General features: G+C 39.3%; 3 protein-coding genes and 1 non-coding gene across 4 annotated transcripts; 3 read left to right on the forward strand and 1 right to left on the reverse strand.

The window, feature by feature from the left end:
* Positions 1-783: 783 nt before the first annotated feature.
* Tas2r60 (taste 2 receptor member 60) lies at positions 784-1,737 on the forward strand. The gene has a single exon (XM_023567406.1). It carries the CDS (start codon positions 784-786, stop codon positions 1,735-1,737), a length of 954 nt encoding a protein of 317 aa, XP_023423174.1.
* A 24,173-nt stretch (positions 1,738-25,910) lies between these two features.
* Positions 25,911-31,971, forward strand: LOC101787827 (spermatogenesis-associated protein 31E1-like). The gene is made up of 4 exons (XM_005006311.3): positions 25,911-26,193; positions 26,894-26,951; positions 27,499-27,559; positions 27,828-31,971. Exons 1-4 carry the CDS (start codon positions 25,999-26,001, stop codon positions 31,921-31,923), a joined length of 4,410 nt encoding a protein of 1,469 aa, XP_005006368.3. The 5' UTR covers positions 25,911-25,998; the 3' UTR covers positions 31,924-31,971.
* A 5,481-nt stretch (positions 31,972-37,452) lies between these two features.
* On the forward strand, positions 37,453-38,379 carry LOC100731495 (taste receptor type 2 member 41-like). Its single transcript, XM_003475749.1, has one exon. It carries the CDS (start codon positions 37,453-37,455, stop codon positions 38,377-38,379), a length of 927 nt encoding a protein of 308 aa, XP_003475797.1.
* A 5,207-nt stretch (positions 38,380-43,586) lies between these two features.
* On the reverse strand, positions 43,587-43,693 carry LOC111758527 (U6 spliceosomal RNA). The gene has a single exon (XR_002792705.1). It is a non-coding gene; the product is annotated as a U6 spliceosomal RNA (small nuclear RNA).
* Positions 43,694-72,089: the final 28,396 nt, after the last annotated feature.

Below are 72,089 nucleotides of genomic sequence, written 5' to 3' on the forward strand. Positions count from 1 at the left end.
ATTACACTGAAGCCTGGTTGACTCTTAGGCTGGGACTTTCTCTGCCATCTCCTCTGGGTCTAACAACTGTCTTGGTGGAGTTTCTCTGTATGACACCACTTTAAAGGTCACTATTAAAAGATACTCTAAAAATTTTGGAAAAAATTTGTCTGCTTCATTATATAGAATTGTATTTATGGTCTGTTTTTGATGATGGACCCTCCAGGAATAGAATTGGAGTTAACCTCCTTCAGGTTTTGCCATTTTTCTCTTTGTTTCTCTGTGAAAGGGGCATTCTCATAGTGTGTACTTCCTAGGGCCACTGTGAGAACTAAGCACCACAGAGCACTAGAACCGATACCTGGAACAAAATCATTTCTTGCTGTCCTTCATGGATCTCAGCTTTGACTCAGCAGAAAGAATGAATTTCATTTCTGAGTTGACCCAGGTGTGTGGCCCTGTCTTAGGTGTCAGCTTAGGGAAGTAGATCCTTTTATGTAAGGGATACTACACGCAGGACATGATATATTATCCATACCCTGGGTGACAATGAATAGGGAATAGGCAGGAGAGCAGGCAAATTCACAAGCAGGTGGGGAGCTTTGGAAACTTAGCTTTAACAATATTTGCATCCATTCAGAAGAGAAGAGACCTCTTTTCCTCTCTCTGACAGCCAACATTCCCTCCACCGGTTTAGACCTGTACTTGGGGCCATTGGAGAGACAAACATCATACAGGACCTTCCAGAGCAGCCCATCAAGAATGGTCCTTGAAATCTTGAATCCCACCTTGTGCTCAGCAGAAATGAATGGAGATCACATGGCTTCAGGACATCTGGTGGTTGACAAGAAAGTCCTCACTCTCATTCTCATTGTATTGCTTTTGTGCCTGACAACTGTGATAAGCAACGGTTTTATCATTGTAGCACTGGGCACGGAATGGTTGCAACGGAGAACACTGTCGCCTTATAATAAGTTATTGGTCAGCCTAGGGGCCTCTCGCTTCTGCCTTCAGTGGGTAATGATAGGTAAGAGTACTTATTTTTTTCTGTATCCAATGGCTTTCCTGTATGACCCTGTCATGCAGTTCCTAAGCTTGTTGTGGGATTTCCTGAACACTGCCACCATATGGTGTTGCACTGGGCTCAGTTTCTTTTATTGTGTCAAAATTGCAAACTTCACCCATCCTGTCTTCCTGTGGCTAAAGGGCAAGGTTTCTAGGTGGGTACCGTGGATCCTCCTTAGCTCTGTGGGTTTCTCTGGCTTCACCACCATCCTATTCTTCACAGGCAATCATGTACTATATCAGCACTATCTCAGGGACAAGTGCCAATATTGGAATGCTACCGGGGATAGCATGAGGTCATTTGAAAACTCCTACTTCTTCTTTCTAAAAATCTCTGTTTTTTCAATCCCGTTTGGAATCTTTCTTGTTTTCATTGTCATTCTCCTCATATCCCTGGGAAGACACATGAAGAAGACCCTGTTGACCCTCTCGGGATTTCAAGATGCCCCTGTTCAGGCCCACGTCAGAGCTCTCCTCAGTATCATCTTTTTTGCCCTCCTCTTCACCTCTAGTTTTCTGGTTCTGATACTTAATAATGGTAGCAGATTTCCACTTCACGAGGCTAAAAGCTGGGTGTGGAACATAGTGTCTCATTTGTGCATGGCTGTCCACTCCCTCTTTCTGCTGCTCAATAACCCCAAGCTGAGAGCCACTGTGGAGCGAAGCTGCTCCCCAAGATGTGAGGTCTCCTGAGCTGCAACTGAAGAAGAATCTCCACGTCGTGGGTGCCGCAGGACAGAGCTGCTTTCTCTGCTGCATGTAATGCGTTCTCCCTTTTGCTACATTTAAAGACTATAAAAACAACTTCAACGGAATGGAATTCCACGTGAGACCTATGGTCCTGATACATGAACTGGTGTCACTGCTATGCTCCTTGTTTCCTGCGGGACTTGAGGTGTTCCAGGGACCGGAGAACTTTTGCTTTCCCTGTACTTGATTCTTTTGTGTTTAAACCTCTCCTGGGCCCTGGATGCAAAGATCTGGACAACTGTACAATATTTTGGGTGCTGAATCAGACTGGAGATGGTTTTGGAGCTTTCATGTGCCTTGGGCTGCAGCCTGAGGACCATATTTCCTTTTTCACTGCTTCATAGTGTTCCTGGCATCTGCTATGGCGAAGATCTTTCTCCCACTGATTTCATGAGTATCTGGTGCCCCAGTCTTGTACACAGAGCACTGTGTAATTTTCACACATGCTGCAGGACATGCAGTCTTGAATGTATATATTCTCAGATGACATCTGGGAGTCATTCTTCTGAGAGTCAGCAATTTATACAGAATCTAGCATTTATATATTTTTGAAGTGCTCTATACTGGTCTAGATTGCTAGTCTGTTTTATAAATGTTAAAGTTTGTAAGCTCAGATGTAACTTCTTTGTTGATATTGGGACCCACTGACATGTTTGATATGGATAGATTCATCTATCTTTATCTGAATTTAAAGATTTAAGAATAAAAGTCTCCCCTAGAGTGTAGACTGCTTTTCTGCTTTTCATAGCTTTTCTGAAGCCTTTCTTAAACTCAGTTATCCCTTGAGCCATCAAGAATGAGTGCCTCAACTTCCCTCTCTTAGCCTTTTAATGTACCTCAGCTTCATTTTCTATTGGTTACCACCTCTGCCACTCCTCTTCAGTGGAAGGCAGATCCCTGCCTTTGGTTTTCGAGGCTCTGTCCTGTGCTCCTAGCCCACTTCTCCCATCTCTTTCCCATCCCCTCAACTCACCTGAGAGTTCCCTCCTCCTCTACATGCAGCTTCAATCTTCCCCTTGTTATTGCCTTTTCCTCTTTCAGCAAATATTTTTCTAAATCTTTTTCTTGAAAAAAGAAAAGTGCTTCCCCCTCACAGACCCATGCACAGACCTGTCCCTTGCAGAGTCCTTCTGTGGCTCCCTGTCATCCTGCTCTGCTCCCTGTTCTGCCGAAATGTGTTTCTACAGGGACAGGTGGGGTTTTCCATGCATTAAATATGCTTTGTACCAGCCTTCCTGCTCCTGTATATTTGCAACATTTGCCTGACAATTTCTTAAAAATGACAAAAATATACATTTATAAAAGTTCTGTTCAATCTGTGTAGAAGATTTTTATAAAAATCACCAGTGGCTGCCCATTCCCATGTCATCCTGAAAGTAGTTCTTGTTGTGGCTTCAGGTGTTCTACACTGGATTCTCCTGTTCCAGCCGCTCTCTGTGTTCCATCATTACCTACGCACTCTTGTGCCCTGTTTATCCTAGAGCCAGTGCTCTTCTTCCTTTGAGAATATATCCAAATCTGTTCCTGTGTTTGCATCTGCTCACATAGCTTCAGTTATTTCCTCCATGTAGATAATTACCAAATCCCAGATCTTCCTACAAACTCTATACTTACGTTTTGTTCCACTTACTTGACATTATTACCTGATTGTATCTTGAGCACTTAGCAAGTTCAGAACTTACTTCATTTGCTCCTTCTCCTCTTTTCCCTCTTTTTTCTCTTGTACTTCCCCTTCTTTTCTCTGTATCTGTGTTAGACTCCTCCACTGTTCATTTGGACCTTTCTTTCTATTACTTATATGGATTAAGTCAGGTTTATGACAGAGTTGATTTTTCCTTTTCACTGTCAGGTGAGCCCTAGTCACTACTCAATAACCCACTATCTTAGTTACTCTTTACTCATTGTTGAGACAAAATACCTGACATCCAAAATTAGGGAAGAGAGGTTTGTTTCTTATCATTTTGGAGGTTTCAGTCCATACTCAGCTGGCTCCAAGGCAGTGTGGCATGGCGGGGCCACCGTTCATGACCACAGCAAACAGCAAGGTGCAAACCCAGAGAAATATCTTCTTCCCACCATTACACCATATGCTGGCTCCACCTCTGGGTGGGCGTAGCACTCACACTACCAATTTGAGCACTAGACAAGGAACCAATCACAAACCCTAGATTTGGTTGAGTCCATAGTTGTATGAGGCCTGGGGGCCACTGACATAAACCATGACACCCACTTTCACGTTCTACTTCTGCAGTATCTCCATCGTGTGTCCTCTTCTTTCTCTGTAGAACTTGTTTTAGCAGAGATGAGCTTCTTTCCCCAGCTGACTTATTTACCTTTCTTCATCACCACTTCCTCTATGAGGTTTCTCCCATCCCAGTCAGAATTACTGCTATAGCTTGGAAATGGTTTGTTTCTTTAAAATTCATGTGCTTGGTCCTTGTTGCAATGGTGTTGTGAGGAGATGGAGCTCTAACAAGTGGAGCAGAGAGGAAGGTGATGAGGTTCAGGAATCTCCTTGAGTTTGGAAAAGATTAATGTAATTCTCACAGTATTGGATTAGCTTTTGTGAGAGCCGATAGTTACAAAATGAGGCCGCTGCAAGTGCTTGGTCCTACCTCATGTGAACATTTTCCTTTCTGGTTTTCTACCCTGAATCAAAGGCCCTTGCCAGACATGATGCCACGCTGTTTGAATTTTCCAGCCACCCAATTTACAAGATAAATGAACTCTTTATAAATGTCCAGCCTCAGTTATTTTATACAAGGAGCACAAAATGCACTAAGACAATGACTGTTACCAGGGCGATCTTCTAAAGGTATAAGTCTGATTATTTCAGTTATGCTTATTTGTATCTCAGTGCCAAATTGAATGAAAAAGTCTTGGCATCCAAAAACCTCTACAGTCTGGCAACAGCTTTATATTTTCCTGTTTCCATTCTAGTACAGGCGTATGTTTCAGTGAATTTGGATTTTCTTGTTATGAGCATGTGTGATGTTTCTTTGACATTCTGAAAAATACTCTCTTATCCCTACATGTACCTTTCAAAAGTCTCTTATCACTAGATGTACCTTTCTTTTTTGTGTGTTTAACTTTTAAAGGTTAATTCACATGTACCTCTTCACTGCAGCCTTTTTTGGAATGATCACTGAACTTTAATGTTCTCCATGTTTAAGGAAATATAAGACGTGTTTCCTCAGTTGTGACCTGAATTTTGCCTTTTGTTGCAGTTATTTGCAAATGTGCCTCCTCCTTAGGAAATGATTAATTTCCCAAGGATATGGGCTGGCTCATACTCTTGCACACAGTCTCTGCAGCACGTACAAGTACTTGCTACATTAAATGGAAGGACTCTATTGCCCTTGGAATTCAGCTGTAGGCATGTATATCTGTGTCTGTATATTCCTTTCTGAGATACCTACTCTGTTTTTATGCCTTCACTATGTGGTCAGCTTACTTTTTGGAAGTCAAACACATTCATCTTCTATTTAACTTTGGTGCAACATGGAAATAATAAATGTAGGAATAAGAGTGATGGCCCAATGTTGTGATGTGTTTGGTGTCCTTCGTTTTTATGCATTTGGCTGTTGCTAAGCAACTGGGAACAGCAGGCTATTAGGTCCTTCCAGTGGGATCTATAAGAGAGGCTAGCTCTTTTTGTTTGACCTAGTCTCCTTTTCTGAAACTCCCTTCATAAGCTACTCTTTGTTCCTTCCTGTCTTTGCATCATCAGCCCAGGGGAAAGGACATTTTCCAGAATCTGAATAACTTCCACACAGGGACCAGTTGCCTTGGAGCTTGAGCATACAAATACATACATACATAAAAACAAACAAACAAACAAATAAATAAAAGATAAGTTTTGTTGTGTTTTTAAAACACCAAGTAACTTCTTAGTATCACTAATTTTTGCCCAGATCCAATTCCATCATGTATTATGGTATTGATATTTAATGTCTGTTTTGTGTGAAGTGTGGAGTAAAGATACTGCTTAACTTAGATTTTCCATATGTTTAATTCTTGAAACTGAGTTTAGGTTAAATGAGGTCATGGCTGGTAGTGATAGAACGGAGATAATTTAGTGCCAGTATGTAAAACAGTGTGGTGTTTATGTTGATAATACGATAATGAAGGTATAAATAAGCTACATCAACAAAAAAAATCTAGATAATAGTTATATGAAAGAATATAAGATAAATAAATCTTTTTATTCCCTGGGGGAAAGATGACCATTTAATAATGTTGGAGTACAGGGGTACTACAAATGGAAAAACAAAAATGAAATTAGAGACAAAATTTTGTCATAAATTGCAGACAGATGATCTTTAACATTTTTTTTGTGGTACTGTGCATGTCAGACAAGTGTTTTCTCTACCATTGAGTTACACGCCAGGCCTGACTAATATTTAATTTAAAAATTATTTAGCTTTTCAAAGCCTTTTAAATTTTTTTTTCTTATTTATTTATTTATTTATTTATTTATTTATTTTTTTTGCGGTACTGGGGATTGAACTCACAACCTTGCACTTGTTAGGCAGGCGCTTATGCCACTGAGCTAAATCCCCAGCCCCAAAGCCTTTTAAATTTTTATAAAAAGATTCAATTTGTACTACATTTTATCTCATAAAGTAGACTTTGAATAAAATATTTTATATGCCCAGACCAACTTTTTGGATGCCATTTCAGGGTGCACACATATCCTTTAGCTCCCAGAAACAGGGGCCCTCTGTGTTTTAGGTATCCTTAAACATGACTAAGAATATCATATTTTAGGGAAAATAAGTAGTAAGTTTGACCTCAAAAAGAATTAAAAATGGTTCCTTTTTTTTTTTTTTTAAAACAAAGTGATAGCATACATTTAGGGACCACTGAATCCTTTTCAGTTATTTTATTTTATTTTTAAATTTTCATTATTATTATTATTATTATTATTATTATTTGTCTTTTTCCTTTTTATCGGTACCGGGGATCGAACTCAGGACTGCCTGCTTACAAGGCAGGCGCTTATGCTGCTGAGCTAAACCCCTAGCCCCTAATTTTCATTATTATTATTTTTGGTACTAGGGATTGAACTCATGACCTCGTGCTTGCCTGGGCAGGTATTTATGCTGCTAAGCTAAACCCTTGGTCCCTTTTAAATATTTATTTTTATTTTAAAAATTTTTCCTTTTCAATTTTAAGTTGACGTGCAACAGAGTCATAAAATACTTCTATTTTTAAAAGATAATAACTCATGTTTCTAAAATACAAACAGCTCTTTCTAACCAATAAAAAATATAAGCAAAATAATAGATGATGGTTACATGATAAAAAATAGATAATTCACATAGAAAGAGAACAAAAACCAAGTAAATATGTGAAAATAAACTGATCTTCAACTTTTATGGGAAAAACATAAATTAAAACAACAATAGGGTTTCTGCTATAAGTAGAGCTTTTTAAATAATTTTCCGTCTCTCCCTGGTTATCACATAAGAGCAACAAGAAAGTCAAAAGAGATTCTGAAAACTTTATTTTCAGTAAGCTAAGAGATAGGCAAGTTACAAATGTTATGTTATGTGAAATCCCTGCAGTCACAGAAAAGATCAGGTACAGTCAAGAAATACAGTGAAAATAATTATGAAGAGGGGTAAGAGCCCCATGAGGGCAGAATTAAGAAAAAGCTAGCAAAAACACACTTTCTACAGAGAAGACGTTCATCTAGAAATACAAAACTGTAGAAACTGAATCAAGGAAGGAAGAGAGAAAGAAAGAAAGAAAAAAGAAAGAAAGCATGAGAGCTTCATTTTTTTGCAATACTAGAACTCAAGGGTATACTACTACATATACTCTGATACATATTTAGTTCTTTTTATTTTTAGTTTTTACGTTTTTGGAGACAGGGTCTGGATATGTAGCTCAGGCTGTCCTTGAACTCACTATGTAGCCCAGCTTCAAATTTGTGGTGATCCTTTAACCTCAGCCTCCCAAGTGCTGGGATTATAGGTTTGTACTACCATGATCTGCCAGCCCTTTATTTTATTTTTAATTTTGAGACACGATCTCACTAGATTGCTCACATGGGACTTGAACTTGCGATCCTCCTGACTGAGCCACTGGAGTAGCCAGGATTACATGCATGTGACACCATGCCAGTAAATCTCAGTAATTTTAAAATATGTGTGAATTTATACTCAGAATAGATAATTCACACAGTAGACCACATACAAATGATCATGTAGTATAAATTCAGTTCAGATAAAAGTAATATCTCAAATCAGAGGAAAATTTGGTAACTGATAGTGAGATAGAAGAGTAACTAGCTGAAAAAATGTCACCGTACCTCAAATTATAAACCAGAGTAAACTCCAGGTTTATGAAACATAATTGGTAGGAAAAAGTAGAAAAATGTGGATTCTTTCAAATCGTGGAGTATAGAAATATTTAAAATCCAACCAACAAATTGGTAGAAGTTAAAAAGTTCTGCATGACAAAAATTTACAGACAAGTTACAAGCCATGGCTTCACCAAGCAGCGGGCACCACAGGGAGAGAACCAGCCAGCATCTCCCGAGATCCCACCACGTTGGAATTTAGGGCGCTGGGAAAGAAAGCAACCCATTCGCCTTCCTGGCAAGCAGCCATGAACCTACCAGAGCACGGAGAATCAAACATCCCCCCGCCCACCACCACCACCATTAGCAAATGGGAGCCAGAGGTCAGCAACCTCTTGGGAGGTTGACCATATGCAATACAGCAAATATGGGGCATTTTCTTCTGCCGTCTCTTTGAAGGCAGATATTGTTATCATTGTTTTGCTTTGTTCTGATTAATTGTATTGCTCTATTCAATACTCTGTTTTGATAAATTCTATAATATTCTGGATTGATTTTACTATACCTGATTGAAAGGACAACTATTGTAAAGATAATGAGATATACTATGGTACATATTACTGTTATCCTGGTGACCTGCTGTGACGGTCTGTACCAGTTTCACTGCATTGTCTCAATTGGCTTTGTTCTGTTGTATTTTACTACTTTCAAAATTTAATAATAAAAGTTGATTATAGCCAGGCATGGTAGTGCAAGTCTGTAATCTCAGTTATGTAATCTCAGCATTACATAGCAAGATCCTGTCTCAAAAAAAAGTTGACTGAGCCAGGTGTGGTGGCTCATGCATGTAATCCCAGCACTTGGGAGGCAGAGGCAGGAGGATCCTTGCGAGTTCCAGACTAGACTAGGCTACAAAATGAGCTCAAGGCCAGCCTGAACTGCATAGTGAGACCCTGTCTCAAAAAGACAAAAAAAAAAAAAAAAAGTTGATTATCCTTCTTCAATTATGGTGTTCCTATATTACTTCCCTTCACTATTAAAGTGGAAACTTTGGACTTTTTTTTTAAAAAAAGAAAGCTACAACAACAAAACAAAGCAACAACAAAAATACCAGCTAGCAAAACAAGTACCTGCAGTGCCTTATATAACAGAAATTTAATCTTCAATGTATAAAGAGATTTTAAAAACAGTAGAAAAAAAATCAACAAAACTAAACAGAGAAAACTCAAATAATAAGAGTATGTGATTCATAGAAAAATATAAGGGGCTTCTTAAACAAAGGAATCATAACTAACTTATAATAAGGGAAATGCAAACTAAAATTATGCTAAAATATCATTTTTTAGTACATGTGTTTCTGAGGTGAGTATTGAAATATTCTTAAAATATCCATTTGGCAAAATCTCTAAAGTTTGGATATACGCTCTTTGACCAAGCTATTGGGGACACATCACTGGTGAGAGTGTAAAACAGTACAGTACATATGCAGGGTAACTTGACAATATCAAACTTACTAATGTACACACACTTTGATTCAGCAATCTTCTCTGAGATTTTGGGGTGTAGCTCACTTCCTCATGGGTCACAGTTTGTGCCTCACCCTCTTGAACCTGCTGGGACTTGAGTTAGGTTACATGTCCAAAAGCAACACGAGAGGTGGAGGAAGGTCATTAGGAGGATCAGCAGTGTCTTATAAGGAAATTACTTGAAATGATTCTCTTACAGGTTCTGCAGACAAGAAGCAATCAGTCTCGAACAAGGCAAGGAGAGCTATCTCTACTGGTAAAGAAGATGTGGCAGAATTCAGGGTTCATGTGTCTAGCTTTACTGGGAGCTACCCATATGTCTACACTGCAGTTTTCTCTGCTCCTTGATTTCCCGATTGATACCCTTTTTCAAGAGACCTTTATAAAGGTTTTCAGTTGATGTGGTATTGTAAGTCGGCTACCCACATGATAGATTCGTGGTTTGTCTCTCAGAAATCTCAGCGTTAAAGTCTCAGGTGAGGAGAGATTTATTTTTAAGCTACAGCCATAGCAGCTCCCTGGTGTTTTATGTGTATCCTTAGCTGAATATTTCAAGCCACACACCCATCATTTTCTCTCTGCTACATCCTCCTGTACTTAGAGTCACACCCGTACCACCTGGAGGCTACCAACCAGAAAGCCCTGAAGTGCCCTTTACAACATGCAGCTGTGCCACCTACTATGAGGTGAGCTTTCGTCAGGGTGTGTTGCTGTTTTCCAAATACGGAATCTGCTGATGCCATTACTTTTATGCAATGTGTTTAACACAAGGAATTACAGATGAGGAAGCTAGAGGTGGAGGTCCAAGTAGGAACCACTTGGGAAATTTGTGTTCCCAGTCAATTTAGATTCTACAGGCGCACAGGTCTTGGTCTCCAGAGCCAGGAACACTTACAAAAAGGAATATAAGAAAAGTCCTACTAACATTACAGCTGCCACCTTGTCATTTATATTCTAGCTCCAAGACTAGGAGGCTTTTAAGGAAAGGGGTTGTAGCGGTAATTGATCATGGTCACCATGTGAAGACAGGGGTAGGGAGGAATAGGTGAAGCATTCCTGTGACTGCTGGGACATCTCTTGGCACTTTCATGGACCTACTATAAATGGGCAAGAACAGTTTACATTGCTTATAAGAGTTTGGCTATCAGCATTTATGTCTCTCAGGCATGAAGGTCTGGGACCCTTCTGCGAAAAGCTACCTCACCAGCACTCAGTGCTAGCTAAATGTAAAACAAATCTGGAGTGAGTGATAAAAAGGTTAATGATGTATACTAATGATTCTGGTCTCATGATCAGCTGTAGCAGTGAAAGTTCTATGGAGTTCGCTTCATTAAACCTCTCCTAGTAAATTTCTCCAGGAATTTCAATGAACTAGAATTCTGGAGAAACTAAGAACGGATGGAGTAAACGTGAGCTAATCAGGAACATCTCAGAGGTGCAAGGGGTGGATGACTCTCGGTGCACCTTCCTTTTTCTCATGCTACAGAACCAATGTCTTCATGGCCACCTGCTGCTCTCTGTTCCCAAGGATTGGCCTTTAGCTGAAGGGAGTCACTGCCCCAGAAGAAGTCTAGGAGATTGTTGCATCCCTTTCTTTGTGGTGGCTCTTTGCTGATGACTGTCCGATCCAGGCTGATAATAATCCAGCTTCTTTGCTTTGGGTGTCTGTGGCATCAAAGAGAGTACATACTAATTAGGAAATGATTATGCACACATCTAATTCCCTGACCCATGACTATATTTCTCACTTGCCTACAGTTTTCTCCTAAAATTGATTCCTTAACAAATTACTCGCATAAAAAACTCCATTTCAAGCTTTGCTTCTAAGGAGCAAGACCTAAGTGATCTTATTTTCAGGTAGACTCTCTGGTCTGTTTTTGTCTCTCTTTCTCTCTCTTTAACATATCCAAAAGGGAGTCTTTTGTTTTACAGACTTAATCACAGTCAAAACTGAACTTCCTGTCTTCTCTGTCCCTGATGCTGACATGCTCACTGTTTTCATGGTCGCTTTGCTTTCATGTGTAACAACTCTATTCCTCCAGTCACTCTTGACAAAATCTTTACCTTCCCTGTCCAGTCATTCTGCAACTGAGATGTCAAACTATTTACCTGCAGCATTCATAGATGACATGCTCTGGGTGTGGCTGCTCGTTACTTCAGCCCATTGAAAGCCAGACCTCCATCCAGGGGTTTGGAAAACTAGAGTTAGAGTTACAGTGAGGGTTGTTAGCCTTTCAAGTGAATCTGTAACTCTACCATTCGCTACCACCTCCATTCTACAGGCTGGTGCAATCTACTATTGTCTCTTGATTGGATTATGGAAATGGCTTCTCAGCTGGTTTTACAGCCTCTACTCTCTTTTGCTTTTGGTCTACTTTCAGCAAAGCAGCCAATAGGACCCTTTAAAAATACAAATATTATCATGTCATTTTTGTTTTGTAATCATCCATTTGCCTTTTCTCCTCGAGAAAAAGCTCAAGTTTGCAGAATGTAATGAAATGCTCTCTTTGATTTTGTTTTCTACCCACTGCATCTGAGGTCTGCTGCTTCTTTGTCCTCCTCATGCTTCTCTCTCAACTTTCACTTCTTGATGTTCCTGAATCTGCCAGGTCTGCCACTTCTCAGAGCCTTGGTACTTGGTGATCTCTGGGCTTGCACTGTTTTTACCCAGATACTGGCCTGGCTCACTCAGTCACTTCTTCTGGACACTGTCATTGTTATCTGTCTAAATCGTAGTCTTCCACACTCCTGCTCCCCATCCTGCTGTTTCTTCTTGCACTATCCTTGTCCAGTGTGACTCTTTATACCACTTACTGTTTATTTCCATCACTGTAACACAAATACCACAAGGACAGGGGCTTGCATTTATCTTGTTCCCTACTGGCAAATGGTAGGCACCTAATATGTATTTGTTGAATATATGCATGAATGATGTTACTAAAATTAATGAGACAACTTTCATTACACATTTCTTTTTCACACAGTGTACATTTCTGTTACATTTTAATGAGCATTTACTGAATATTTAGGTATAGAGATCTAGCTATATATCTGTCTGCTAAGTGCAAGAGGCAGTCAAAAGTAGGGGTTAAACACGTGAGAAATTTGCTTTGCAACAACACCAATCAGAGGAATACAAACCACTTGGGAGCTCAGTGTGACTATTATTAAAAAAACCAATAGGTCATATTTGACCCTAATCCTGAGAGAATTCTAAAATGGAACAAACTCCATCTATTTACGATGTTTTGCTGCAAATCTTGTTCATTAGATACTGCATGCTTGGAAAGTTTCCATCCATCTTTGGCAACAACTTATTTGACTTGACTTTTTTGCATGTCACTGTGGCCTCTTTTCTGAATTCTTGAATACCTGGAATCTACATCATTGGATACTCTTGTGTGATTTTTCAGGCAAAGAGGGGATAATCTTGAGATTTAAAACAATTACCAGGACAAGTGGGAAGAGTGATGTGAGGGAGTTAAGTTTTTAAAGTCAGGTGATCAGAGTTGTGAGACAGAATGAGCCAGGATTTGGCTTCTGCTAGCTTTTCCTGGGGTTGACCTCTGTTACATCGTGTAATGAATCTAAGTTTCAATGATCTAGGTGGCTGGCACTGGTGTTGGTCAAAGTGTTTGAGATGGCTCTAGCAGGGAGCAGCTGAATTCATTTTAAACTTCAGTGAGCCGAACTAACTGACACATCGTATAACTATAAATAGGACTTGTCCTGCACTATAATGATGGGGACACAGTGCTGGGGTGACAGAGAACAGTGGCAGGGGGTTGGTTCTTTTGAGGACTTTTATTCTTCTTTCTGTAAATTAAACCATTTTTGAAAGTCATTGAATAAGCTAAGATAAAATGCATAATACTATTCATTGTCTGTTTTACTCAAAGTAATAATTTTTGAAAATGTGAAACCATTCTTGTGTCACCATGAAAGGCTTTAACTTAGAGCTAAAATATATTTTTGGGGGGTCTTTTTGAGACAGGGTTTCACTATGCAGTTAGGCTGGTCTTGAACTTTGTAGCCCAAGCTGACCTCGAACTTGCATCAGTCTTTGTGCCTCAGCCTTCCAGGTGTTGGGATCACATGTATGTGCCACCATGCCTGGTGGCAATTGTTTTTGAGGGAAAAATGGACTTAATCCCTCTATGGATCCTATAGTTTTTTAAAATTTTTATTTTACATAGAATAAAAACAAGCAAAATAAAACAGAATAAAGCCAATCAAAACAAAACAGTGTAGTGACACAGAATTTCAAAACAAGATAATAGGAAATCAACAGTGGTTGTTGTCTTCAGAATAGCTGACCATGCCTTCAGATATAGTAAAATCAAACAAAGCAGAAAAGAATAGAACCAATAAAAACAAAGTAATGAATGCAATAAAGGACTTTAAAATAAGATAACAGTAAATCCAAAATGGCTACTGTAATGTCTTGTTAACTTTGAAATAGCTGCCCATGTCATCTGATATAATAAAATCAATAAGACAAAACAGAATAAAACCCAACCAAACAAAACAATGAAAATGATACAGGACTTCAAAACAAGACAATAGGGAATTAACAGTGGCTACCACCTTCAGAAGGAGATTCCCCCATGGGTGCTACATTGTGTATGGTTATACTCTTAATAGATGATCAGACTACTGGCTTTAGGCCTGCAAAACCAGTGAAACACTAAACACTACAAGCATTAAGTTGTATGTTACCTCAATAGCTATCACTGTAGTCTGTATTTCTCCAGATCATCTGGTTGCTTATGGGGTCAGGGTGGAGGGACCTTGGTTCTTCTTGTGTCCCAGCCTACGTCTGGTTCTCCCTATAGTGGCCCATGCATAGTGCTGACTTGCAGAGAGGGCTTGGCTTCTTGGTGGCTTTCTGTTCTCCTCCCCCACACCACAGTCTGTGAATGGCACCAGCTCGTATCCTACAGTTTTCATAAAATAAAGGATCAGGACTTTCTGAGATTATTTGCTTTTGTGCTACTGACAGATTTCTCATGGCACTAGAATTTGGGTCACCAGTAAAAGAAGGGTCCATTTAGGAATCAGACACAAGAAGTCTACAGGTATGTGCAACATAGTGACTTTTCCACTGACCGTGAGCCATATGGAACAGTGGTCTCATAGGACTAAAATGGAGCTGAAAAATTCCTGTTGCCTGTGGGACAATGACTTTCTCAGGTGTTTGTTGTGAGGTTGGTATAAACAAACCTATTGCACTGAAACATAACAATACAATTACACATTCCACATAATACTTGATAATGATAAATCACTATGTTTGTGTATTTAGTATAGCACACTTTTTATAAGAGTGTCCTTCTTATAAAAATTTTGTTGTAACATAGTCTGCTATGTCATGCCAGCAGCAGCCTCACACATCTGGTGTTTACTGAATCTCTTGATTGCACTAAGGGGCCACAGCAAGCAACCTACCTACACCCTCCGGGTTTGCGTAAACGCACACCATGATGTTCACATGAATTAGACGGAATTCCTGAATGACTCATTTCTCAGAACGATCCCTATTGTTAACGTTTGACTTGTCCTGTTGGCTGGAAACTTTCAAATGAAGAAAAATAGCATTCCAGAGCTTTAGAAGTAGAATGCATTGAGATTCTCACTTCTCTGTGTTCTCACTGAGGAATTCATAAAGAAGAAGGGGGAGAGAGTGGTATTTCTGAAGTGAAAGCCTGTGACTTTAAAAGGCTGTAAAGTTAAAGCCTGTGTTGTAAACCACAACGGATTACTTCATTGTATAGGAAACATTTTTATTGAGTGTATTATTGTGGTTGAGTTTTTACTAAGATTCTTTTTGAAAAATCACCACAGACCTTTAGTCAGTGAGACAAGATTTCAAGGATCCCAGCAAGAAAAACTGCCAATAATTTTGTACACACAGTGTGTGCACAGACATCCCAAAATATGAGGAGGCACCTGGAGATGGAGTCCTGTTTCTTCTTGACATCCTCAATCCAGGTGCAAGTTTTATTGCTTCCTTCCTCATAGCATTGATATAAAGACTGGCCGATTTGTCTCCTCAAATAACTAAACATAGGAAACTTCTGTAGCAAAATGTGTGGTGACATTTCAAGGTTATCTGGAAAAAAAAGTTACTAATGTCAGTGCATGAACTAGTGGTTCCTTTGTGTCACTACACTGGGGGTTGGAAGAAGAAGGAAGTAAAGCCTTTGTCCACTAAAAGGACAACATAGTCTCCTACAAGACACAGGGAAACATGAAACTGAACTCTGTGTTTAAATGATTCTGACTTTATACTGCATTCAACAAATATTCTTTGAATAAATTCTTTTGAGAATCAAAAGATGAATGCCAATGAACACATTTTGAGAAGGATCAAAGAGCCATGGTTAATTAAAGTATTTACAGGTGCCAATAAGGGAAAATTTATAAACTATAATGTCTTAACTATGTTATTTTTGTAAACCTAGAGTAGGGAAAGAGAGAGACACTGTGGAGTACTTTGGCTATGAGGAACATAGTACCTTTCAGATATGGGGAGCACCCAAGCAGTTGCATAGTGGGACAACATGTTGGGGCCCTGGAAAGTACCCAGGAAGAATGGGGCCCCCCGCAGATGCCCACGGGGCCTTTCATGAGCTCTGTTCTCTGATGAGGCACTGACAGGAAGGTCTGGTTTTCTCACATCAAGAAAGATCTGAAAACCACAGAGCCTGAGACAACCAGTCCCAGTCCTGAAATCAACAACACACTCTTTCGAGAAAAACAAAATGAAACCTTGAGATGGTTTTTCTCTGCTTTCCTATGCAGGCTCCTCACACATCTTTGCTTATTTTAACTCCTGACACTGTTTAGTCACTGCTGTCTTGTGCATTGGAGCTGGAAATTGAACTGGCTTCTCAAGGAGGACTCTGCCCTTGGCCTCTGGCCTCCAGCCTGGTCTGGCCCCATGGTTGCTCTTTTGACTTACATTGTTGGTTCTTCTCAGCCTTGAGCTTGTTTTTGATGTTGTCACACTCTAAAGTAAGTGTTCTTTTCATCCTAGTTTCGCCTGACCAGCTTGTCCTGTAAGCAACCAGTTGTAATCAATGACCTGAGAGGTAAAAAAATATCAGAAAAATTTCCTGTCTTTTTCTTTGATTTGAATTTTGCGAAGTTTCCATGAATGTAGGGAATCTTATGGGATCAGAACTTTCTTGGAATAGATCAGTCAAAAGTGCTTAATCACAGCCAGATGTCCTCTGAGTCACCAATTCCCAAGGCACAAGAGAGAATCAGCTTATTTAGCATATTACACACAGCCTTCCCCTGCAGATATCTTCCTCATTAGCTAGCACAGATTCAGGAGAGGGAGAGCCTCAGCTTCTGAGTTTGATCTTTATCTTAGAAATTGAGATATTTGAAGGGCATGAAACTTAGTGCTGAGAGGAATTATATCAATTGGCAAAGGCTCCTGGTAAGCGTGTTAAAATATCTTGACATCAAGACCTACACTGAAGTGCTACTTCTTTCTGCCTCCTATTTATATGATCACTTTCAGAAAGGCATCACTTTCATAGGGCCTCAGTGTTTTTGTCTGCAGGCTGAGATTGGAGGTTCCAGTCTTCAGGTTGTGGAGATGGGGACAAGATGGCAGTGCTGGTGAAGGGTGGTATTTTGTGCGGAAGAGGCAGGCAAATGTCTGAAAAGTTTCACTGGATCCATTCGTATAGATGGACCTACAGGAGCACAGCAGTAATTAAGTCTTTAGAAGATTAGGCATACAGCTCTGTATATTGGCAGGACCTTGAATGCAGGGACCTTACTAGTCTGTAATCAAAGATTCCTACAGGTTAATATGGAGATAGTGTTACTTGCTCTGCCTTAAATATATCTATCTTTGTTCATTCCTGTTGCTATGAGAAATTGTCCAACACTGGGTAATTTACAAATGACTGGTATCTGTTGTATTGTTGTTCTGAAGCCTGGAATGTCCAAGCTTATGGTGCTAGTAAGGTATTTTGTTCCATGGAAGAGATGAAAGAGCAGAAATGGCAAAAAGGCAAAAGGCATTAGGGCTCCCTCATCCTTGCTCAAGAAGGTTAATTTAGCCCTCAGGACTTAATCATATCCTGAAGCATTATCACATTTCAACAGGTGAATTCAGAGGGACAAATTGAGACTGCAGCAATATCACAATTTACCAGTTTTAAAACTAGTAATATATGTTTGGTAATATGTGATTATTGCAGAATGGTTGGAAAATAGATAATTAGAAAAATCCCTTGTTACCTAGAATTGATCACAGTTAATAATATTCATTATTCTTTTCACACATTTTTCCTTACCTTGACTTGTATTTACAGTTACATCCCATAACAATATATAATCACAATATATCAAATGTATAAATATGATTATATAAGATTAGAAAAACAAATTTATGTTCTTAGCCAGGCTTGGTGGCACACACCTATAATCTCAGCACTTGGGAGGCTGAGGCAAGAGGATTACCACAAATTCAAGGCCATCCTGGGTTGCATAGTGATTTTAAGGCCAGCCTTAACAACATAGAGACTCTGTCTTTAAAAAAAGTAAGTAAGTAAGTAAGTAAGTAAATAAATAAGTATTCTTTTGAAAAATACTTGAGTGTTCTTTTTATCTGCAGGAACAAGAAGGCCCTTCCATAAGTATGGAAAGAGATTTGGAGATTTATAAAAAATGAATTAAAAACCATAAAAATATCAAATGATAAAGAGCTACAGAATCCTCCCCATTTTACATAAGAAATTATTTGTTTTTACAATGGAAAAATTTTATGACCCTCAGATATAAGAAAATATGGTATGAAATATGAAAAAAAATGTAATTTTTCCAAAAGACACACATTTCTTGTCTTATGTGTCTGGACATCAGAAGTCTGAAACCAAGGACTTGGTAGGCTGTGTCACTTGGGATTTGCAGGGAGAATGCATGGCTCAGCCTTTTTTAGGTCCTTGTGGCTGCGTGAGTTCCTTAGCTTGTGGTCTCATCCTTAACCTTAGCCTCTTCATTTTTTAAAAAATTTTTATTTTAAAGATAGTAAAATCCAACAAAACAAAACAAAACAGAACAAAGCCAATCAAAACAATGCAGCAAAACTGGTACAGAACTTCAGAGCAGGATACCAGGATAACAGTAATAACTACCATAGTATATCTTGTTATCTTCACAATAGTTGTCCATTCCATCAGGTGTAGCAAAATCAAACCAAAAACAGAACACTATAAAACCAATCAAACAGAATATTGAAGAGAGTAAAGCAATTAATCAGAACAAAGCAAAACAGTGAGAACAATATTGGGCTTCAAAGACAAGATAGAAGGAAATCCTCCATATTTGCTATATTGCATACTGTCATTCTCCCAAGAGATGCTTAGACTGCTGGCCCCAGGCCTGAAAAATCAACCAAACAATACAAACATTTAGTTGCTTTATGTACCTTAGTTGCTATCAACTCAGCCTGTCCTCCCAAACAAGCCAGTTGCTTATGGCAGAGAGGGTAGGGTGGGTGGGGTGGTGGTGCAGGAGGTGGTGTTTGATTCTCAGCCTAGTAGGCTCATGGGAGGCACTATATAACTTTTTTGTCCTTGGAACCCATGCAGCTTGCATGGCTTACCAAAAAAGGCTGGATAGTTGATTTCTTAATGTCTCCCCACCATAATGTTTGAGTAAAAATATTTGATTAAAATTCAATTACAAAAAAATTCTATTACTAAGAGGAATCTTATCATGCATAAATAAATATTTTGCATCAGCTTAAAGTGGAACCAGTATAAAGTAAAGTTGGTGTGTTGTTTCAGAATTGTTCTCTTGCCCTGCAAGACTGTCTGTAGTAGGACAGACAGATAGACAGACAGACAGACACAAGCACACAGTGGTGAACTGTGAAGGACAGAGCATAGGATTTAGAGTGAAAATATCTATTTCTACTTAGAGATTTTTCTTCTGCAGCATTTAGAGAAGTCTTTTAAATTCTTCGAGCATGAATTTTCTGCATAATTCCTATGTGATTGTTTGTTGTGGGAATAAGCTAAGGTGGAGCAATTAACATACTGCTTGATAGATAAGGCACATACTTTATAAATATTAGAATTTAAATAAGGATGAAATTTCAACATTAAGATACATGAGTGCCAGTATCATAGCTAGGCATCCAGATAACAAAACTATTTACAAAACTGATTTAAATGTTCACCTAAATGTTAGGGCATAATGAGGAAACAATCAATTCACTCTGTCTTTCTCTACATTTTTAAACTAGTCAACTATTTACACTCAGACTTCAGAAGATTTGCTAAAGAGACTGTTCATTTTCTATTGCTGTATAATTATGACAAACTCAATGACTGCACAACATTCAATTACTAGCTCGTATTTCTGTGGGCCACTAGTCAAGGCTAAGGCCTGCCTCTGTGGCGCCTCCTTCTGATGTCTGTTCTCTCTTCCTTCTGCTTATGTCACACTTTTTCATCTTTCATCATTCTGAACCAACTGAAGATCTCCATCCTCGTGCATTCTCCTTATAATCTTTTCCCTTCCCACCCCTGGTTGCCTTGCTAGAGCCTGTGTAAGATTCAAGTTAGGCATAAACAACCTTGCTGGATTCCCAAATCCACCTTCTCTTACTCTTTTCCCTATGCATCTCATCAGAATGTGTGCAGTTTTAACGGTCTCCGAAAAGACAGGGAATTGCAACAGTGAAGATGGCAGCCTGTGTAGCGCGGCTACCTGAAGGGAAATCTAGCCGTGGTACTGAGAAGTCCCTTCTTTTTTTTTTTTTTTTTTTTTCCTTTTTACCGGTACCGGGGATCGAACTCAGGACTGCCTGCTTTCAAGGCAGGTGCTTATGCCGCTGAGCTAAACCCCCAGCCTCCAGAAGTCCCTTCTGATGTATGTGTATTTCCTCCCCTGTGCAATGAGGGAAGCATCAGTACCTACTTCACTTGATTTATTTTATTTTTAATTTTTAAATTTTTAAAAATTTTAAAGATAATAAAACCCAACAAAACAAAACAGAATAAATCCAGTCAAAGCAAAGCAGTGAAACTGGTACAGAACTTCAAAGCAGGATAACAGGAAAACAACAAAGGCTATCATAGTATATCTCGTTATCTTCACAATAGTTGTCCATTTCATCAGAAATAGCAAAATCAAGCCAAAACAAAACAGAATAAAATCAACCAAACAGAATAGTGAATAAAGCAAAAACAATTAATCAGGACAAAACAAAACAGAACAATATTGAATTTGAGAAACAAGATAGAAGGAAATCACCCATATTGCATATTGGAGGATTGCATATTGTAATATAGCAAGACAGTATGTCATGTTGTATACTGTTGTCCTCCTTATAGATACTCAGATCACCAGCTCCAGGCCTGCAAAGTCAACCAAACAGTACAAGCATTAAGTTGCTTTTTGTACTTTGGTTGCTATCAACTCAGCCTGTCTTCCTGGCTTACCAGAAAGGCTGGCTAGTTGGTTCGCTGGTTGGCTCCTCCCAGTCCCAGCATGGCCAATTCCCAGGAGGTTATATCTGACTTTTCTCTCCCTGGGCTTTGCATGGGTTGTCTTTGTAAAATTTTAATATTCACATTTTCCCTAATTTGGCTAGTAGGATCTCCTAGAGGCAGCTCCCTCTGTCTTGTGAATATGCTTGTGATTTTATTAAGCAGTTTTGTTGAGATGCAATTCACATAACATACAATTCAACCACCATCATTCCATTGTTTCTACTGCCAAATAATATCAGATTTTGGGTATGTACCATGGTTTATTTACTCATTAGTTCATTGATAGAAATTTGAGTTATCTCTACTTTGGAGGGCTATTGTGAATGATGCTTGTGCAAACATTTGAATAGCGCTTTTTAATTTTTTTTTTGTTTATTTTTAGACAGAGTCTCACTATGTAGTTCAGGCTAGCTTTGAACTCACTGTGTAGTCCCGGACGGCCTTGAACTCACAGCAATCCTCCTGTCTCAGCCTGCTGAGTGCTGAGATTACAGGCATGAGCCACCACACCGGATTTTGAGCACTAATCTCTATAAGGACATATATTTTCATTTTTCTTGAGTGAATCAAGTTATAACTCTGTGCTTAGCATTTTAAGGAGCTGTGTCACAAGCAGTTTTCAAAAGCGATAGCACCATTTTGAAATCTTGCCAGCTGTGTATGATGGGTCTAATCCCTCTCCACTCTGGCCAACATTTTTGCCATCCAGTGTGTGCAAAGTAATATAGATTTGATTTATATTTCCTTAATCAAAGACATGGGGTACGTTTTTATGTGCCATTTTCTGCTTTCTGCATCATCTATGGGAAGTTTCTATTCAATTTTTTGTCCCTTTCTTAATTGGATACTTTTATATCTCTTATTGAGTTGTGTTATTTATGCTGTTGGATGCAAATTCCTGGTCAGATACGTGACTTGCAAATGTTTTCTCTCATTATATGTTACTTTTCATTTTGATGATGCAAAAACATTTCTGATTTTGATCTTCATCTTCATCTATTTTTTCTTTTGGCAGTTGTACTTCCAGTGTCACTTCTAGGAAAGATTTATCTAGGATTTTCACTTAGGATTCTCCTAAGAACTTTGTAGTTGCAGTTCTTAAGTTTACAACTGCAAATCAGTTAGAGTTAACTTTGGGGATGATGATAAGGGTTCAATTTTATTCTTTTGTATGTGGTCATCTAACTGTTCCAGTATTATTTTTGAAACTCATCAAGTTTTTATGAAAATTAAGATATTAATCTACTTAAGGAATTTAGGATAGTACATAGGGATGCAGAGCAGCATGTTGTAAAAATTAAAGGTCATTACTTTGTATTTATTAAACTAGATATCTACTTGCATTTTTCTCAAGAAACCACCTGAAAGCGCACCTGGTCTAGCGCCTGACAACGTAAAAATAATGAAACAGATTTTCTCTAGTGAATGGATAGTAAGTGAACTTTCTCTTCTGAGACTGTCAGTGGGTAAATAACTAGACAGATGTCAGCATCAACAATGATAAAATCTGTGCTAGACCTGGCCTGCAACCTAAAGGCCTCTTAAACATTAGATCATGTTTACAGAGTCGTATTCCGTGCAGGGTATATAATTTCTGGGTGCAGATCACCTTGGAGATGGAGAATCTCTTCAGCATAATCTTTATTCCAGCATTGTCATCTATGTATTTTTTTCTTTCCTTTTCCTTTTGTTCCTGAGGATAAGCTCAGAGGACAATAACTCTCTTAACATTAGTTTAAGTGAAATTTCTTTTGCTGAATCCTTTGATTTTCATCCTTTGAAAGGTGAAGATGCAAGACTTACTCCCAGCCCCTGTACCGTCTCCATCTGCATTGTTTCTCTGGATGATCTCATTCTTTTAATGACTTTAAATACCATGTAAGTGTTGATGACTCCCAAACCTGTTACTCCAGCCTTAGCTCTTCACTGAGATCCAGACTTACATTTCCATTTGTTCCCTTCATGTCTCAACTTAGATCTCTAACAGACATCTCAAATGCAACATGACCAAAACAGATTTTCTTACACAAATGTACTATTCTTCCAGTCCTCTTCCTTTTAGTAAGTGATATGGTATAATGCCACAGCCTCTGACGGTTCTCTTCCATCCTGGCTGCTGCAATTCTACTGTATATATAATAGCCACTTAGAATCCTTTTAAAAAGATAAATTACATCATGCTATCCTCAATTGACTTTCAATTACCATAGGGGGTAATAGTAAAAATTCTTTGCAGGACCAATGCAAAGTTCTTGATCTTATTTCTTAAACTGCAAGATGATAAACACTTTTTTAGGTGGTGGTGGTGGTAGTGATGGTACCAAGGCTCCAGTTCAGGAGTGCTCCCCTATTGAGATACTATCATGGCCCCACTGGGTGCAAATATTTAATGATGTGAGATACCTGCTAGTCCCTATATCAAATTTTCAAAGGGTCTAGACTTCAGCCTGCTCCAAAATTTTTAAAAACCTTTGACGAAACAGAAGTGTTGAGGCAGGCAAGGAGGATGGATTCTGTGCCAAAAAATATTTTGAAAAAGCTGTGCTAAATCCAATCTTATGTCCTACTGAGAAAGATCAGCAATTGTGTTCCTCCTGCCTCAAAGCAAGTGGTGATCCACAGCTACCATGGTAACATTAACAAAGCATACCCTGTTGTTTCTTCAGTTAGAAGGCAGAATGGGCTTAGTTCTGCTTAAAGGATTAAAACTAATGGACAGACTAATGGATTAAAGTTTGGGGTGAAATTTAGGGAGTGTGGTTACATCAGGACTATTGGGAACAGCCTTAGGAGGCAGGTGCAGCCCATAAGTGTAGCCTATAACCCGAATACCTACAATTAAAGTATAATTCCCAATGTGATATTAAGAGTTGGGTCTTTCAGGAGGTGAACAGACAATAAGTGAGTGATCTGATTTCCTGTTAGGCCCTTGTAGAAGGTCCAGAGAAAACTAGGTACATCCCTTTTTGGTCTTCTGACCATGTGAGGACATAGCAAGAGTGCTTCCTTTATAGCAGAGATCAGCTCTGATGGAATGATGATTGTGCCAGCATCCTGACCTGACTTTGCAGTCTCAAGAACTATTCTTTTTAATAATTACCAGGTCTCAGCACAAATGAAGTCAAACTCAGAGAGAACATATATGTGAGAGTGTCTGGAGAACCTACCAATAGGGATGCCTAGAAGGGGGTGGAAATTTCTGCAGATACCGGTGGGTGGCATATGTTTAGGGTTGAAGAAGGAATCAGAAAGGAGTAGAGATGTTTTCTTCCCAGGAGAGAGAACTACCAGAAAGAGAGCCCAATAGGAAACCTCCATGAAGGAAGAAATTACCCCTAAACATTTGCCAGTCCTGGGAAAACACAAAGTCACATTCTTTTGGCTCTAGTCTAAGCATGACTCTTCCTGTGTGTCTTCAATTTTCCTTCTGCATAAGCCCATTTCAGAGGGATTGAAAATGTAGTTACTAGTTACCTAATAATCCTATATTGAACTAGTTTAAAACTTGTTAGTGACTTGACTGGATTGTGAGATAATCTGCATTATTATTATTATTATTAGTCTTTTTGGGACAAGGTTTCACTGTGCAATTCAGGCTGGCCTTGAACTCATTTTGTAGCCCAGGTTGGCCTTGAACCCTCAGTGATCCTCCTGCCTCAACCTCCCAAGAGCTGGAGTTACAGGCATGCATCTCCATGCCCTGCTGATAAACCACTTTTTAAGAGTGAAAAAAATTGATATGGTTGACTGATGCTTTTATTCTTTCTCAAGGGAAGATTCTTTCTTTGAATAAAATTTGAAGGAATGATGAAAGAGAAAGAATAAAATTACTCCTAATAACATCCTGAGGTGAATATCCGGCTTCCTGCCCCTTAGCTCATGTGTTGTCACTTAAGAAAGTTTCTCCCAGCCTTCTTCGCTTCTCTTGTAGGTCTAAAGGAGCAAATTTTTATTTTTCAGCATTTCTTTATGATGGTCACTTTCCTTCTAGTACACTTCAGATTCCATAAAAGCTGGATGCTGCTTGCCTGATTTGCTGCCAAATCCCCAGTGACTGGGACCGTCCTCAGCTAATGTTCATTATGAGGTGTGTTTGAACTGAATAGTGAGTTTAAATTAAAAAATGTTATAGAAAAAGACAACACCATTAGGCCCCCTCAAAATACTCTGCTTCAAAATATCCCATTATTCTTGCCACTTTATTTTCTTTGGTCCTTTTGAGGATTTCTTCAGTTTTGTATACTATTCTTGTGAATTTTTAACATAACAACTTCATTGTTAAGGTCCTCTAGCACAACAAAGATGAAATTAATGGAAAAGAGCACACAATATTTTGACTCAGAACTCAAGAAGGTAAAGAAGTGTGACAGGAGCCTCAGTTCTGTGCCTGAGTCTGTGTAATGCAAGAGCACACTGGGTGGGAAAGCAGCAGTACACAGCAGAAGCCCTGAATGTATTAGAGCCCTGTCCAGGAACAAACATTCCCAAGAAAACGTAAAATTTTCAACAATCCCGATATTGATGGAGCTAAGGCAGAGATTTCTAAGGAAGCAGCTGTAAAATAGATTAACCTTTGCCTTTGACAGGTTGATTGAGAAGGGGGAGCTGGCAGGAGGGAAGTGGGAGGCTCAGGAGGTTGGGGGTGGGGCTTCGCGTAGCATGGTGGGGGACGGGCGGTGGCTATGCCTCAGCTTCTGGTTACAGCTCCGCTGCTGCCCACTGGGTGGGGTGCTTTGTGACAAGGATGGTAGAGCTCTGTGACCTAGGCCTGCAGCCCTCCTTTCTGGTGGGCTAGGGAACTGTCTGGGCTGACTTGACTGAGAGAAACCATGTGATTCAGATGTTAGACAATCTTATCTCTCTTCTGAAGAGCTTTTGTGCCACATGGCTAAGCCTCAGCTCCACCCCTTGGGCTACGGATATGATCCTGGCCTTTGTGGGTGGACTGGGGTTCTCCCTCGTGTTATTGCCCTTCCTTCCGGATAATCCATTCCTGCCACCTCCACCACTAAGGAAGAAGAAAAGGTGTAGAAAGGTGAGAGATCTTCAGGTCGCCTGCAACAGAGAACAATTCTCTCTTTCTTCTACTCTTCTTTCTACTGCTTTTCCAAATGAAGGGGAGACCAATGAGAACGTCTCAGAAAAGATTAGAACATCATTCTTTGCTTATCCATTTATTTACTTATTTCTTTTTTGAGGCAGGGTTCCTTTCTTTCTTTCTTTTCTTTTTCTTTCATTCTTTCTTTTTAAATCAGAAACTGAAATCAGACTGTATTTCAGTGACCAAGGACAGGATTCCCTAGAGAGCAGGAGACCTCTGCAGTAGGACAGAGCCACAGCACTGGTTCCTAGAAGCCCTTCTTGGAGCAAGTTCCTCTGGCTGAGTCCTGTCTGTGTGCTGCGCTGATCCATGGGCAGTTCTGAGCCCCTGAGAGTTTCCCAGCAAAGCCTAGAACCACCTCTGTCCTCAGCAAGCGGATTCCATTCGGCAGTTGAGCTTCGCCCATAGACACCTCTGCTTTCTGAGCAGACATCCTGTGCTGAGAAAAGACATGCATGATAGAGCGAGCTTAGAAAATCATATGTGCTTTTCAAAGAAGGAAAACAGAAGCCACTTTAAAAATGAATTTCATTGCTAATTTGGAAAGTTATATTATTCAAAGACTTCAGGAGAATTATTAGGGAGAGAAGAGAGAGCACTGGACTCAAGCCTGTGTTTCTTTCTTGTCTCTCAGTACCACATGGTGAAGAAGGATTGGAGTAGGATCCGAAAAACGAGCTGCGCTCTGAGAGGTGAGGTTTGCTTCTTCCACCCTAGAGGTCTCTTGACCTTGCTTGTCCCTGAGCGGCTAGAGACTCCTTCTCTGAGGATGATAACTCCGGGGAGGTAGGGGAGGGTGGCTGGGTGCTGGGAAGGAAAGCAGAGCTGAGGACATTTCCCAGGCCCTGTGCTTGGAACAAAGCTGTGACAGGTTTGGGGATAGGTGATGTCCAGGAGAGGTGGAGCAGGTGTCTATGGACCAGTGCTGCCCAAATTTGGTGGTGTGATCTCATTATAAAACTCTAGAGAACTACTTCACTTTGCTATCACACATCCCTCTTTGAGATGATCTGCCCTTTCTCCTCCACAGCAAGGTTATGAAGAACCTGGAGGTTAGTGGAGATGGAGGCACCTTGTAAATGATTAAGTGCTACCTCTCTGTGTGACTTGGTATCACTGTCACTGGTTTGGACAGTGATACATGGATTCCACACTTGAGTTCCTCATTTTTTTTCACAGAGACATTCCCTTCAATCTCCTCTCTTCTCCAGTATAACCCTTTCCACCATTCTTTTCCAGCTCGCAGAGACTGCTTAAAGGAGGCAGAAGGGATTAACGACCTGGCTTCATTTCTGGGAAGGTGAGAAACTTTCCACTTTTCTCTGTGTCTGCCCTATCTGGAGAGCTATGATGTGATGTGAGGGGCCTGGGCTTAGTTTCAGGAGTCTTGGGGGCACTACATCTTGGACTGGGGTATGACTAAAACCCTGGGTGCAAGACTTTTGTAAGCGTCTTAATGTGGGGCCCTTGAAAACCCATTGACAACAGCGGTCTTCCCCTATGCAGGCTGCCTGACCTTCCATTCCCATCTGCTCCCGTCTATAGCTGGTGCCTTTTCTCTTCTTCAGCCACCTGGGGAATCTCTTACATGGTAGCAGATTCAATCACTTCTCAAGAGAAGATGCCCCTGGTGAGAAGTTCCAACCGTTATCTGCTAGAGCTGACCGAGCAAGTAGGCAGCCTTTGGAGGACCTGTTTGTCACCGCTTCATCCTCACTGGTTTCCCAGGCTCCTTCATCTGAGCACCTCCCATCTCCACCCTCTATGTTGTCACCAGGTCTGAAGACTTTCACAGTTTCTCTAGGGTCACAGTCCTCCGTGAGGGCCTCTTCACCACCAGAGCCTTCAGGTCCTCTAAGATGCCCGTCACCCCAGCCATTTTCACTTTCCTCTTCCCCATTGCATTCTCCTGGCCCCATGGCCTCCCCACCACCTCTGCCTGACCCCAGCCTGGCTCTTCCTCAGCAGGATTCATCACTCCTCCCACTGGGGACCATCCCAAGAAGCTCCTCTCCACCCATTGAGTGCTTGTTGCCTTCTCCTGTCCCAGCAATTTCAATTCTTGGTCACTCAGTCTGTGCCATCTCAGCCCTACCTCAGTGTCAGGAGCCTCCCACAGCTGTATCCCACTCCACCTTATCAAACAGTGAAGCCCAGAGAAGTCACTTTATTGGCCAAGTGCCCCAGGCCTCATTCCTGGCAGACACTGCCCTGACACAGGTGGAGAATGGTAGTTCCCATTTCCTCAGTCCTGATGTCCAGAAGGTGCTGGAAATACTCATCACCAAGAAAGTGGAACTGAAGATCCATAAGAACACTAAAGGGGAGGGACAACACAGCCCCCTGTATTCTCTGGGGAATATGTTAAAATCCCCGGGCAAAAAACACGACCCTATCGTGTCACGTTTATGGAAAACAAAAGAAGCAGAGCATCTTCCTGCTGTACCACAGCTCCACTTCCCAAAGACCTTGGGGGAACACATGCAACAAAAAGGGAGCCAGTGTTTCTGGGGCCTCCCAGGTCTACACAGCGAGTCCCTGGTGGATAACACCAGAGTGCCTGATGCCTCACTAGAGTTTTCTACCATTTTATTCAATGGACTCTGTAATTATGTCCCGGCACGAATTCAGTCCAATGTTTGTCCACAACTCTTTCCCACTCCACCCTTGGCCAATGATGTGGCCCAGCCCCACAAATTTACTCCAGCTCTGCCTCCATCCCAACCCCCATCTGTGTCTCAGAAACAGACCCAGGAGCATGCTCCATCTCTCCCAGCTGGTCCTTGCCATTCACCTCAAGCCAGGGCTTGGGAAGTTTCTAGTCTTAAAGATCAGAAGGGGAAGCAATATCCTATATCACGTACTGTTCAACACCTACAACGTGAATATTTGAAGGAGCCAGAGGAAAAGAGAGGGTTTCCTCCTGTGGTCAAAAAACCTCAAAAAGTCTTTAGCCAGCCTGCTGAGAAACATGGGGCCATCCAGAAAAACAAGTCCCCTGGCAAGCTCCCAGTGGATGTTATCTATTTTAAGGTCCGGGAACAACTGGAGGAGCATCTTCAAATAAGATTGATGTGTGGGCTGCCCCAGAAGGTTCACCTACCTCTGAACAAGGAAAAAGACCCAGGAAACAGGCAGGCAAAGGAAAATTGTGGACTTTCCCAGACTTCAGTGATTTCAGACAAAAGCATTCAGGTCATACAAAAGACCATGTCAGAGTTCCCAGAAATATCCCAGACAGGGAAACACTCAATCAGTGACCTGGAGGAGGCCCCAAAAGAGTTATTCAAGGATCCAGAAATCTCAATGGTGAATGTCTTAGAGCCCATTTGCGACCCAGCATCACCCAGCAAGGGGTTAAGACTTATAAGAAGTGATTCAGGCAATGATCCAGCCATCAGTCCAGACAAGAAGAACCTAGAAGACAGTGAGAGCATCTGTCCAAGTGGGAAGGTTGAACAGACAGGGGGAGGAATTCCTGTGGGTAATGGTCATTTCACCCTTACTGTGGACCATGCCTGTGACCATCCTCCAAACTCAAACATCCCCGTGGAACCTCAGGATGAACCATCCCTGCAGGGTCAGGAGTATGGCAGGAACACCCAGAACCTCTCTGTCCTTGATCCTGGGACTCAGCAGAGGCTGGAAGCACATCTGAAAAGGTTCTGTATGAGACACAGGTGGGGCCTAGCCTTCAAGGTCATCAGGGCCATAAGTATTTTGAAACGGACAAAGGCTCATACCTCATTGCTTCCACAGCCTGCTGCTTCCTCCTCAGCCTCCCATGGCTCTAAGGCTGTCTCTACCCACCAGGATAGCAATTTGCAGGAACAACCATCTCAGAGTATTCCAGGAGAGAAGGTAAAAGCAATTATATCAGTTCTCAAAATGCAGGGTCCTGTCACTAGTCACTCATTCAAATCCTCAATGAAGAGTCTATCTGGTGACTGTGGGTCTACAGAAGCTCCAACAACTGGACAAGAGACCAGCCTCACTGCTCTGCCCCATACATACTGTCCTAAGAGTACAGCCTGGCATCCTGATACTGTCTCAAGGCCAGGGAGAGGTAGCATTGGTCCAAGTCCAATATCAGTAATGGACAAATATCAGCCTCAGGAGGGAGGAGGTATGATCTCAAGTGAACCTTCGCATCAAGTGTTGACAGGGGAGATGAATGTAGAATCTCCATGTGCAAGGGACAGAGACATCCAGAAGATCATGGAGACAAAGGCGAAGAAACCCTTGGAGTGGGCAGTTACCAAGGGAGCCAGTGTGATGTTACCATCCCCAAATCTTAATGTGAATCCAAGGAATTTAAACTCTCTGGGGTCCAATAAAAACCTTCTCTCCCCCAGAATCTGTACTGTGCAGGAGCCAGGAGTCTCCTCCTTGGGTTCACAGACAGTGTCGAAAAAGAAGAGTCAGGATTCAGCCACCAGAGTCGTCCTGCAAGACTTTGCCACTGGCAAGGTCCTTCAAGCCACTGCCTCAGAGATGCCCCGCCCCAAAGACATCCTGGCTTCTCAGGCCCGTCTGGCCAATACCCGAGGTGCATCCTCTAGCAGCACATCATCTTCCCAACGGATAGTTGGCCCCTTAATACAGGGCAGAATTAGCCAGGGTCAAAAGGAGCCCGGGATCTCAAAACTCCAGGATCCACAGGAGATCAAGAGCAACAAGTTTTGTCCATCTGAGAGTGGAGGGGGCTTTGTGAGCCCCAATAAAATGGTCACTAGTCGCCCATCACCTTCCCAAGGGCTATGTGATCACTCAGGGAGGGACACGGTGGGCCAGGAACAGAAGGCGCTCAGGGTGCCCAAATCCCAGGAGCCCAGGATGAGCAAGAGCCATGTCTTTGCTCCACCTGAGAAGAAAGGGAGCTTTGAGAGGCCCAAATCAGGAGGGAAGGAAGAGCAACGTGCAGGAAAGAGGAGCATTGGAGGGCTGACGCCCCCTCCTCAGGTCAGGGAGGCTAGAGGCAGCACAGGACACAAGGCTCTGCTCCAGTCAGAGAAGAAAACGTCACCTTCAGAAGCCACCATTGGGACCCGAGTCAGGAGCTGTCTGCAAAATATACTGCCCAAGAACAACAGAGTGGGGGCAGAGTTTCTGCAGAAAGCCAAGCCCCCATTAACTGTGACCCAAAGTCAAGAGTTGGCCACAAACAGCAATGTCTTTATAGACAGAGGGAGCATGGAAACCCAGGTGCTCATGAGCACTGTTGGACGGATCCTAAAGGAAAAAATGAGGCTACACCATGAATTTTCTTCCTCAAAAAATTTTCAGAAAGGGGGACCCCAGGTAGATAGGTGGTCCTCCTGCCACAAAAAAGCTTCCTCACCACAGCAAAAGAGAATCGTGAGCAATATGACCTGTAGTCCGCAGGCCGAGCCTCAGCACCCCAGCCATGTGACGAATAGAAGCCTGAGCAGAGATAGGGCAAACAATCCTGCCTTCCCACCCAGGGAGCCTGGGCCCCTACCCAGTCAGTTCCACAAGAAGCCCATGGGGGCTGGAGCCTCAGAGCACTGCCCCAGGCACTGTGCCCTTCAGAGAACTGTGTTCCCCAATCAGTCACATAATACTTCCCACATCAGTCCTGGGGAAAAATCTTTGCTGAGCAAACCTGTTCTGTCTCATACAGGCAGGTCTTGTGTGGGCTAAGATCGTCTTTCTACAGAGATGTCTGTTGATTCCCAATAAATGACTTTTTTTTAATCAGAGGTTGTGATTTCTGTGTCTGTTGTGCTGAGGCCTGAGAAAAAGTGTGTGTTTGATTTTCTAAAGAGCAGCTTCAGGCTATGACTTAGGCAAGTCCCTTGGTGTCTCCAAACTTCCTTTCCTGACCGCCCCTTTGCTCACTGCCAGGCTTTTCAGCTCACCCCTTCTTGTTGCGTGGCTCAGGAATGCTCAGAAAATAGTGCCATGAGTCCCCCCAAATGCCGGGTTAGCAGAGGAAGCTCTAGCATATGGTTCCTGGGGGGGATTGTTAGCAACAAATTTAAGAACGATTAAATTTAAGGGAGATTTCTTGAGTGTGAAAAAGGTTTTGCAGCTTGTAGCACTTAGGTCCAAATATGGTTTTTGCCACTTTTGGAAATTCCCTCTCCTGAGCTACCTTTTGGCATGTTAAAAAATACAGTGAATCCTGCTGCTCTGTGACACTCAAAGAAAAGGTAGCTTGTGAAAAGATGGCAGTGTCTTTAACAACCTTATGTACCAGATTTGGCACAGGGTAGCTTATGCGTCTTCCCCAAAGTCAAAATGATCAGAAGGTAAATGTTTTGAATCGATTGAAGACATCGAGGCAGCCATGACAGCATGATTAAAAATATTCATGAAATAGTCATGGACGGAGACTTCCACTAATGGCAGGATGATGCCAACGGTCTGAGCAAAGCAATGGAGTATTTTAGGAGATTAATGGTAATTATTTGTAACCATAATAAAAAAATCAACATTCACCATATTTTTATATTATATTATTAGAGCTTAATAGTTGTTAAATGAGTAAATCAGTTGATAAAAAGTTAAGAGAAACATGTATGATAGAAAAATACACAGTCTTTCAATCTCAACTTCAGTCGAATTTGTCTGTCTGTTGTGGATCATCAATTCAATACAATGCATTAAGCCCTCCATATCTATGGGATGTGCATTCATGGATTCAAACAACATAGAATTTTACATCTGTAATGAGCACATGCTGACATTTTCTTGTCATTCTCCAATAATGCAATATAACATGCATATGACAATACATAAGGATTATTGAGATAGTGCTAACATTGAATTATTGTAAGTGTTCTATAGATGATTGAACACACAAAAACATAGGCAAAGTTCATGTGGAGATATATGTCATTTTATATAAAAGATTTCAATATCCGATAATTTTGGCACAAATCCTCTTTGGAAATGAAGGGATAACTGTATAACATTATGTGATCACAGTATTAGTCTGACGAGTTTTCTCTGTTGATCCTTTCATGATAGTCATAATTTAAAAGTTTGCATTACCATTTGAAACAAAAGTTTTAGACAAAAATGTAAAAACATTTGAAGTATTAGAAACCCTTTGAATAGACAGATGAATGAGCAGATATTCGTTTAGGAAGATATTTACAGAACAAGTTGCAGGTCATGGGTCACAACACATGTCTCCTTACAAAAACAATTTAACTGCTACTGCTGGGTCCATTATAGCCCTGGGAAAAGTCAAGAATAAACTAAAAGGTGTGAAGCAACCCAAGAGAATATAAAAAAATAAGATGGTCACAGAGGAAACCACAGAAAACATTTTGTCTGTGTCAGTTCTTTCCACTGTGTGGCACAGCTGGATGCTAGGTGAGATAGCCTTGGTTGCAACCTCGCCGCACAAGTGAGAGAGAAGAACAGAAGGAACGCAGCAGCCTCCAGCACAAACTCCAGCCCCTTGTCATCAGTAGGGATGCCTACAGCTTTTATATTTGAGGATCTCTGCAGTCTTGCTACACCTGATCCCAGCTAAAGAGCAGCCCAGAGTGCAGAGTTACAATCCTCGCTGCCCCAAGGACAGAGCCATGACATCATCAGTATCCTTCAAGAGCCAGAACTGCTGCGGATCCCATATGTTCAGGTTTATCTCCACTGAAGTTAGTCTGTACTATCTGGGAAAGGTGAGTGCAGATGTGCAGATGGAAGACAAAGCTCCAAGGAACAAGAAACAGAGCTAAAAGAAAATACAACGCCCTCTCCAACCCCACAATGAATTTCCAGTGACCAACTCAAAAGAATGAAAATAATGCAGAGCTGGCATAATGACAGATACACAAACCAATGGGGCAGAATAGCTCAGGAGTAAGTCCATATGTCTACAGTCATCACCAACGATACCAGTACCAGCCAATGCAGAAAGGACAGTCTTGAGTAAATCGTGTTGGGGACACTGGATATCTACCTGTAGACAAATGAAACAACTCCATCTTACATCACACACAGAAATCAACTCAAAATGGTTGAAAGACTTAAATGTAAGACCTGCAATCATAAAACCTATAAAGAAACATTGGAAAAATATTCTTGACGATCTACACAAGGATTGTTAGGATCTGCCACCATAAGCATAGGAATGAAAAGCAAAAATTAATAAGGATTACATCAAATAAAAATTTGTGTTTTACAGTAAAGGTAGGCAATATATTTAGGATGGAAAGAAACTCTGTGGATTGGGAGAAAATGTTAAATCACACATAAATGATTCCTATAAAAATATGTAACATACATCGATACATAGAAAAAAATTCCAAGTTGATTTCTTTTTTTTTTTTTTGTCTTTTTTTGTGTCATGTTCTCTCTATGCAGTTCAGGCTGGCCTTGAGCTCACTTTGTAGTCCAGGCTGGTTTCGAACTCGCAACGATCCTCCCACCTCAGCTTCCCGAGTGCTGGGATTACAGGCATGAGCCACCTCGCTTGGCTTAGTAAATTGATTTCTAAAAATGAACAGAAGCCCTGAATGGATGCTTCTCAAAAGAAGGCAAATAGCCAATAGATATACAAAAAAGTGCTCAACATCCTTCAACCCAAAACACAAGGAGATACCAGTTTACTCTTGCAAGCTTGGTAATTAAATAGAGATAAGAGCTAGGTGAGATTTAGAGAGCAGAAATTCCTTCTGACTACTCATAGGAATGTGCATTAGGGCAGCCATTATAGCCAACGATATAGCTATTCTCAATAAATTTAACAGAAATACCTTATGATCCAGTAATCCCACTCCTGCATGTATGGCGTGAATGGAGGAGAACCACATGCACATGAGAGGAGAGAGGTGCCAGGTTTGCTTTCTCCTCTCAATGGAAGCAACCCAGCTCTGTGAGACTGCAGGAAAAGCATTAATTCCTCTTGGTGATCTAATAATATGAGAATTAATGCTGAAGGGCATGCGAGAGCTCTGGGGATCAGTGAAGCTCCCTTCTGGTTGTCTCTGATCAGGTCATGAGGCACCATCTTGGAGGAAATGTCTGGTCTCTGGCTCCTCCTTCTCTGGTGTTCTTCCTTGCCCTCTGCTTTCCCGCTGCCTTGAGAGGGGAAACTTTGCTCTGCCCTGATGCCTCTGCCTCAGAGCCGACCACCCATGGACTGAGACCTCTGAAACTGTGAACTAAAACAAACCTCACCTTCACCTGCCGATATTGAGTGTTTTGTCTCAGCTGCATGATGCTGAACAATGTGTCTAGTCACCGCTTAAAGTTCTCAACATCTTTCCAAACTTGGAGTTTTAGTGAGAACAAAATATATTTAAATCAATGTAGTATATATGCAGGAGAAATGAAATCACCATCCCTAAAAGACATCTGCCCTCCAGAGATCATTGCAACCTTATTCACAAGAGCCAGAGACGGAAATACTCCAAGAATGTCAACAGGTGAATGCATGAAGTAAAGGTGGCATGATAGAATATTATTCAGCCTTTAAAAATTAGACAGTGCTGTTTGCAACAACATGGATGACTGTGGAGGACAACGTGCTAAATGAAATACTCTGCACACAGAAAGGCTGCATGATTTCACCTACATGTGAAACCTAAAATAAAGTCACAAGGTATTGGTCAAATTGTACCAAATTTCTTTTTTCTTTCTTTCCTTCCTTCTTTCTTTCCTTTCGTCTTTTTGAGATGGTCTCATTATGCAGTTCAGGCTGGCCATACATTCACTTTGTAGCCCAGGCTGGTCTCGAACTTGCAAGGATCCTCTAGCCTCACTCTCCTGAGTGCTGAGATTATAGGCATGTGCCATCACGCCTGGCTACCAAATTCCAATTGCTGTAAGTGCATAAATTCTGGAGAACTACTGCACAGTAATGGTACTATAGTAAACAGTACTGTAATCTATGCTTGACATTTGCTATGATGGTGGCTTTATGTGCTTTCACCACACATAACTATTTTTGTGTCTGTGTGTGACAGGATCTCATTACATAGTTTTTTTCTGGCTTTGAACTCACTATGGAGCCCAGGCTGACCTCAAACTTTCAATGATCTTGCTTCAGTCTCCCTAGTGCTGGGACTACAAGCATGCTCCACTATGCTTGGCTCATACTCAATAATACTTTTAAATAATAAATATGTGAGGTGGTGGCTATGTTAAGACAACTTTGCTCTTCTACATATTCTTTTAGGGATCTTTTTGATGTTGAGTGTTAGAGGATGGCACTTACATATCCATTCTAAGCTATGGCATCTTGGTGTGGTAGACAAACCTAAGATGGTTTTGGGCCCCTGGATTTGGGCCTTTCTACTCTACCCTTGAGTGCTGATGAGGACTGGGAATTGATTATTTCAGGTACAGTATGACAAAGGTGATAGGATGCCATTCTCCTAATCGTATTGACATCACTTTCTATCATACTCACTCCCCATCTTCTGTCAGACTTGCTCTGTTGCTTTGATGAAGTGAGTGGCCATGTTTAAAGAGCCCCACTTGACAGTAAGGACCTCTGTAGGGGCTGAGAGGTTTTATCCCACACCCAGAGAGAAATGTGTGTTCTCAGTCCTTTAAGCATGTGAAATGATTCCTCTCATCAGAAACAAAATCAGTTTCAACAGCCATCCCTCACTGACATCAGTGGACCAGGGTATCTGGCACTGAAGGCGTGGGTGCTCATGGATGAGAGTGCATATATGACAGAGAGGCTCAGATGAGACAGACTCCTTCAGTGTCAGTATTTTTCCCAGTGATCTCCTTATACTTGTATATATACTTATTATTTGTCATTATTATCTATTTGATCCTATCTATCTAGCTAGCTATCATCTATCAATCACATATCTTGAGAATGTTATAACGAGTATAACATTCACACAGCCTAAGGGGGTGGAACAGGAAGGACTGAATCTTGTTACAGACGCTGAAAAGGCCTCCATATTGATGTATTAGCCATGGCAGCATACAGGCAAAATCAGAGAAGGCAAATCAGGGCCTCCTGGTAACTGAGCACAGGGGAGATTTGCATGTCCTTTGAGCCAAGAGCCTGCCCTTCCTTGCTCACATGAGTGTCCTCTCTGAGTGAGTTCTGGCTCCACTGCAGACGCAGAGCCTGACCGCTCTGCTTGCACTTTTAGGCAAAAAGCAAAAACACAGGACTGTAGGTGGAGACAGGCAGAGCCTAGGGACCAAGACATCCGCTGTCTGGTGACTGGAGGAGGGGCAAGGATGGAATCAGCACTGACAATCTTCTTCATGTCCCTCTTTGTCCTATTGTGCGTCCTGGGGTTCCTGGCCAATGGATTCATCGTGCTGACACTGAGCAGGGAGGGACTGCAGCATGGAAGGCTGCTCCCCTCGGACATGATTCTCCTTGGCTTAGGTGCCTTCCGCTTCCTCCAACAGTGTCTTGGGCTGGTGTACTGCATTTACTTCTTCTTCAACCTGGTGGACTTCTCCTTGAATGTTGCCTGGCAGCTCCTTTCTCTACACTGGGACTTCCTGAACTCATCCACCTTCTGGTTTGCTACCTGGCTCAGTGTCCTGTTTTGTGTAAAGATTGTTAACTTCTCCCACCCTTCCTTCCTCTGGTTGAAGTGGAGGTTCCCAGCCTTGGTGCCCTGGCTCCTGCTGGGCTCTGTCTTCATTTCCCTGTTGGTAACTTTGCTGTTCTTTTGGATGAACTCAGCTGTGTATCAAGCACTCATAAGGCACAAACTTTCTGGGAACATGACTGATATGGAATGGAACAAGAGGCTGGACATTTGCTACATCATGCCTCTGAAACTTGTCATGACATCAATTCCATGCTCTCTTTTTCTGGTCTCGATTTTGCTGCTGATTGGTTCTCTAAGGAAACACAGACTGAGAATGCAGGACAATGCTGATGACCCTCAGATTCGTAGCAACCAGGTTCACACCAGAGCTCTAAAGTCCCTCGTCTTCTTCCTTGTTCTGTATGCTATGTCTTTCATATCCATGGCTGTTAATGCTACAGTCTTTATCACCTCCGACAGTAGGTGGTACTGGCTATGGCAGATCTCAACCTACCTGGCCATCAATGTCCATCCTTACATCCTTATCAGCAGTAACCTCAGGCTTCGAGGCATGGTCAGGAAACTGCTGCTCTTAGGCAGGGGCTTTTGGGTGACCTAAGTAGCAGAGTGTCCTAATCCAAACCTCCAGAAGAGACTGAATGGAGAGATCAGACCTAAGCCTCACCTTTATGGTGATGCTGTCAAAGGCAGATGAGCGCTAGATCATTCTATGGGATTCCTTCTCTTGGGAGGAGAGGATAGAGGAAAAGCTAGCTATTCTCGGCTCATGCTTCTGTCCTTGGGAAACTATTAAAATGGACGCACATTGACTATGCATCAGTAGCACTACCCAGAAGTTCAGAATATACAACTTTGTGATACTTTTATGTTTAAATTCTCTTTGCTATCTGGTAGACTTTAGTTAAAAGTCTAACTGATTACTGTCTCACATAAGCTGGCTGCTGGGGCATTAAGAAAAAATGTGTTTACGATTAAACTAGGATACAGATGGGAAAGTAGCAACACTGTTGACGACAATATAATATTTACTATGATGGACAGATTGTGGTCAGCATTAGCCAGGGTTGGGAATTTTAATTTCACTCCATGTAGATTTTTTTTCTTACCAGTCTTAGATAATTTGGTTTTAAGTTTATTAAGGTTACTGGATGGTTTCTTGATGATAACACATTGCTTTTCTTGTTAATGTGTCCTTTAGACTGACTTTGATTCTCTCTCATCTGAAGTTTTGAGTGGCAGACTTTTTCCTTTTTTATTATCCCTTAGAAAAAGACACATCATGACTTTTTCAAATTATTTCTGGGAACTTTTATTTTTCTTCTCTTGAGCAAATTTCAACAAGTCACATCTACACTGAATAAATATGGCTTTTTATTCAGAAAAACAAAGACTCAAGAATTTCACTTAGTTTTTGTCTAAACACTATGGTACTATTTTCCATAAAAGGATCAGCCTGTTAAATTTTATATTTAAATATTATCTTAAAATAATTTGCATCAACTACTGTGCAAATGTTTGAGAAATACTTTTGGAGAAATTTTAATTACAGAATGGTGTCTATATGGCAGAATTAGAAGTTTTTGCTAAAAATATTACAATGTGCAAATTTCAGAGACTAGTATGCAACTGGGTTACTGGTAGAGATTTAGCCTTCTTGGAGAGTGAAAATAATCTTTTGATTAGAGCATATGTAGACACACTCATTAACTACTATCTTTGGAAATGACCAATTTTTAATTTAAATATTTAAAATCTTTGCATGGTTAAAAACTCAAAATATATTGAAAAATATATGGAAGTATCTGCCTCTTATCTATCCCTTCTGAAGAACTCATATGTTTTATATTTGTCTTTCTAGAGATATTTTGTTCTATCCTGGTACCTAACTAATGAACTAATCAATTAGCTTACATATTGATGTATTCTGTACCACTAACAAACCAAATAGTTTATTAACTGAAGATATTGTCCTGGAGATCTATGTACAAAACACACATAGTACTCCTTGACATTTTTTTCCTTTGGCATGGGTGTATCACAGTTTCTTTAGTTATTTGTGATAAATGTGTTACTTCCCCTCTTTTGCTATTGTAGCAATACAGTAAGGAATAATCTTCACATATGTAATCTTGTACATATGCAAATGCATGGTAGGCTACATTCTATGAAACAGAATTACTGAGTTAAATAGCATGTACATTTCTCACTTGGCAGACATGGGTTTGTACCAATTTACTTCCTCTTCTAGAAATTTCCTTTTTTCTCCCTCCAATATCACTTTTTACTTATCCATTAGGTTAAAAAAAGATGTATTATGTAGTAATTTGCATGACTCTCATTACAAGAATCAAGTATATTATTATCTTATGTGTTTTGAGAGATTTATTTTTAGTTTTTATGAACACTATGTCTTTTTTTTGGATTTGATTTTTGGACGTTTTCTTATTGATTTGTAGTTCTTTTTATTTTAGAGAAATGAGCTCTTTATGATGTGGGCAACAAATTTTTCCCCAATTCTTGATTTTGTTAATTTTAATCTTTTAGTTCCTATATTAATTTTAAAAAGCTTTTCCATTTTGAAATACTGGTAGACTCATGAGAAGTTCAAAAAGTAAGAGAGTCCTAAGTATCCCATACCAGCCTCCTCCAGTGGTGACGTCTTATGTAGCTGTGGTACAATGCCAAAACCAGGAAATTAGCTAAGCATGGTGGTACAGGCCGGTAATACCAGCAATCTTGGAGACTGAGGAAGAAAGCTAGTAAGTTCAAGTCTAGCCTGGACAACTTAGTGACCTAACAAGGTCCTGTCTCAAAATTAAAACAAAAATTACGGGGATGTATAATTATAGGGGTGTAGCTCAGTGTGAAGGCTTTGAGTTAAATACCCTGTACCATAAAAAAACAAAGAACAAACAAACCAGAAGCCTCAGGAAACTGACATTAGGATACTACTGTTAATGCCTCTAAAGACCTCATTTAGTTTTCACTGTGAGCTTTTATCCCATGTGTAGATTTATGGAACCACAACTGAGATACAAAACTATTCCCCCTTGGTTTTTATACCCACACTGATATCTTAGCTCCAATATATGTATTTGTTTGTCTCTTTTTACTTTGATAATAGTTTTGCCATGTATAAATTTTGTTGATTTTATAAAAAATAATTAAAGACTACTGGGATTTTGTCTTATAATTAGAAGGCTTTCTTTATTCTAGAATAAAAAAATCTTTTTCTGTTTTCTTTTAGTACATTTATGATTTATCTTTTAATATTTTAACTTTTCTAGAATTTATTCCAGTATAAGGTATCACATATAATGAATTTAACCTCTTCAGATGGTTAGCTTGTTGTCTTAGTACTATTTATTTGCTAATTTTTCTCCAGTGCCTTAAAATGCTAGTTTTTATCACATATCCAATTCTTAAGTATATTGACTTATTTCTAGACTTGCTATTCTATTTCACTGCATTACTGTTTCTATCTTAGTTCCTGGGACAAAATGCCTGAAATCCACAGGTTAAAGGAGAAAAGGTTTATTTTGTGCTCACAGTTTACAGAGGTTTTAGTCCATGGTCAGCTGGGTCCAAGGAGCATGGCAGAGAGGCCTGGCAGGGGAGAAAGAGCTCTTACCCTGGCAGGCAGGAAGCAGTGATTTCTTTCCTTTTTTTTTTTTTTTTTAAATTATCCCTTCTAGGGTAAAGACCTTTTGGTCACTGCCATGTACAACCAGGGTGGGGCTTTCCTTTTCAGTAAATCCATCACCCACACCTAGAACTATGGTAAATTAGTCAGTGGACTAATCCACTCTAACACACCCATGACCCAGTCACTCCCAAAACCCTACATATGAGTGCACAAGGCCTTGGGAGGTGACATTTAGAAGTAAGCCATAACAGCGTGACCACATGGCATTCCCACAGCATTCTAACTATTCTAAATGCATATATCCAAATACCTGGTAAATCAGTCTTTCTTCACTAGTCTTTTTTATTTTTATTTTTTTGGCACTAGGAATTGAACCCAGGTTCTTGTGCTTGCAAGGCAGGTACTGTGCCCCTAAGTTACATCCTCAGCACTTTCACTAATCTTTTTAGAAATTTCTTGGTTATTTCCTTTTAGAGTAACCTTTGGTGGAGTCAAACCAAAAATTCTTTTTCTTTGTTTACTAATTGAGAGCATATCAAATGTAGAGTTTAACATCAGGAGACGTGAATTTCCATGATGTTGCATTAGCCTATGCAAGAATATGGTATGGTTTTTTCATGGGCTCAAATTTCTTTTATTACTTTCAAAAATATTTAAGCTTTAAAATATAGATATTCATTAGGATTATAGTTTTGTGGTTAGAGTGTGTGCCTAGTATTACAGGATCCCAGATTAAATCTGTAGTGCGCGCGTGCACGTGCACACACACACACACACACATATCTAAAATATGGATCTATTACAGTACTTCTGATGTATATTTGCAGGTTATATTTCATCCTGGTATGCCTTATTTTCCTGGTATATTAAATTGGGTAGCTACCTCAGTGTAGTTGTGAAAACTGAGATATATAATATATATCTGTTTATGTGTATATTTATATAAGTGGAACTTATCACAGCTTTTAAATAATAGCTAATAATTAATTTTATTGTTTTATTATTTTCTATATGTTGATCAGTATAACAAGAGTAGAGAAAGCAGAGTATGAAAAGGAATTTTCTAGCCTTCAGCAAAGACCAATTATTTCCTTTTATTCTTTCTGGCTTTTTTTTCAATTTTTAAAAAATTTTCTTTAAAGAGAAAAAAATGAAAACAGAAAAAAGGGTAGAAATTGTACACAGTTTCAAAAAATAAACAGTAAGAAGTCACTAGTTGGTAGATTACATATTGTCATCTTAGAAATAGTTGTTCAAGTTACAAAATTAAAGTATACAAAGTGAATGTTCAAATGGTGAAACTGCAAACAGTTCTGTTCAACAATCCAACAAAAACTTAGTAATATGGTTATCTATCTTACACACTTAAACATACATGCAGTTATATCTTTTAGAGCACCTTCTTTTCCTCTTTTTTATAATAACAATTAAATATTTTGGGTTTTATTACTCCTTCAGTTCTTATTACTTTTTTTGAAGAGAATAAAACCAAATGTGACAAAACAAAATAGAGTCAGTCAAAACAAAAGGATGGACATAGTACATGATGTAAAAACAAAATATAATGTGATCAACAATGGTTACCATAATGCCTCTTGCTATCTTCAAAAGAATTGCCCATATTATCAGGTATCATGAAATTGAACAAACCAGTACAGAACAAAACCAATAAAGATGAAACATTGGAGACATTACAGGACTTCAAAAGAAGTTAATAGTTAAAGCAGAATGGATATCATAGTGAATCTTATTGTCTTCAAAGCAGTTGCCTATGTCCTCAGACTTGATATTAGTAAACAAAACAGAATAAAGTAAAATCAGTCAAAACAAGACTGAAAGCAATATAGGGCTTCAAAATCAAGTTAATAGGAAATAAAAATTGGTTACCATAGTATATCCTGCTATCTTTGGAATAGCTGTCCATACCATCAAATCTAATAGAAGAAGACAAACTGGAACAGAATAAAACCAAACTAAACAAAACAAGGAAAACAATATGGGTTTCAAATCACGATAAAAGATAAACAATGGCCACTGCCTTCCCTTTTTAGACAATTGCTCCCCTTTCACTTTCTTTTATTTTCTTTTTTAAATTTTTAAAAAAATAATTTAAAGAAAGACTAAAAACAGAAAATGGGTAGAAATAATACATACTTTCAAAAAATATGGAACGCTTCACGAATTTGCTTGTCATCCTTGTGCAGGGGCCATTCTAATCTTCTCTGTATTATTCCAATATTAGTATATGTGCTGCCAAAGCGAGCACTTTTTTCAATTGTTAATGAGAGTAAATTTACTGTGTATGAGTAAGATAAGAAAACACTACTACGATGACTTACCATGATTTAGAAATCAGGGGGAAGGGATTTTGATGCTGAACCATGCATGCTAGAGGATAGTTTTAGGAGAATAATTTACTTACATAGTAGTTAGACATCAACGCATACTGGTGAGCAAACCGAATGAATTTTGATTTTATCTTTTGACTCTTTTAAGAAAGGGAAAAAGAGTAAATTGTAATGGGAAAGTTAAGAGGGTCAGTACATATCATATAGCTATTTCGTTAGCTGAATTTTCACTGCTGGGATAAAATGCCTGACATTCAAAGGAAGACAGGCTTATGATTCCAGAGGTTTCAATCTAGGCACAGCTGGTTCCAAGTCAGGAATAAGATAGCAGAAGGGCGTGGGGGGAGCCATGAAGCAGAAAGTGTGGGAGACAGAGTGAGAGGAGGGCCGGAGATAAGAATGTATCTTCCAGGTTAAGTGCCCAGTGACCTGTCTCCTCCAGATGGGACATATCTCCTAGCAGTCCTACTCAACATGAATTTATCAATGGGATAATCTGCTGGTGAGGTTATGAATGACCTCACTACCTTTCAGAAGCCCCACCTCAGAACACATGAGTATTCAGGTGTCCTAAACATTTTTATTTACTTACTTACTTTTTGGTTTTTGAGATAGGATCTTGATATGTAGTTCAGGCTGGCCTTGAACTCACTGTGATCTACTGCCTCAGCCTTCCAAGTGCTTGCATTTCAGGTGTGTACCACCATGCTGGGCTTTACTGACATTTTTGAGCCAAGTCATAACAGCCATTATCTTTAAAAGTTTCCTAAGTCATAAAGTGTAAGGTTATATTTAGGTGAAAGGTCTGAAAATGTATTAAAATCAGTCAGTTGGAAGTCAGGTGTTTTGATGAATGGGTCCATGTGTTTTCTGGGGACTTTCCCAGGCTAATGACTTTGGTGTAACTTACACTTTGCTTTGTGGTTCAGTACTAGAAAGGCAAAGTCCAAATGCTTCTCTAGACAAGATAGGACTTGTCTAGCCAGGAGTTTGTCTTTTAGATGTGGTCTGAGATCAGATGTAGGTTGTTACCGTAGATGACACATAAGATAAAACACCAAGGAAGTTCTGTTTATTTATTTATTTGTTTTTTTTCTGGGATTGCAGGGTATTACTCAGAAGGTGTGTTATCTTCGTGCATGAAAGCAAAACAAAACAAAACAAGAATGAGAAAGGAAAAGTAGAAAGTACTTTATCTACAGTCACACTTTCTGTGTTGGAATCCTCAACTTCCAAACCTGTTCATTCACTCTTACTTTGAACATTTTTCTATGTTTTAAATAATTTCTGGCCAACATCATTTATCTTACCAACTCTTGGAGTCTATGAACCCTATTTTAAACTCTACCTGGCCTATGAAGCTGGGGAAGCTAGTTTATGAAGGGTTCATCCAGTGACGCTGTTCACATAGGCATGACATAGAAAGTCTGTAGCATTAAAGAAGAAAAATGGCCGTGCTCTTTACTTCCATCTCCCCAAGTCTAGTGGAGGAAAGAGGATAGCTTCTGGATATTACAGCGGATATTACCCTGTATAAAAACCTCTGCTATCTTGGCAATGCCTGTAGCATTTGTAAATTCTTTGGTCTTATTTTCCATGCTCTACCATTCACACCCCTTCTCTCCAGCCTTAGCTGTTTCTCAAGATTCCTTAAAACAAAGTCTTTGCTCTCACCAAACTGGTTTGCCTACTCTTCCTGGTCATATCTTCCTTTTCTCTCTCTCCTCACCTGGCTTATGTCATTTCCCCATTCACCAAGGATGAATCCCCCGCCCCCTTCCTCTCTCCTGAGTCATCCAGTCATCCAGTTTACTTCTGCCATTTTCTAGACCTATTTTATTTTATTGTATCTCTTTAATTCTTTTGAAAAACATAAGAATTTCTCCCATAGGGCTTCTAATCTCTATCTGCTACTTGGCAATTCTTCAAATATTATAAAAATTGTAATTTTTGGATCATTGGATTGTGTTGTAGTTTCTTGTCTCTTTGTTGGTATTTATCTTTATTATTTCCCCCAGTAATCTTCAGGATGTAGGATACTCTTACACTTGACTTCTGGTGTCTCCTGTAGCACCTGTCAGAATATGTTGTATGGGGTGGAGCCTGACATAGATTTGTTTATTAAATGGCATTTCTTTCCAAGATCCATGTGTTATCTACCTAGGAGGAGAAAATTTGCAATAATAATGTGCCAGGCCTGAGAACAAAAGAGGTATTCATTAAATGCGAAATCTGATGGATTGTAGATGTAAAACTGACATTTAAAGACAGTAGTGAGAATGGTTACTGGAGTTACTCTGATGTTCATTCCATCAGCAAATAGGTATTTTAAGCTTCTGATTGACACAAACCCCTTTTGTGTCTGACTGGGAAAAGACCAGAAATACAAGGAAGATTCCAGAGCTTAAGTCATTATTTACTCAGGTCTTCAAAAGCAAAGAATATATCTTTCTAACACACACACACACATACACACACGCACACACACGCACACTTGTATCGTTGCATTAATACATTATCCCTTGGTTTAAGCTTCATTGTCTTTAGGAAATGCCTCTTCTTACTCCTGAGGTTTTCTGTGTTTATCTTTTTTGTGTTCTGGTGTTTAGCTGATGGTGTCAGCAGCACTACTGTGTTGGAGCCCATCAGGATAACCTGGTGTATGTGAAATGCGCATGACACATTGGGCGAAGGAGATGGTCTTCTTCTCTAGCAGGAAGTACACCAGTATCTGGGGACCCCTGCTGGAGGTGGAGCAGATAACTGCCACTGCAAGGTGCCACTACCTCAATGTGGTAGAGGAAGAAGTACCTGTGCAGGTGGGACCCTGTGTCCAGCACAACTAGGAGAATGAACCCATTACCCAGCAGAGTCAGCAAGTAGGTGGTCTCGAAGAGCAAAAAGAGCCCAGCCTGGGCCTGTCTGTCATTGGAGAGACCCATTGGGAAATACTCGCTCACACAGGTCACACTGTCTCTTCTCAAGGAGCAGGTTGGACAGGCTGCTGAGCAGTGAGGGGGACCTAATCAGAATCTGAATTTGTAGTTAGAATTGGACGAAAGGTTTCAAGTAGAGCTGCAAATACCTGTATCATTTCTCCATCCTACTATGGACTTCTTAAAGTCAGACATCTTTTCAAATTTTTTTCTGAAATATAAAGATTCCTGCTGTTGGGAGGCTAAGGCAGGACGATCATTGTGAGTTCGAGGCTAGTGTGGGCTTCAAAATGAGCTCAAGGGCAGTGTAAACTACATAGTGAGAATCTGTCTCATAAAGGCAAAGCAAAGCAAAGCAAAATAGCTTTCCTAATGAATGTTTCACAATACATTTTTTGTTAAGAGATTAGATAAACAAAAGTTTAAGGTGATTTTAAGGATTGTTCTATTTAGAACATGATGTAGAACCTGTTTTCTGGGATTCGGCCTTGTCCTTCCTACTGAGGCCAGAGTCAGGGGCCATTCCTGCTTCTCCCGTAATCCAGGCTGGATCAGTGACAGAGGAAAATCCCTTGCTTGGTTCTCAGTGACTAATCAGGATTATTGCTGTGTTGATAAGAGCAGGACCTCATTGCAGGACACTACATCGACTGATTGTGTCCCAGTATTTTGAGATTATACTGTTTCCTTGGTGAGACGCAGGCATTTGACTGTTAAAGTAATGATTAATGAAAGATTAATGTGCATATCACTTACTTGTGATGACAGTATTTGGAAATTGGCAGTGCCCACAGATGACATCAGCAAGGGAGTGCCTCTCAAATCCTCTGGGGCTTTGTTCCGAATCACAGCAAGGACACAGTTTTGGAACATGCCTGTGTTTGTTTTGCTGAACTTTAGTAAAAGATAAAGAAGCCATCTTTTTCCTAATGTACTAAGAAGTTTTGTGATCTTTTTTTATTTACCAGCAGCAATTTCCTCTAGGCTTCTTACATCATATCTTTTTTGCAACATGGCAGGAGAGGTAGTGCAAATGTCTATAAATGAAAATAAGGGGAGCCCACAGGGACACAGAGTAGAATCTGTCTAATGAACAGCACATCTGAATGCCCAGTAGGAGGAGTATGAAGGAGTGGGAAAAGCTCCTTCTGTGAAGAGGTGGCTTAGGAAAATCTCAAAGAATTTGTGGTAGCTACCAGAACACGGCCAACACCGATGACATTTTAGGGTAACCTGATAAGCTTGATAAGTCTAGAAGCCTAAATCACACTCAAGAATGTAAATCCTAATCTCAGGTGAGTGAAATTCATAAATGTAGTATTTGTATTATAACTTGAATGTTTCTAAGTTGATTATAATGTGAAGCTAAGTTTGAAAGATCACTGCTTTTGAGGGAACTTAAAAAATTTAAGACAAATTTTTTTTTTTTTTTTGTCTTTTTGAGACAGGGTCTCACTATGCAATTCAGGCTGGCCTTGAGCTCACTTTATCGCCCAGGCTAGTCTTGAACTTGCAACAATCCTCCTGCCTCAGTTCCCAAGTGCTAGCATTACAGGCATGCACCACTACGACCAGCTGAGATGAACACCTTTTGAAATCAACCTAAGGAGGAAAGATCTTTGAGGCTAAATTCTTCAAATATGTCATGTTTAAGAAACATGTTGTCATTTGAAAAAGTGGAAGCCAGAACAGATTAAGTTATCTCAAATCACCTGGTGAATAATGAAAAAAAAATAGTTATCTTCTTTTATGTACTGGGTTTCTGTTTAGCCTGGGTTTTCTTAGGTTTTAGAACATCTTAGACCAAGCAAGAACCACTGTAGTGAGTAACACATGAGAGAAGGTATGGAAAACCACAATCTTCCAAACACTAGCTAAACAAAAATGGTTTGTGTTGAGGATGTGAAAGATAGGCCATAGAATCCAATGCAATAAAAATGAGAACAATTTGTTTTTCAAGGCTTCATCCCAGAACAGTTTTCTGTGAAATTTTGCTCCATCTCACAAGAGTCTAGCAGGCGTGTGTCTGTGACAGTCTGTTATCGCTCTCACCCTCTGTTGCTCAGTGACCTAAATGGAGGCCCCAGGACTGCAGTCTGCATCATAAAAGTTGGAAATTTTAAAAAGAAAAATTACATTAAGTTCAGGATATAGCACAGGTTCCTGCAACTTGTTTCTTAAACAATGCTCAACATAATGGTCAATGGATTTTCACCTGGTGTCTTGCTGGGAGATGGTGCACAGTCTAATGGAGATGTCTACAAAATGAAAATGCCTTTAAGGACAGATGTAAGTTTACAGTTATTACAAGAAAGGACATATAGCCAGGTGTGGAGCTGCACGCCTGTAATCTCAGCACTTGGGAGACTGAGGCAGGAGGATTGTTGTAAATTTGGCACCAGCCTGGTCCACAAAATGAGCTCAAAGCCATCATGGATCCTGTCTCAGTTTTCTATGGCCCTTGTCTGAACAAAAACAAACAAACAAACAAACAATCAAACAAACAAACAAATACACACATATCAAATGCACTTACTATACAAGCTTTCTCACAAGACCTGCCATAAAGGCAGCCAAATAACAGCATACAATATTCACCACACATTGAGCAAGCAGGCATGAATCTAGCAGCTGAGTTACTACAATTATACAGAACAAAAGAACCTGATTAGAAATGCTTTTATATTTAAACACTACAGAAATAGCAACCCTTACAAATACTCTGAGATTTTTCTGACTACCACAATTTTGATATGTGAGATTTTGTTTTAAAACTCCACAAACCATTTTAGGAAACTAAATCTTTTGGGCAACCCAGAAGTAAATCCCAATCTACCTCTCAAAACCAGGTTTATTGGCAATTATTGTGTTACTTTGTTTGGTTTTTAAAAAATAATCAACCTTCCGGGAGAACATGGCGGAGTTCCGGGAGAACATGGCGGACAGATAACAGCAACTACCGGAGGCTCTCTGAAAAACTAGGCTCAGAAGCCAGGTATGGTGCGGACTAAAGAGACATAAGCAGGTGGAGTTATGCTCTGCTGACTCAGGAATGAACTCGGCTGAGAGAAACCAACTTGGAATGCAGTCCTGGTGCTAAAACAGGAACAGAAAAGTCTCGCTGCTGAGGCTGGACCCTGCGCCATTGGAAGCCTCGATTTGGGTTTCCCGCCGCGCAGCGGCTACATCTACATCAGCTCGGCAAGGAGAGAGATGCGCGGAAACTCTGAGAACGTGAGTCTGCGAACGGAGTCGAAAACAGGACGGGCAGGGAGGCATGTTCTGATTTGTGGCGAGGTGAGTGAGAGAAACTGACACTCCACCACAGTTTGACTCCAGCGGACTTTCTGGGCCTGAGCAGTCCTGTGGGAGCAGGGCACACTGGCGACTCCAGCCACACATTCCCCTCTCGGGCGGGATTGGTGAAAAGTGCCTGGCCTGCGTGATGCTGTCGGCAGACCCCGTAGGCTGGCCCAACCCAGATCGCAGAGCCTGACGGAGGCCGGGAGGGGCGGGCCCCCGCATAGGCTGCCTGGTGCGCAGCGGTGAGTGGGAACACCTAACCAGCGCAATTCGATCAGACTGTGGCTGACAGGGAGAGAAGCTGGGCCTCTCATATAAGCTTGCATATATAAGGAACAGAGAATATGGGAAGAGGCAGCAACAAGAAAGGCTCCTCGGCCACCAATTCTGAGAAACAGGCAATAGCGGACACCGCACCAATACACATAAAGCACCATATAGAGAGCCTCATAGACCAATTCAGGAATGAAGTTATCAACGACCTGAAGCTAGAAGTATGCAAAATAGTTAGAGAAATGCTAAGCCCCACCCAAGAAAAAACAGATGGTGGAATGGAAGAACAGAAAAAGAGGGGAGAATTGTTTGATGGAGAAAACAGGGAAAGCATAGAATACGTGAAGCAGGTTCAAAGGGACTACCAAGAAACTAAGAAGTCTATCGAAGACTGGCATAACAGCTTGAAAGAAACTAAGGACAGACTATCTGAACTGGAGGGCAGAATTGTAATATGGGAGAATGAAATGAAAAATTTCTTAAAAATAACAAAGAAACAAACAGCAATAATACAAAGACAAGAAGATGATAAGAGGAGCCATAACTTAAGGATTAAGAACATAAGAGAAGAAGTAGGGACACAAACAAATGAACTACAAAAGCTACTCACAGAAATAATCCTGGAGAATTTTCCTAATTTAGCAAAAGGTAAAGATACTCAGATGTATGAGGCATACAGGACCCCAGCTACCTACAACCCAAACAGAGCAACACCCAGGCATATAATAATAAAAATTCCAGAAATTCAATACAAGAACAGAATATTAAAAGCTGTAAGAGACAAGAAACAGACCACTTACAAGGGAGCACCCATCAGAATTACAGCAGATTTCTCTGCACAAACCATCAAATCACGAAGAGCGTGGGGGGAAATAATTCAAGCTTTGAAAGATAATAATCTCCAGCCAAGATTGAGATATCCTGCACAACTGTCCCTGGAAATTGATGGGAAAACAAGGTGCTTCCAGGATAAAGAGGAACTGGGGGAATTTGCAACCACCAATTCAACTCTACAGAGAGTATTGCAGGATATTCTAAAAAAAGAAAAATACAAAGAATCCAGAAATAGTGGAGGCCACGACTAATGGAGCAGAGAACAAAGTGAAGAAGACAAACTGACAGCTACTGACAGAATAAGAGCTCAACAGAAATGAGACAGAGAAGATTGGATGATAGGAACAGCTATTTTGGAGAAAATGACATCTTAGTAGGTAATACTGATTTAGTATCATCTTGTTTTGAAGTCTCATCTAGCTTTTGTCCTTCTGTCTCCAATGGTCTAAATAGGTTGTATCTTACTGGATTTTATTATGTACAATAGTATAAGCAAAAACCTTTTAAAGACAAGGAGATTATACAGAAACCATTATTCATTTTCTGTTAGTCGATTCTAAATACTCTGTAATGCTGTCATTCTCTTAAATGGTTTTACATTGTTTTGATATACTTAATGCTACAGTATACGAAGTTGTACTCAAGGATTTCAAGGAAAGAGACAATATGGTAACTAATTTTAGGTCAGGATTATCTGGTGGTGAAACACTATTCTGCTTAAATGGTTATGTTTTGATCTGTGCTGTTTCGTTGTTATGCCCTCTTTTATCTCAATCTCCACTCCACTATTTACTTTTTTAATACTTTTTTAAAAAATTTTTATCCTTTTAATTAAAGGAAAAAATAGCAGGATATATTATAGTAACCCACTTTGACTTTCCATTACCTCGATTTAAAGCCCTGTATTACTCTCACCATCTGGTTTTTAACTGATGTTCCCCTATTCTGTTTTGCTGGATAGTATCAGGTTTGAAAATTTAGGCATCAGCTGTGAAGATAATGAGATTCATTATAACGCCCATTCTCATTGACTTTTATCTACTTTTGAAGACCTACAATGTCTCCAATGGTTTGGCTTTGTTGGTTTTGTTCTTTACTGTTTTGTTCAATTGTACTATAACTAATGGTATAGGCAATTCTATTAGAGATAGCGGGAGGCATTATGGTAACCATTGTTGATCACCTTGTATTATGTTTTCACATTATCTATTATGTCCACCCTTTTGACTTGACCGATTCTGTTCTGTTATGTCACATTTGGTTTTACTCTCTTCCAAAAAAAGTAATAAGAACCGTGAGAGCAATGAAACCCAAAATGTGTAATAGTCATTGTACAAAAGAGAGGAAAAGAAAGTGCTCTAAACTATATAACTGCATGCATATTTAAGTGTATAAGATAGAATATGATATCACAGAGTTTTATTGGATCATTGAACAGAACTGTTTGCAGTATCATTGATGGAATGTCCACTTTACAAGCTTTAATTTTGTGACTTGAACAATTATTTCTAAGATGACAGTAAGTAATCCATTAACTAGTGATTTCCTACTGTTCATTTTTTTCTGCAAATCTGTATAACTTGTACCCTTTCTCTGCTTTTTTTTTCTTTTCTCCTTAAATAAAATTTTAAAAAAAATTTAAAAAAAAATAATCAACCTACAAATACAACAATTGTATTTGTTTTTCTTTTATAGTGCTGGAGATTGAACCCACAAAATGCTGAACTACGTTACTCAGTCCTTCCTATTTTGGGACAAGATCTCATTAAGTTTCCCAGACTGGCCCCAAATTTAATTATTCTGTCTCAGTTCACTGATTAGTTGGGATTACAGGTGTGCACCACCACACCAAGCAACAATTTAAAGCTTTAAGGTCACAAAACTGATGTCTTTACGTTTTCATATGTGATCATTTAGAAATGATCCTGCATTATATGGCTAAATGAGAAAAAACAGAAAACCACAACAATCTCACTTAATATTTCCCATAGGTCTAAAAACCTATTCCCTTCATGAATAGGTTTTCAGTTTCCTCTAGACCTAATGATCTAATAAAACCATCAGTATTCAAGTGAACAGATTATTCAAGTAAACAGAGGCAAGGAATGATAAAAAGTACTTCAAAATTTAAATTGGACATCACTGAAGATGGCAAATTGCTTACATTAACCTCTCTAACACCAACATTTAGTAAATAGCCTAACTGCTACACCAAAACACACACGAAAAAGTGAATTCATTGCCCCTCCATTCCATCTTGGAGGGCAGTCTGGCTGGAGGACAGTGAGTCTGTATTCTGTGCCTCTCCAGTCCATCCTGGAGGATGGACCCACTCGAAGTCAGTGAGTTTGTAATCTGGGTCTCATCCATTGCATCCTGGAAGGTGGGTTGGCTGTAAGAATGGAAGACTGAAGGGAACTGAAGGGAAGACCCAGGACAATAGCCCAGTGCACAGACACACACGAATGCCAGGATCAAGTATCAAGTCTATATCGAACACATTTCTGGGGTGCAACATAGACATTAGCAAAGAGCTGTAGACACCAGAAGAAGAAAGTGAACATAGACACCCCTACAAACCTGCCAGCAGCCATCAGGGACCAGTAGTCAGTTCTGGTGAGGAGAGCAAGCCAGCCAAGCTATCGTGCACCTGCCACCATCAGGACAGCCTAAGAATAGATGAACACGTCTGGAGAAGCCAGCACTGTATGCAGTGCTGGCCCTGGGAACCTAGGATAGAAGAAACCCAGTTGCTTGACCCATTCCCCAGCACTGTGGATGGGCAGCCAACACAGGAAGTGCCTGGCACACCAAAACCTGCTTGTCTGGAAGAACCCAGGAATATGTCAAGACAAAGTGGCAAAAGGCAGTGTCTGGCCTCCAACCCATGCAGAGCAAGTCCAGGAATTGTAAATATGGACAAGATTGGAAATCATACACTTAAAGTTTCTAAAGTGATGGCAACAGAAGTAAAGAAACAACTTCATGAGGCTATAAAGGAAATTAGATCAGAAATGCTATCAGATAAATGAAGAAATGAAAAAGATAAAAGAATTGCTGAGTGTATCTAAAGACATGGATAAAAAATTTAGGAGCATAAGAAAATGAGGGAAACTTTGAGTGAAAAATACAAGAGAGATTTAAAATGTGTGAAAACAATTCAAAGAGATATCCAGGAAATTAAAAACTCCATTGAAAGCTGGCAAAATCACTTGAAAGAAACTGAAGATAAACTTTCAGACCTTGCAGACAAGTTTCGCACTAGTGACCACGAAAGGAAAAATCTCTTAAAAAATAATAAGAAACCAGGAAATAATTCAATGGCTGCAAGACAATGCAAAGAAAAATAATTTAATAGTGATAGGTGTCAGTGAAAAACAAGGGTCAACATAAATGAAATAATAAGACTATTTACAGAAGTAATAGCAGAAAACTTCCCAAGCATGGGAAAAAGACCTGACATATAAACACAAGGCATATAGAACTCCACCTAGCCATAACCAAAATAAATCTATGCCCAGATATATAATAATGAAGATCCCAGAAATTCAGAGTATTGTAGGAATATTGGGAAGCAAACTTGGGACTTCATGCTTGTTAGGCAGGTGCTACTCCACTGAGCTATATCCCTGGCCAGAACAGAATATTAAAGGCTATTAGGGAAAGGAAACAGATCACCTATAAAGGAAAACTCATCAGAATCATGACAGACTTCTTAACAGAAGCCATTAAGTCAAGAAGAGCTTGAAGTATTTCAAGTATTTCAAGTCCTGAAAGAGAACAACTTCCAACCCAGATTGATGTACTCTGTAAAACTACCTTTCAAAAGTAATGGAGAAGCAAGATGCTTCCATGACAAAGAACAACTGAAGGAATTCATGACTACTAAGCAACTCTACAAAGAATAGTAAAGGACATTATAGAGACGGATAAAAATGACCACGACTCCAGGAATAGTGGCAGAGGGGGATCACTAAGCATGGCAAGCAATTGAATGAGGGGGGGATGGTGGAGTAGGGAGCCAACAGCAAGAAAATAGCATGGCAGAGATGAGCCAGTGCATGTTGGTCGTAACCATTAATTTAGATAGCCTCAATTCACCAATAAAAGGAAACTCAGGTAGCGTATATCAGGAGACAAGATCTATTAACATGCTTTATGCCAGAAACACATAGACTGAAAAGTTTCATAGACTGAAAGTCAAAGGAGAGAAAACAATGTTCCATGTGACAGGGAATAAGGAAAGGCAGGGATTGCTTGCCCATCAATTGCAGAATATATAAGAAAGACAGGGCATTTTTATACAATGGAAAGCTACTCAGCTATAAAGAAAGATATTCTCAAAGCTCTTGTAGGTAAATGCATGCAACTTGAGATCATGCTCGTGGGTAAAATGAGTATGGGTGAACAGAGTCACATGGATGAACACTGTGTTATCTCCCTAGTATAAGAGACAGAGGGAGTTAGTGGGATCCAAAATGCACAATGGATATTGTGAGACGGAAGAAGGGGAGGCATCTGAAAAGGGAATGTGGTGGTCATTGTTAATTTCTTATTACCTTGTTTTGAAGCCATGCATTGTTTTCATTGTTTTGTTTTGTTTGGTTTTATTTCATTTTGTTTTGTTTGATTATACCGGATGGCATGGGCAGCTATTTCAAAGATACAAAATATATTATGGTTTCCATCATTGATTTGCTATTATCTAGTTTCGAAGCCCTATATTGCTTCTGTTGTTTTGTTTTGACTGATTGATTCTATTTTGGTTTTTTAAATTTTACTATGTGTGACATTATAGGCAGCTACTTTGAAGACAACAACAGGCATTATGGCAGCCATTGTTGATTTTCTAATATTTTGTTTTGAAGTCTTTTTTTTTTTTTATTTAAGAGGAAAAAGAGAAAAACACAAAACAAAACAAACCAAAGCGGCGTAAGGGTACACGCAATACAGAACTACAAAACAAAACAAAACAAAAAACCATAACAGTAAGAAATTACCTGCTAGTAGATTACACACTATTTTCTTGAAAATAGTTCCTCAAATCACAGTATCAAAGAACACAAGGTGGACATTCAAACAGGGAGACTGCAAACAGCTGTGTTCAATGTTCCAAAAACATTGATAAAGTCAGCTATTTAACACCCCCAAACACACTTGCTGTTATATCCGTTAGAGCTCCTTTTCTTTTTTTTTTTTTTCCCCTCTCTTTTTTACAACAAAATTTACACATCTTGGATTTTATTACTCCTTAGTGCTTATTACTTTCTTTGGGGGGGGGGAAGAATACAGTCAAATATGGCAAAACAAAGCTGTCAGTCAATACCAAGGATAGACGTAGCACATGGTGTAGAACAGAGTACAAGTTTATCAACAATGGTTATCAACGTTGTCCCTTGTTTCCTTAAAAAGAATTGTCTATCTCATCAGATATTATAAAGTTGGACAAAACAGTAGAGAACAAGACCAATAAAACTTAGGCATTGTAAACATTACAGGACTTCCAAAGAAGACAATAGTCAAACCAGAATGGGTATCTTAGTGAATCTTATTGTCTTCAAAGTAGTTGCCTATGTCTTCAAACTTGATACTATCATATAGAATGGAACAGAGTCTAATCAGTCAAAACAAGATCGTGGGAGTACTACAGGACTTCAAAACAAGTTAATAGGAAATCGAAAAGAGTTACTATTTATATATCCTAATTTTTTTGAATTTTTTCTTTAATTAAGACAAACATAAGAAATGACTAAATAATTTTTTTTGAAACAATAAGGGGGAGATTGAGATAAAACAGGACATAACAATATAACAATAGAGGTCACAGCATGACTGTTTCAATAACCTAGTACTTCACCACCTTATAACCTGACTTAATAGTAGTTACCATAGTGTCTTTTTCCTTGAAATATTTGGGTAAAACTTCATATACTCTAGCTTCAAATATTTTCATATCAAGAAGCCCAGAATAAAGCCTTTCTAATTAATGAGTGAAAACTTTATAAGGCTTCAAGGCCACCTAATGGGGAATCATGATTACCACATATTTTTATATATTTGAATCATTACTTACATTAGGGAAACTATTCGGTATTCACACATGCGAGATTGATTTATTTCACTTATGAGTATGGTCTCAAGCTGTGCCCATTTATTGATAAATATCTCAATGTGATCCTTCTTTATAGCTGAATAATACTCCATTGTATAGAAATACCACAACTTTTTTATCCATTCCTCAGTTGATGGGCACTTGGGTTGTTTCCAAGATCTGGCGATTACAAATTGTGCTGCTATAAACATAGGTGCACATATATCACTGTGGTATGATGCTTTCAGTTCTTCTGGGAATATGCCTAGAAGTCTTGTGTTGTGTTCATTGTTTGGCTCTATTCTGATGGGCTCTATTCTGTTTTGCTTTGTTTGGTCTTATTCTCTTCAAACACACACACACACACACACACACACACACATACACACACACACACACACACACACACGCATAAAAACCCAGCTCAATATGTTAGGAGTGAAATAATATTGCTCTGATGTCAAAATAACTGCAAATAAAATTTATTAATACAAATGAGTAACAACAACAACAACAAAGAGAACAATTTAACCCAGTTTTTCTGACTAGGACTGGAAGATGGGGTCAGGGTGCAGCTTGCTGGAGGGTGGGTATTTTGGTTCTGCTTTAGGCTTTACCTCTTCCTACAGGACAGCTCAGTTTGGTAGAAAGGCATCCTGTAGAGATAGCTGAGTCTAGAAACTGGCTTTCATACAACACCAGCTTCTGAGTTACTGAGCCCTGCACCTGGGGATCTGTGGCTTTCCTGGGTGCTATTTCTTTTGTCAGAGAGACACTGAGGGACAGCTGGCTCGGTCAACTCAATATAACCCTGGATGGAATAAACTATTCCTTTTTGCAGAATAGCATGTCATTTCTCTGTCCTTGTGCTGTTTTTGGCATATCAGGTTGAGACCCTGCTATAACTACGGAAGCAGAACATTTGCATGAAGGGAGAAATTTTTAACAAGAAAAAAACTAAACAAGCTCTCTCATTTCACTTGCTTTTAGTCAACTTAAACTTGTCATTAATTTGGGAGGTCACAAACCTTGGCAATACATTAGTAGTTTCCCACTAGCTTTGCTAGAGGGTACCACCTTTGATAGTGGGTGGTGATAACAATGGACTAGGTTACCTTGGGGAGATCTGAAGACCATTTTCTCACATTTGCGGAAAACACTGACTGTTCATTTGCATCTCTGGATAGCTAACAAAAACATAGTAAAAGACTGGGCCTCTAGATTGGTCTGCTTTCTCATTACTGAGACACCACCCTGGCCCTCCCTGACTTAGAGGAGGGGGAGGTTAACTTGACTCAGAGAATTCAGTCCATGGTCAGAGGGCTCCGAGGCAGGAACAAACTGGAAGGCTGTGGTTGAACAAATATGCTTAATTCACATGGGGCAGGAAGCAGAGCAGAGGAAGAGTGTGAAAGAGGAAGAGGTGAGAGGTCAGATATAAACCCCAAGTTCACGCCTCAGCGATCCACCCAGATGAAACATGAAATGTGCTTTACTCATCCTCTGGGTGGATCTCAAGCCAATCAAGTGGACAATGAATGGGCTTTACTTTTTATAGCATCTTTGTCTTCATTTGTGTGTGTTCCTCTGCTGTGTTAATCCTTGTGGCAGATTCTCCAGATAGCCACGCCACTCTTTTAAAAGATGGCCTGTCCATTGTTATCATGACCTACTGCCAATTGGAATTGGTATGAGTTTTCTTTTCTCTCTTCCCTCTCTTCTGTACCCACCCTTATGCTTCTTTTGCAGCCACAACCTAAGCACTTGAAGGTCCTTCACCCCTAACTTTGGCCCAGACCAAAGGATGAGAAGTTTTGTGTAAGAGGATTGCACCAGCTACATGAAAATATAGTAGCCTCGAGGACAAATTGACTAACCTCAGCCAGCAGTGTTCCCTTCAGCTGAAGTTCCTATTCTTTCCCACTCAGTCAAATAAAGTTTTGCTGATGCCAATATCTGGCCCACGCTCATTTCTGCTGTCTCAGGATCAAACCACATCGTTGTCTGGTGTCATCACTAAAGAACCAGGCTTTGGTGCACAGGTGTGCCTCCTGAATGCCAAGAGCAGTCACTAAATTCTCATAATTGAAGAGGATAAGAAAATGGGAATCACAAAAAGATTAAAAGCTAGAAGAAAATCTTAGGGTCATTCTTTAAGTCTCCTTTTCAGCCTCCTTTTCAAAAGTAATTGACTTAAAATTATGTGGCCCATAAGAGTAGAGCTGGGACCAGATCTGGTATCTAAGGACCTCTAGACCCATTTTGTTCCTGTGACATCTTACTGTGCTGTCACACAAAGGCTGGAGGAAAGGGTCACAATAACCAGTGAGGAGCATTGGAGGATGGGCTTAGTTCATGGTAAGGAGGGAATTCAGGAAAGAGCTGCTACTTCTGGGGTTAGTTGAGGCTTCAGACCATCACAAGACTACGTAGGGAGACAGACTGAACTGTATCGTGAATGGCTAGTGGACTCGAGGTCAACTCACCAAATCAATTCACTCTCTTCAGTTTTGTCTGCAGAAGAGAAATATTCATATTGTGGTTGCACTAAGAGTGTGGAGCCCATACATCTAAACTCTATATTTTTTGCACAACCAGAAGGTGAAGCTGGAGAGACTTCTTCCATAAAATACAGCTTTTCCACTTCTCTTTTACTTTTTTTTTTTGTACCAGGGATTGAACTCATGACCTTGTGCTTGCCAGGCAGCCGCTTATGCCATTGAGCTAAATCCCTGGCCTTTTCGGATTCTAACAAACTAACTGCTTGCAAGTTAGAGACCGTGTTTCTCCCTTGATCATACCTCCTTCCCAGCTTTAAACAGAGATTGGTATATTAACCTAAAGTAGCATCATGGAAAGAGGCTCTCCAAGGAGAAGAGTTTGTATGAGAATGAATGACAAGGGGTTGCATTCTGGGTTGTGTGTGCCATGGTGGCCCATGAGCACACCCAGGGAGGTTGAGGCAAGTGGAGCAGATTTTCAGGGCAAGAAGTACATTTAAATTGTTTTGAAACAGAAGTGTGCTGGACAGAGAGGTTCAGGGCAGGTGGTGATTTGTCTATTGACTGTTGCTAGGAGATGGCCTTGGGAGTGATGACTGAGTGCGAGGCTGTGGTCTGGTAAAACCACTGCAAGGCTGCAGTTAGGGCTGGCTGTTCCTAAACAGGATGTCCTCAGAGGAGTGGCTTCAACTGCAAGGTTGTGGTTTTGGCAGAATCTTTTATGATACTCTTGTCCTAGGCAAATATGCTGAATCCCCCGTTATCTCTTGACACCATTTTGTTGTCAAAATTTTGGACAATGTTGTCAAAAAGTTGGACACGACTTAATCATTTTGATCCGGAGAGCTTTCACAACAGTTGGTGAACTGACTAACTGAGCATACACTGAGTAACTTCTTAAAGTTACTTCTCTTATCTAGATAGGAGGGGAAGCCAAAGGGTTATAAAGAAGCTTGCTAAGAAAAGCGTTTTCTTTCTTTCTTTCTTTTTTAAAAAATAGGTAATAATTTATTTCACATAAATTTAAAATTATACAGAATAAATGACATTTAATTATATGTCAATCATAATTATAAAGGCACTAAGTATAAATCCCTTTATATAAAAAGCTGCTTTGGAAATATGAAAGAGTAAAGGTTTGATAAGAGAAAAAAGTTATCTTCTACCTTAATATTTAATAATTTGGTAGTCAAAATTGAAAAGTCAACCCATAAAGCATATTATTTAGAAATATAAAAATATAAGCTAAGAAGACTAAGAATGTGTTGAAGGTGCTGCATCTGGACGGTGAGACCAAAACCCTGCTTACAGAGCTCTCTACTCTGAGCTTTTGTGACTATCGAACATACTTCAGGGGTTCAGAACACAGAATTCAGAAATATTTGGCAGAGAGAGATGATTCATTACAAAAGTCATGCACATTATATAGCACTGCCATTGACTTGGGCCACACTCTTTGATCATTGTATGTATTCATACTTATGATATGAAACATTTAAATGGTTGCATTTCATAAACTATAAAAAAGCCTTATGTTACGTTAGATAAGCTTTTGCTACCAAATTAGGTTTTTTAAATATGTCATTTTTTATTTAAAAAAAAGATTAAGATAAAAGAGGACATAACAACACAGGTCAGAACAGAACAATTTAAGCAACATAGTGTTTTACCACAAGACAACCCGACATAACAGTAGCTACTGTAGTGTCTCTTTCCTTGAAATATTTGAGAATACCTTCATATACTATAGTATCAAACATAACAAGACAGTGTAAAACCATTCAAAAGAATGAAAGTATTACAGTGTATTCAGAACCAGCTAACAGAAAATGAACATGGTTACTATTTAATATTTAAAAATACTATTTAATTTTTTAAAATTTTTAAATATTAAAATTTAAAAAAATAAAATATGAATTATATTATTTGAAATATTTTGTTCTTAAAACAATGACAACAATATAGATCCATTTTAAAGGTATGAATAAAGAAAGAATAAGCAATGGTAAAATCAAGGAAGTTGAAGATGGCTTGACTATTTTCAGATACATGTGCGGTTAATAGAATACAGCTGGTGAAAAACTATAACGAAATACAGAAGATGACATCTTAAAGTTTGAACTCTGTATTAAAGCAGTCAGATTAAAAAGTGAACATATTCAATAGAAGGATAGACAAATGAGTACATAAATCTGAATGAGTCAAAGTACATTTTTAGAATCACATAGTTTATCATCAAAGAAAATGCAAAACTGTACTATTACACTACATGACAGTACATTATAGTCATAAAAGAGTCACCATGATCAATACTTAGAGAGCATCTGAATGACCTGGCAATGTTTTTAATGACACATTTCCCATTTCATGATTTTAGTGTTTCTACACTGAGGTTCTATAATGTGCAGGGAAGAGGGAAACTGAGAAGCCTAGATTACCCAAACTCTTTACATTCCTAAGAAATACTTCTTTTTTTTCTTTTAAAGAGAATAAAACAGAACAAAGAAAATCAGAATGGAACAATGCAAGAAACACAGAACTTCACAAGAAGACAGGAAACCAACAGTGGCTATCATACTGTCCCTTGCTCTCTTCAAAACAGCTGTCCACAATGAAATAAAATAACAGAAAACAGACTTAACCCAATGAAAACAAAAGAATAAAAGCATTATAAAACTTCAAAACCAGATAACGGGAAATGAATAATGGTTACTATAATGTCTATTTTTCTTCAAAATAGCTGTTCATCCCCACACATAATAAAATCAAACAAAATAAAACAGAATAAAACCAATTAAATAAAAGAATGAAAGCAATATAGGACTTTAAAACAGGATAATAGGAAAACAAGCATGATTACCATAATACATCACATTGTGTTCAAAATAACTGCCCACAGAACAGAACCAAACCTAACAAACTTGTGAAAACATTACAAGAATTCCAAACAAGACAATAAGAAATTAACATTGATTACCATCTTCTCCTCCTAGGTATTTTCTTCCTTATCATTTCTATATCTATTGTGTTTTTGGATCCCACTAATTCCCTCTGTTTTTTTATGGTAGTGTTCACCTTTATGAGTTCAAACTGTTTCACCTATGAACATGACCTCCAGTTGCATTTATCTAGTAAAAAGCTTTGGAATTATCCTACTTTATAGGTGGGTAGCTTTCCATTGTATGAAAATACCATATCTTTCTTATCCATTCTGTGGCTGATGGGCAAGTTACCTTGTTTTTTTCTGGTATCCCGTCACATGGAACAATTGTTTTCTTCCCTTTGATTTTCAGTCTAGGAATTTCCTTTCAGGTTAAATGTGTTTCTTGTATATAGTATATTGATGGATCTTGTTTCTTGATCCAACCTCCCTGTTTCTTTTTATTGCTGACCTGAGGCCATCTACATTAGTGGCTACAACTGGCTTACATTGGTTTGTCTCTGCCATGCTATCCTTCAGCTATTGGCCCTCAACTTTTCCCCTTCATTCAATTTCCCTTGTTTGGTGATCCTCTTCTGCTGCTGTTCCTGGAACCATGATCATTTTTATCTCTCTCTGGAATATCCTTTAGCACTCTCTGTTGGGTTGGTTTGGTGGTCATGAATTCCTTCAGTTCTTTATGATGGAAGTATCTTATTTTTCCATCACTATTGGTGGATAGTTTTGCAGGGTACATCAATCTGGGTGGAAGTTGTTTTCTTTCAGAATTTTAAATACTTTACTCCAAGCTATTCTTGACTTGATGGTTTATGTCGAAGAGTCTACTGTGATTCTGATTGGTTTTCCTTTATAAGTGATCTGTTTTTTTTCTCTAACAGCATTTAATATTCTGTTCTTGTGCTGAATTTCTGGGATCTTGATTATTATATGTCTGGGTGTAGATTTATTTGGTTATGGTTAGTTGGAGTTCTATATGCCTCAATTGTCTGTATACCAGATCCTTTTCCCATGTTTGGGAAATTTTATGCTATTACTTCTGTAAATACCCTTTTTATTTCATTTGTGTTGACGTCTGCTTCTTCATTGATACCTATCACTCTTAAATTATTTCTCTTTGACTTGTATTGCAACTATTGAATTGTTATTTCCTGGTTCCTTGTTATTTTTAAAAGATCTTTTCTTTCACAATTGCTTGCTGCAATCCTGTTTTCCAGGTCTGGAAGTCTATCTTCAGTCTCTTTCAAGTGGTTTTGCCAGCTTTTGATCAACATTTTAATTGCCTGGATATCTTTTTGAATCTGTTTCATGCCTTGTAATTCCTTTCTATAGTGTTCATTCAAGGTTTCCATCATTTTCCTATGCTCCTCTTTTCTTTTTTTAAAAAAATCTATGTCTTCTTTAGATATGCTCAGCAATTCTTTCATTATGTTCTTCAATTTTTTTCTATTACTTGAGGTATTATTTCTGATTTGATTACTTTTATGGTCTCATGAAGTTGTTTCTTTACTTGAGTTGCTATCCTCTTGGAGATATGTAACTTGTGTTTTCTTCCATGACTATATCTCCCAGACTTGTTCTCTGTGTGTTGGAGGTCTGAGATTGCCTTTTGCTCCTCATCTTGACATTCTTCCCAACAAGCTGCTTGTGGGGTCCCAGGCACTTCCCACATTGGGTGCCCCTCCACAGTGTAAGGGAATGGGAAAGGCACCTGTGATCCTCTGATCCTGGGTTTACAGGGAACAGGACATGGTAGTGGGCTTCTCCATACCCCTACAGCTACACTGGGGCTTCCCCAATGGTGGCAGGCACAAAGGGATGTGCTTCTCTGATTCTCCCAGTGGGTGATGGCTGCCCAGAAGAAGCAAGGACCTCCAATGGTGGCCTACAGGTGCACGGAGCTTACCTGGCTGCAAGTCCCTGTTGCCACTGGTGGCCCACAGGGAGCAAGCCTTCTGCTGTCAGAGACTGGCAGGTGGAGGTGGATCTGCTGGCTCCCTCCATCCATGCTGGCTGTTTGCGGGCAGCAGCCTTAAGGTAGTGGTGGCCAACAGGCAGAGGTGGAGCTGCTGGCTCTCAAAAGCTTTTGCTTTAGTGGTCTCACCTTAACTATTCCCAGGGTTCTTTCCAAGTTCCTTGTGCTAAATCTTTAAGGTTTTTTTTTTTTTTGTGTGTGTTAAATTCTGAAAGCAGTGCCAAAATATTTAGCAGAAAGTGTATTTTAAAATTTATTTTTATAAAGCAAGCACCTCCCCTCCCTGGTAAGCGGCGGCGGTGTGGCAGACTGCGGCCCTTCCAGGGGGAGAACCACCAGCAGCTCCTGACATCCATGCCATGTTGGAACTTAGGACCCTGGGAAACCAAGCAGGCAGCTTGCTACCCTGGTAAGTGGCTGCAGTGTGGCAGACTGCAGCCCTTCCAGGGGGAGAACCACCAGCAGCTCTTGACATCCATGCCATGTTGGAACTTAGGACGCTGGGAAACCAAGCAGGCAGCTCCCCTCCCTGGTAAGCGGAGGTGGTATGGCAGACTGTGGCCCTTCCAGGGGAAGAACCACCAATGTCTCCTGAGATCCATACCATGTTGGAACTTAGGACCCTGGGAAGCCAAGCAAGCAGCTCCCCTCCCTGGTAAGTGGCTGCAGTGTGTCAGACAACAGCCCCTCCAGGGAGAGAACCACCAGTGTCTTCTGAGATCCACACCGTGTTGGAACTTATGAAGCTGGGAAACCAAGCAACCAGCCTGCCTCTCTGCTAAGCAATAGTGAACCTACTGGTGCACAGCCTAGAGTCAAACATCCCACTTCCCCTACCTCATTTCTACTGTCCCCCCATTAGCAAATGGGAACCAGAAATCTGAGCATCTCCTGGGAGGTTGACCATAGCAAATAAGGAGGATTTCCTTCTACCATCTCTTTGAAGACAAATATTATTATTACCGTTTTGTTCTATTCTGATTAATGGTACTGCTCTATTCAGTATTCTGTTTTGATAAGTTCTATAATGTTCTGTATTTCATTTTATTTTGATATATGTGATTGAAAGAACAGCTATTGTAAAGATAACGAAATATACTGTGATACCTATTACTGTTATCCCGGTAACCTGCTGTGAAGTTCTGTACCAATTTCACTGTACGATCTTAGTTGGCTTTATTCTGTCTTGTTCTGTTGTATTTTACTACTTTCAAAATAAAGTTAAAAAAATTAAAATTTATTTTTGTTTCTGTGAAAGTAGATATCTATATTTAACACAAAGACTATGTAAGAATTTAAGGAAAAAAGTCTCAATTTTTCCTGATTCATTTTTCAATTATATATTTTCTAGAGATAATCAATGTTTATAATATGTTGGTTATATATATAGTGTAACTGTTAGTATATTAAAAATATGAGATTGTATATTTTTTCTTTTCTTGTTCATGATTTGATTTCCTATTAAGAAACTTTTGCCATCCTAGGATGACAAAGTTTTGTAGAAAGCTTTATAGTTGTGGATCATACATTCAGATCTTAGCCATTTCATATTAATTTTGTATATATTCTGAGGTAAGAGCCGAAGTTTCTTTCCCATTTTATGTAAAGACTATCATTTTAGTCCTGCATTTGGAAAGATATCACACAAATATTGTATGTTGTATTTTCATTTTTGCTAATTTCAGACTGTTTTTCAGTTTTTTTTCATTTCTGCTTTGATAGATGCATTAATCAAATAAGTATATTTAATTTGCAAGTATTTGTGGGATTTGCCCAGATACCTTTCTAGAATTTATTTTTAATTTAAAATTCACTTAATTCTACAGTGATCAGAGTACCTGCTCTGCATTACTCCAGTGCTTTAAATTTGAGACTTATGATGCAGCTTATTATCCCTCCTGAGAAAGTGCTCCTGGAGAGGAACACATGTCCTGCTGATGGTTGGTGAAGCATTCTCTAAGTGTCACATAGGGCCACGTGGTTGACAGTATTGTTCACATCTTCCAAACCCTCCATATCCTAGCTGAATTTCTGTCTACTTTTCATCTATGAAAGGCAAGTATTGAATTATCTAACTGCAATTTTCTCTTTTTATTTTTGTCTATTTTTGCTTCACACCACTTGAAGATCTAAAATTGGTACCTATAATTTTAGGAGCATAAAGCTTGGTATTCTTAGTGCAGAGGTGTGGTGGTGCAGGCCTATAATCCTAGCACTCAGGAGGCTGAGGCAGGAGGATTGCTGTGAGTACGAGGCCAGCCTGGGCCACAAAGTGAGTCGAAGGCCAGCCTGAACTGTATAGCAAGACACTGTCTCAAGAAGACCAAAAAAAAAAGTTTGGTACTTTTTTTTTTTTTGTCTTTTTCGTTTTTATCGGTACTAGGGATTGAACTCACGACTGCACACTTGCAAGGCAGGTGCTTATGCCGCTGAGCTAAATCCCTAGCCCCAAAGTTTGGTACTCTTACTGTGCAGAGTCCCAACTGTTGTAGAGTTCATATAGCACAAATTTAAATGTTACATATTTTAGTTTTTCATTGCATTTAGTTTTGTCACTTTCTTTTATTTTATTTTAAAGAGACAAAACCAAAACAAATACAAGAAACAAAAGAGACAAGTAAGCAACAATAACAATATAGGCTTTCAAAACAAAGGTTGTTATTTGGCTTAGTATTTTCTTTTTTTTTTTTTTTTTTTTTATTTAAGAGGAAAAAGAGAAAAACGCAAAACAAACCAAAGCGGCGTAAGGGTACACGCAATACAGAACTACAAAACAAAACAAAACAAAAAACCATAACAGTAAGAAATTACCTGCTAGTAGATTACACACTATTTTCTTGAAAATAGTTCCTCAAATCACAGTATCAAAGAACACAAGGTGGACATTCAAACAGGGAGACTGCAAACAGCTGTGTTCAATGTTCCAAAAACATTGATAAAGTCAGCTATTTAACACCCCCAAACACACTTGCTGTTATATCCGTTAGAGCTCCTTTTCTTTTTTTTTTTTCCCCTCTCTTTTTTACAACAAAATTTACACATCTTGGATTTTATTACTCCTTAGTGCTTATTACTTTCTTTGGGGGGGGGAAGAATACAGTCAAATATGGCAAAACAAAGCTGTCAGTCAATACCAAGGATAGACATAGCACATGGTGTAGAAGAGAATACAAGTTTATCAACAATGGTTATCAACGTTGTCTCTTGTTTCCTTAAAAAGAATTGTCTATCTTATTAGATATTATAAAGTTGGACAAAACAGTAGCGAACAAGACCAATAAAACTTAGGCATTGTAAACATTACAGGACTTCCAAAGAAGACAATAGTCAAACCAGAATGGGTATCTTAGTGAATCTTATTGTCTTCAAAGTAGTTTTGGCTTAGTATTTTCAAAGACTTACTCAGGTTACCAGATATGGGCATGCAAAATTGATTTAATCCTACGAATGATAACTTTTTGTCCCAAGAACTAATAGAATTAGTAGTACAACCATCTTACCTACCTTAAGTGTACACATACAAATTTATATCTTTTTTCTTTTCTGTTGCTTTTCTTCTCCTTTTCTTTATCCTAATTATTTTTCTCCTTTGAGCAGTTTCTTACCCTTTCAGAATATTTATTGAAGATTTTAGACCTTATTTATGCTTTCAGTTTGTTACACTAGAGAGAGAACAGAATTTACACATATGAGTTTGACGTATTTTACCTATGAGTATAGCCTCAAGTTGTATCCATTTATTCATAAAAGTGTGGTCTTTCTTTATAGCTTTACAATGAGTAGTACTCCATTGTATAAAAATACCACATCTTTCTTTATCCATTCCTAGGTTGATGAGTCATTTCCAAGATTTGGCTATTACAAATTGTGCTGCTATAAACTTGGGTGCACATATGATGCTTTCAGTTGTTCTAGGAATATGCCCCAAAATGGGGTAGCTGGATCAAATGGGAGCTCCAATACCAGCTTTTTGAGGGCCTCCACACTGATTTCCACAGTGGTTGCACCAGTCTACACTCCCACCAACAATGCAGAAGAGTTCCTTTTCTCTCATAGCCTCTCCAGCATTTGTTGTTGGCTGTTTTCTTGATCCTGGTCATTCTTTCTGGAGATGGAATCTCAGTGCTGTCTTAATTTGTATTTTTTAAATAAAATCAGTTAGGATATGGAGGGTTTGGAAGATGCTGAAATATTCAACTTAATGTTGAATAGTTCTTCATGTATTTATTTCCCATTTGTATTTCTTTAGCTGAAAAATGATTATTTTTCTCAGATGCTCATTTATGGATTGGGTCTTTAAATTTTGGGGCCTGATTTTGTTTTTTACTTCTTTATATGTTTTAGATAGAAGTTTTTTGTCTGAGGGAGAATTGACTAAGATTTTTTTTTTTTTACCAATTTGTGGGTTTTCTTTTCACTCTGTTGGAGATTTCTTTTGACATGCAAAAACTTTTTAATAAGACAAGATCCCAGTTGTTGATTCTGGGAAGTACTTCCCATGCAGTTTGGTTTTTGTTCATGAATTCCCTTCCTACCCCATGTCTTCAAGTTTTTTACTTACTTTGTCTTCCAGAATATTTAGTGTTCCTGTTGTATATTTAGATCTTTGACCCATTTTGACGTTATTGTAGTGCATGGTGATAGGCATGGGTCTGGTTTTAGTTTTCCACATATGGAGAGCCACTTTTTTTCAGCATCATTTATTAAAGAAGCTATCTTTCTTCTAGTGAACATGCTTGGCCTCCTTGTGAAGGTGACTGAGTGTGTTTGTATTTGTGGCTATCTCTTCCAATCTATTCCACTGATCTTCAGGTATGTTTTTATTCCAGTATCATGCTGATTTTATCACAGTAGCTTTGTAGTAAAACTTCCAGTCAGGGACTGTGATGCCTCCTGCCTTGCCTTTGTTGCCCAGAATTGCCTGTGCTATTCTAGGTCTCTTCTGGTTCAGATGAATTTTAGGAATGATTTGTCTAGATCTGTGAGGTATACAAATGGTATTTGGATTGGGATTGCATTAAATCTATATAACAATTTTGGGGCAATGGCCATTGTCACAATGTTTGTGCTTCCTATCCATGAACAAGGAATGTCTTTCCACTTTCTGAAATCCTCTTCATTTTCTTTATTCAGAATACTTTAATTTTCACTGTATAGCTTTTTTACTTCCTTTGTTAGACTGATTCCTAAGTGTCTCATTTTTGGGATGCTACTCTGACAGGTATGGTTTCCCTAATTTTTCTCTTGGTAAGTTTGTTGTTTATGTACAGGAATAGTATTGATTTTTGAGTGCTGACTTTGTATACAGCTATATTACTGAATTTGATTATTACATCTGAAAGTCTTTCAATGGAGATTTAGGGGTTTGTATGTAGACTATCATGTTATCTGAAAATAATGATAATTTAACTTCTTCCAGTCCCATGCTTATTCCTTTTATTTCTCTCATCTAATTGCTCTGGTGAATGTTTCCAGCACTATATTAAACAGGAGTGGTAATAGTGGACAGCCTTTTCTTGTTCCTGATTTTAGAGTGAAAGCTTTCAGTTTTTGCCCATTTAATATGATACTGTTGATTTGTCATAGATGGGTCTTATCAGACTGAGGTAAAGACCATCTATTCTGATTTTCCATACGGTTATCATGAAAGAGTGTTGGACTTTATCAAAAGTGATTTCTGCATTTATTGAAATAATCATGTGATTCTTATTTTTGGCTCTATTGATATAATGTGTTATGTTTATTGATTTATGTATTTTGAACCACCTATACATTCCTGCAATGAATCCCACTAGCTTATGGTGTATTATTTTTTGATGACTTTCTGCATTCTCTTTGCCAGTATTTTATTGAGAATTTTTGTATCTATGTTCCTTAAGGAGATTGGCCATTAGTTCTCTTTTCTGATTTAATCTTTCTCTGGTTTTGGTATTAGGGTAATACTTGCTCCCAGGAATGAATTAGGGAGAACTGCTATCCTTTCATTTTCATTGAAGAGTTTAAGGAGTGTTGACATTGTTTTCCTTGAATTCCTTGTAGAATTCAGCTGTGAATCCATCAGGACCTGAGCTTTTCTTTGTTGATAAGGTTTAGTTACATTTTCAGCTTCATTGACTGAAATTGGGTTATTCATCAGTTTAATCTTCTTGATCCAACTTTGGCAATTCATGTTTCTAGGGATCTGTCCATTTCTTCTGTGTTATCAAACCTATGAGAGGAAGTTTTTTCTAAGTATTGATGATCTGTATTTCCACAGGATTTGTAATGATTTCTCCCTTTTCATTCCGTATTGTGTGAATTTGGATTTTTTCTTTCATTTTTTCAAAATAAGGTTGACTATGAGCTTATCAGTTTTATTTATTCTTTCAAAGAACCAACTTAATTCTTTCTATTGTTTTCTTAAGGCTGTACTTTCATGGATCATTTCTATAGTATGTATTATTTTCTTAATTTTGATTGTATCAATTTCTGATCTGATCTTTATAATTTCCTCCCTTCTTTTGGCTTTGGGCTTGACTTGCTCTTCTTTTTTAGATGTTTGAGGTGTAGCATCAGGTTATTTGTTTGTGTTTACTCTGTTTTCCTGATGTGGGAATTCACTGCAATAAAATTTCCCTCTGAGGACTGCTTTCATTTCATCCCACAAGTTCTGGTAAGTTCTATTTGCATTTTTGTTTGCTTGTAGATATCATTTAAGTTGTTCTTTAATTTCCTCTGTGACTCATTGATTGTTCTCGAGTTTATTATTTAATTTCCATGTGTTTTGGGGGGTTTTACAATTTCTTTTGTCATTAATTTCCAGTTTCATTACACTATGATCAGATAATATGAATGGGATAATTTTGATTCTTTTGCATTTACTTAATCATGTTCTATGAACTTATTATATGGTCTATTTTAGAGAATGTCCCCTTTGAACCAGAGAAGAATGTACATTATGATATTGTGTAGAACACTCTGTACACCTCTACTAAGTCAATTTGTTCACAAGTGTGATTCAGTTCTGTTATTCTTTGGTGTTTTTGTCTAGTTGATCAGTTTCTTTGTGTCAATGGGGTTAAGTTCTCCTATTATAATTATATTATTGCTTATTTGATTTTTCATGTCTATTAATATTTGTTTTATATAGCTGGGTGCTCCTACATTTGGTATATATGTATTTAAGATTGTTATCTCTTCCTCTTGAGATTTCCTGCTAACCAGTATGTAGTGACCTTCTTTATCTCTTTTGGTCATTCTTGGGTTGAAGTTCATATTGTCTGCAAACAGAATAGCTACCTCTGATTTTTTTCTGGGTTCTTGTTTTATGAAATATTGTTTTTCATCCTTTGACTATCAGTCTATGGATTCCCTTTTGGGTTAGATGGGTTTCTTGTATACAGTATTTGATTGGGTGTTTCTTAATCCACTCTGTCAGCCTGTTTCTTTTAATTGGTAAATTGATACCATTTATATTAATAGTT

The sequence above is a fragment of the Cavia porcellus genome, unplaced genomic scaffold (assembly GCF_034190915.1).
Source record: "Cavia porcellus strain 051 isolate PalLab524CR breed Dunkin Hartley unplaced genomic scaffold, mCavPor4.1 scaffold_6, whole genome shotgun sequence".
In the NCBI taxonomy this organism is placed as follows: domain Eukaryota; kingdom Metazoa; phylum Chordata; class Mammalia; order Rodentia; family Caviidae; genus Cavia; species Cavia porcellus.

Bases quoted from the DNA above. Each gene is read 5' to 3' on its own strand.
- LOC101787827 (XM_005006311.3), top strand. From the start codon at position 25,999: ATGTTAGACAATCTTATCTCTCTTCTGAAGAGCTTTTGTGCCACATGG. The intron at 26,194-26,893 runs GTGAGAGATCTT...CTTGTCTCTCAG, and splicing joins AGAAGAAAAGGTGTAGAAAG to TACCACATGGTGAAGAAGGA. The intron at 26,952-27,498 runs GTGAGGTTTGCT...ATTCTTTTCCAG, and splicing joins AACGAGCTGCGCTCTGAGAG to CTCGCAGAGACTGCTTAAAG.
- LOC100731495 (XM_003475749.1), top strand. From the start codon at position 37,453: ATGGAATCAGCACTGACAATCTTCTTCATGTCCCTCTTTGTCCTATTG.
- Tas2r60 (XM_023567406.1), top strand. From the start codon at position 784: ATGAATGGAGATCACATGGCTTCAGGACATCTGGTGGTTGACAAGAAA.